General features: G+C 45.7%; 11 non-coding genes across 11 annotated transcripts; all 11 read left to right on the top strand.

Moving 5' to 3' along the window:
* The first annotated feature begins 9,888 nt into the window (after window positions 1–9,888).
* trnae-uuc (transfer RNA glutamic acid (anticodon UUC)) lies at window positions 9,889–9,960 on the top strand. The gene has a single exon. It is a non-coding gene; the product is annotated as a tRNA-Glu (tRNA).
* A 1,948-nt stretch (window positions 9,961–11,908) lies between these two features.
* Window positions 11,909–11,980, top strand: trnae-uuc (transfer RNA glutamic acid (anticodon UUC)). The gene has a single exon. It is a non-coding gene; the product is annotated as a tRNA-Glu (tRNA).
* Window positions 11,981–13,911: 1,931 nt separating this feature from the next.
* trnae-uuc (transfer RNA glutamic acid (anticodon UUC)) lies at window positions 13,912–13,983 on the top strand. The gene has a single exon. It is a non-coding gene; the product is annotated as a tRNA-Glu (tRNA).
* A 1,931-nt stretch (window positions 13,984–15,914) lies between these two features.
* Window positions 15,915–15,986, top strand: trnae-uuc (transfer RNA glutamic acid (anticodon UUC)). Its single transcript has one exon. It is a non-coding gene; the product is annotated as a tRNA-Glu (tRNA).
* Window positions 15,987–23,992: 8,006 nt separating this feature from the next.
* On the top strand, window positions 23,993–24,064 carry trnae-uuc (transfer RNA glutamic acid (anticodon UUC)). Its single transcript has one exon. It is a non-coding gene; the product is annotated as a tRNA-Glu (tRNA).
* Window positions 24,065–32,079: 8,015 nt separating this feature from the next.
* trnae-uuc (transfer RNA glutamic acid (anticodon UUC)) lies at window positions 32,080–32,151 on the top strand. Its single transcript has one exon. It is a non-coding gene; the product is annotated as a tRNA-Glu (tRNA).
* A 6,007-nt stretch (window positions 32,152–38,158) lies between these two features.
* On the top strand, window positions 38,159–38,230 carry trnae-uuc (transfer RNA glutamic acid (anticodon UUC)). Its single transcript has one exon. It is a non-coding gene; the product is annotated as a tRNA-Glu (tRNA).
* A 1,960-nt stretch (window positions 38,231–40,190) lies between these two features.
* Window positions 40,191–40,262, top strand: trnae-uuc (transfer RNA glutamic acid (anticodon UUC)). The gene has a single exon. It is a non-coding gene; the product is annotated as a tRNA-Glu (tRNA).
* Window positions 40,263–44,224: 3,962 nt separating this feature from the next.
* trnae-uuc (transfer RNA glutamic acid (anticodon UUC)) lies at window positions 44,225–44,296 on the top strand. The gene has a single exon. It is a non-coding gene; the product is annotated as a tRNA-Glu (tRNA).
* Window positions 44,297–46,257: 1,961 nt separating this feature from the next.
* trnae-uuc (transfer RNA glutamic acid (anticodon UUC)) lies at window positions 46,258–46,329 on the top strand. Its single transcript has one exon. It is a non-coding gene; the product is annotated as a tRNA-Glu (tRNA).
* A 6,962-nt stretch (window positions 46,330–53,291) lies between these two features.
* On the top strand, window positions 53,292–53,363 carry trnae-uuc (transfer RNA glutamic acid (anticodon UUC)). Its single transcript has one exon. It is a non-coding gene; the product is annotated as a tRNA-Glu (tRNA).
* Window positions 53,364–71,091: the final 17,728 nt, after the last annotated feature.

A 71,091-nucleotide genomic window follows, 5' to 3' on the forward strand; every position in this document is an offset into this window, starting at 1 on the left:
CTGCTGTTTCAAAGTCAGCAGGAAATTACATTTGGGACGAGACAATTTAAACGTGTACATGCCCACATTTAACTGCAGCTGACAGTGTCAGAACAGTCACGGTTATTATCAAACTTCCATGTATTTTCTTGCAGGCTGCACCCCCCTAACAAACTTAGCTTATCACAGCACGGCTATCAATCAACTCAACGCCAGTTTGAAGAATGCAACATTTGAAAGTTAGCAAAGTGTGCAAGACTTTAGTGAGAGAGAGTTGGGCCGTGACAACAGTTCTAAGCAGTAAGATATTCAGTAGGCCTGAGCCCTTGCTGCATAATACAATTCTCCCCATACTGATTCTGCTATCTTCAATTGGTCTCCTCTGGTTACCGTCATACCTGCCACTGGCAAGCGTTTCTCCTTATTACCTCAATCAAATCCCTTGTAATTTTGAAAGCATCTTATTAAATTTCCTCTTAACCGTCTGAGGAAAACAATCACAAACTCTCAACATAACTGAAGTTCCTTATCCCTCGGACCACTCTGCAAGACGTCAAACTGAGTGTCTCGCTCTGTATGTCTATCTTTGTCTCCCTCTTTGTCCCTGTCTCTCTCTGTATAGGATTCTGAGGGTGCTTGACAGGATAGATGCAGGGAGGATGTTTCCCCTCCTGGGGGAATCTACAACTAGGGGGCAAAGCTCCAGGATATCCGGTCGCCCATTTAAAACGGAGATGAGGAGGAATTTCTTCTCTCAGAATGTCGTGAATCTTTGGAATCCTCTACCCCAGAGAGCTGTGGAGGCGGAGCCACTGAATATATTCAAGGTGGAGATAGACATATATTTGAGCTGCAGTGGAGTCAAGGGTTATGGGGAGCGGGCAGGAAAGTGGCGTTGAGTAGAAGATCTGATCAGCCATGATCTTATTGAATGGCGGGGCAGGCTCGAGGGGCGGAATGGCCCACTCCTGCTCCTATTCCTTCTATTCTTATTTCTGTCCCTTCTGCCTCTGTTCACAGGTCGATTTTTGCTCTGACAGATTCGGCACCTTTCAGTTCCTCGTTAGTATAGTGGTGAGTATCCCCGCCTGTCACGCGGGAGACCGGGGTTCAATTCCCCGACGGGGAGAATTTTTAACATCCCCCATTTTAAACCTTTGGGCAGCTCCTTAAAAAGACCCTGGGAAAAGTTGAATAGAACAAAATGAACGAAAATAATTTTAAAATATGTACATGACGAAATTTATAACAACTCCCTGCACCAGTTCCTCGTTAGTAGAGTGTTCTCCTTCTGTTTGCCTGTTGTGTGGGGCTCTGAGGAGGGAGAGAGAAAATGAGATAACAGCGGGAGAAAGCACGACTGCTCTTTCAAAGAGACAGCACAGGCACGATTGGCCGAATGGCCTCCCACCGTGCTGCCAGCCTCCATGAACGCATGACACTGAGATGGATATCTGAGACATACCCACACAAAGAGAGCACATACGGGTATTTTGTGTGTGTTTGCTGCTTTGTCTCAAGCACTGCATAACCATTTCCTCGACAATGTCGTGGATATTATGATGTCAGTTTTCACTTCCCCGACGGCTTCTCTCTGACTTTATGCCTCTTTCTCTGAGAAAAGCATAGAAGGAAATATATGGCAAATGGACGCCTTCCCGCACTTGATGCTGTGGCTTAGTGAACATGTCCTTTGTGTTCTCGTCTAAAAGATGTCATCTTGTACGAAAAGTTTGCCTGGCGTTAAAGTGATCTGAATTTCAAAGCAGCAAGGAGGAAAGTCTGCGTTGCTCTGCTTGCTGGCAGGCAGCTTCTTGTAGCTTCCCTGGTGGTCTAGTGGTTAGGATTCGGCGCTTTCAGCGCCGCGGCCCGGGTTCGATTCCCGATTAGAGAACAGTGCGTTTTGAGGCTGTTTGAAATGCCTCCAATCAATGCACCCGCGCGAAGCAATGCCTGCTCCTGATCAACCTTTGCAATTTCAACACTGCTGCTGCCTCAACAGGTACACAATGCACTTCCTTGCCTTTTGTAAAATGCCTGCTGTTTCAAAGTCAGCAGGAAATTACATTTGGGACGAGACAATTTAAACGTGTACATGCCCACATTTAACTGCAGCTGACAGTGTCAGAACAGTCACGGTTATTATCAAACTTCCATGTATTTTCTTGCAGGCTGCACCCCCCTAACAAACTTAGCTTATCACAGCACGGCTATCAATCAACTCAACGCCAGTTTGAAGAATGCAACATTTGAAAGTTAGCAAAGTGTGCAAGACTTTAGTGAGAGAGAGTTGGGCCGTGATAACATTTCTAAGCAGTAAGATATTCAGTAGGCCTGAGCCCTTGCTGCGTAATACAATTCTCCCCATACTGATTCTGCTATCTTCAATTGGTCTCCTCTGGTTACCGTCATACCTGCCACTGGCAAGCGTTTCTCCTTATTACCTCAAACAAATCCCCTTGTAATTTTGAAAGCCTCTTATTAAATTTCCTCTTAACCGTCTGAGGAAAACAATCACAAACTCTCAACATAACTGAAGTTCCTTATCCCTCGGACCACTCTGCAAGACGTCAAACTGACTGTCTCGCTCTGTATGTCTATCTTTGTCTCCCTCTTTGTCCCTGTCTCTCTCTGTATAGGATTCTGAGGGTGCTTGACAGGATAGATGCAGGGAGGATGTTTCCCCTCCTGGGGGAATCTACAACTAGGGGGCAAAGCTCCAGGATATCCGGTCGCCCATTTAAAACGGAGATGAGGAGGAATTTCTTCTCTCAGAATGTCGTGAATCTTTGGAATCCTCTACCCCAGAGAGCTGTGGAGGCGGAGTCACTGAATATATTCAAGGTGGAGGTAGACATATATTTGAGCTGCAGTGGAGTCAAGGGTTATGGGGAGCGGGCAGGAAAGTGGCGTTGAGTAGAAGATCTAATCAGCCATGATCTTATTGAATGGCGGGGCAGGTTCGAGGGGCCGAATGGCCCACTCCTGCTCCTATTCCTTCTATTCTTATTTCTGTCCCTTCTGCCTCTGTCCCTCTGTTCATAGGTCGATTTTTGCTTTGACAGATTCGGCACCTTTCAGTTCCTGGTTAGTATAGTGGTGAGTATCCCCGCCTGTCACGGGTTCAATTCCCCGACGGGGAGAATTTTTAACATCCCCAATTTTAAACCTTTGGGCAGCTCCTTAAAAAGACCCTGGGAAAAGTTGAATAGAACAAAATGAAAGAAAATAATTTTAAAATATGAACATGACGAAATTTATAACAACTCCCTGCACCAGTTCCTCGTTAGTAGAGTGTTCTCCTTCTGTTTGCCTGTTGTGTGGGGCACTGAGGAGGGAGAGAGAAAATGAGATAACAGCGGGAGAAAGCACGACTGCTCTTTCAAAGAGACAGCACAGGCACGATTGGCCGAATGGCCTCCCACCGTGCTGCCAGCCTCCATGAATGCATGACACTGAGATGGATATCTGAGACATACCCACACAAAGAGAGCACATACGGGTATTTTGTGTGTGTTTGCTGCTTTGTCTCAAGCACTGCATAACCATTTCCTGGACAATGTCGTGGATGTTATGATGTTCAGTTTTCACTTCCCCGACGGCTTCTCTATGACTTTATGCCTCTGTCTCTGAGAAAAGCATAGAAGGAAATATATGGCAAATGGACCCCTTCCCGCACTTGATGCTGTGGCTTAGTGAACATGTCCTTTGTGTTCTCGTCTAAAAGATGTCATCTTGTACGAAAAGTTTGCCTGGCGTGAAAGTGATCTGAATTTCAAAGCAGCAAGGAGGAAAGTCTGCGTTGCTCTGCTTGCTGGCAGGCAGCTTCTTGCAGCTTTCCTGGTGGTCTAGTGGTTAGGATTCGGCGCTTTTACCGCCGCGTCCCGGGTTCGATTCCCGGTTAGGGGACAGTGCGTTTTGAGGCTGTTGGAAATGCCTCCAATCAATGCACCCGCGCGAAGCAATGTCTGCTCCTGATCAACCTTTGCAATTTCAACACTGCTGATGCCTCAACAGGTGCGCAATGCACTTCCTTGCCTTTTGTAAAATGCCTGCTGTTTCAAAGTCAGCAGGAAATTACATTTGGGACGAGACAATTTAAACGTGTACATGCCCACATTTAACTGCAGCTGACAGTGTCAGAACAGTCACTGTTATTATCAAACTTCCATGTATTTTCTTGCAGGCTGCACCCCCCTAACAAACTTAGCTTATCACAGCACGGCTATCAATCAACTCAACGCCAGTTTGAAGAATGCAACATTTGAAAGTTAGCAAAGTGTGCAAGACTTTAGTGAGAGAGAGTTGGGCCGTGATAACATTTCTAAGCAGTAAGATATTCAGTAGGCCTGAGCCCTTGCTGCGTAATACAATTCTCCCCATACTGATTCTGCTATCTTCAATTGGTCTCCTCTGGTTACCGTCATACCTGCCACTGGCAAGCGTTTCTCCTTATTACCTCAATCAAATCCCCTTGTAATTTTGAAAGCCTCTTATTAAATTTCCTCTTAACCGTCTGAGGAAAACAATCACAAACTCTCAACATAACTGAAGTTCCTTATCCCTCGGACCACTCTGCAAGACGTCAAACTGACTGTCTCGCTCTGTATGTCTATCTTTGTCTCCCTCTTTGTCCCTGTCTCTCTCTGTATAGGATTCTGAGGGTGCTTGACAGGATAGATGCAGGGAGGATGTTTCCCCTCCTGGGGGAATCTACAACTAGGGGGCAAAGCTCCAGGATATCCGGTCGCCCATTTAAAACGGAGATGAGGAGGAATTTCTTCTCTCAGAATGTCGTGAATCTTTGGAATCCTCTACCCCAGAGAGCTGTGGAGGCGGAGCCACTGAATATATTCAAGGTGGAGATAGACATATATTTGAGCTGCAGTGGAGTCAAGGGTTATGGGGAGCGGGCAGGAAAGTGGCGTTGAGTAGAAGATCTAATCAGCCATGATCTTATTGAATGGCGGGGCAGGTTCGAGGGGCCGAATGGCCCACTCCTGCTCCTATTCCTTCTATTCTTATTTCTGTCCCTTCTGCCTCTGTCCCTCTGTTCATAGGTCGATTTTTGCTTTGACAGATTCGGCACCTTTCAGTTCCTCGTTAGTATAGTGGTGAGTATCCCCGCCTGTCACGCGGGAGACCGGGGTTCAATTACCCGACGGGGAGAATTTTTAACATCCCCAATTTTAAACCTTTGGGCAGCTCCTTAAAAAGACCCTGGGAAAAGTTGAATAGAACAAAATGAAAGAAAATAATTTTAAAATATGAACATGACGAAATTTATAACAACTCCCTGCACCAGTTCCTCGTTAGTAGAGTGTTCTCCTTCTGTTTGCCTGTTGTGTGGGGCTCTGAGGAGGGAGAGAGAAAATGAGATAACAGCGGGAGAAAGCACGACTGCTCTTTCAAAGAGACAGCACAGGCACGATTGGCCGAATGGCCTCCCACCGTGCTGCCAGCCTCCATGAATGCATGACACTGAGATGGATATCTGAGACATACCCACACAAAGAGAGCACATACGGGTATTTTGTGTGTGTTTGCTGCTTTGTCTCAAGCACTGCATAACCATTTCCTGGACAATGTCGTGGATATTATGATGTTCAGTTTTCACTTCCCCGACGGCTTCTCTATGACTTTATGCCTCTGTCTCTGAGAAAAGCATAGAAGGAAATATATGGCAAATGGACCCCTTCCCGCAGTTGATGCTGTGGCTTAGTGAACATGTCCTTTGTGTTCTCGTCTAAAAGATGTCATCTTGTACGAAAAGTTTGCCTGGCGTGAAAGTGATCTGAATTTCAAAGCAGCAAGGAGGAAAGTCTGCGTTGCTCTGCTTGCTGGCAGGCAGCTTCTTGCAGCTTTCCTGGTGGTCTAGTGGTTAGGATTCGGCGCTTTTACCGCCGCGTCCCGGGTTCGATTCCCGGTTAGGGGACAGTGCGTTTTGAGGCTGTTGGAAATGCCTCCAAACAATGCACCCGCGCGAAGCAATGTCTGCTCCTGATCAACCTTTGCAATTTCAACACTGCTGATGCCTCAACAGGTGCGCAATGCACTTCCTTGCCTTTTGTAAAATGCCTGCTGTTTCAAAGTCAGCAGGAAGTTACATTTGGGACGAGACAATTTAAACGTGTACATGCCCACATTTAACTGCAGCTGACAGTGTCAGAACAGTCACTGTTATTATCAAACTTCCATGTATTTTCTTGCAGGCTGCACCCCCCTAACAAACATAGCTTATCACAGCACGGCTATCAATCAACTCAACGCCAGTTTGAAGAATGCAACATTTGAAAGTTAGCAACGTGTGCAAGACTTTAGTGAGAGAGAGTTGGGCCGTGATAACATTTCTAAGCAGTAAGATATTCAGTAGGCCTGAGCCCTTGCTGCGTAATACAATTCTCCCCATACTGATTCTGCTATCTTCAATTGGTCTCCTCTGGTTACCGTCATACCTGCCACTGGCAAGCGTTTCTCCTTATTACCTCAATCAAATCCCCTTGTAATTTTGAAAGCCTCTTATTAAATTTTCTCTTAACCGTCTGAGGAAAACAATCACAAACTCTCAACATAACTGAAGTTCCTTATCCCTCGGACCACTCTGCAAGACGTCAAACTGACTGTCTCGCTCTGTATGTCTATCTTTGTCTCCCTCTTTGTCCCTGTCTCTCTCTGTATAGGATTCTGAGGGTGCTTGACAGGATAGATGCAGGGAGGATGTTTCCCCTCCTAGGGGAATCTACAACTAGGGGGCAAAGCTCCAGGATATCCGGTCGCCCATTTAAAACGGAGATGAGGAGGAATTTGTTCTCTCAGAATGTCGTGAATCTTTGGAATCCTCTACCCCAGAGAGCTGTGGAGGCGGAGCCACTGAATATATTCAAGGTGGAGATAGACATATATTTGAGCTGCAGTGGAGTCAAGGGTTATGGGGAGCGGGCAGGAAAGTGGCGTTGAGTACAAGATCTGATCAGCCATGATCTTATTGAATGGCGGGGCAGGCTCGAGGGGCCGAATGGCCCACTCCTGCTCCTATTCCTTCTCTTCTTATTTCTGTCCCTTCTGCCTCTGTCCCTCTGTTCACAGGTCGATTTTTGCTCTGACAGATTCGGCACTTTTCAGTTCCTCGTTAGTATAGTGGTGAGTATCCCCGCCTGTCACGCGGGAGAACGGGGTTCAATTCCCCGACGGGGAGAATTTTTAACATCCCCAATTTTAAACCTTTGGGCAGCTCCTTAAAAAGACCCTGGGAAAAGTTGAATAGAACAAAATGAACGAAAATAATTTTAAAATATGAACATGACGAAATTTATAACAACTCCCTGCACCAGTTCCTCGTTAGTAGAGTGTTCTCCTTCTGTTTGCCTGTTGTGTGGGGCACTGAGGAGGGAGAGAGAAAATGAGATAACAGCGGGAGAAAGCACGACTGCTCTTTCAAAGAGACAGCACAGGCACGATTGGCCGAATGGCCTCCCACCGTGCTGCCAGCCTCCATGAATGCATGACACTGAGATGGATATCTGAGACATACCCACACAAAGAGAGCACATACGGGTATTTTGTGTGTGTTTGCTGCTTTGTCTCAAGCACTGCATAACCATTTCCTGGACAATGTCGTGGATATTATGATGTTCAGTTTTCACTTCCCCGACGGCTTCTCTCTGACTTTATGCCTCTGTCTCTGAGAAAAGCATAGAAGGTAATATATGGCAAATGGACCCCTTCCCGCACTTGATGCTGTGGCTTAGTGAACATGTCCTTTGTGTTCTCGTCTAAAAGATGTCATCTTGTACGAAAAGTTTGCCTGGCGTGAAAGTGATCTGAATTTCAAAGCAGCAAGGAGGAAAGTCTGCGTTGCTCTGCTTGCTGGCAGGCAGCTTCTTGCAGCTTCCCTGGTGGTCTAGTGGTTAGGATTCGGCGCTTTCACCGCCGCGGCCCGGGTTCGATTCCCGATTAGAGAACAGTGCGTTTTGAGGCTGTTTGAAATGCCTCCAATCAATGCACCGGCGCGAAGCAATGTCTGCTCCTGCTCAACCTTTGCAATTTCAACACTGCTGCTGCCTCAACAGGTACACAATGCACTTCCTTGCCTTTTGTAAAATGCCTGCTGTTTCAAAGTCAGCAGGAAATTACATTTGGGACGAGACAATTTAAACGTGTACATGCCCACATTTAACTGCAGCTGACAGTGTCAGAACAGTCACTGTTATTATCAAACTTCCATGTATTTTCTTGCAGGCTGCACCCCCCTAACAAACATAGCTTATCACAGCACGGCTATCAATCAACTCAACGCCAGTTTGAAGAATGCAACATTTGAAAGTTAGCAACGTGTGCAAGACTTTAGTGAGAGAGAGTTGGGCCGTGATAACATTTCTAAGCAGTAAGATATTCAGTAGGCCTGAGCCCTTGCTGCGTAATACAATTCTCCCCATACTGATTCTGCTATCTTCAATTGGTCTCCTCTGGTTACCGTCATACCTGCCACTGGCAAGCGTTTCTCCTTATTACCTCAATCAAATCCCCTTGTAATTTTGAAAGCCTCTTATTAAATTTCCTCTTAACCGTCTGAGGAAAACAATCACAAACTCTCAACATAACTGAAGTTCCTTATCCCTCGGACCACTCTGCAAGACGTCAAACTGACTGTCTCGCTCTGTATGTCTATCTTTGTCTCCCTCTTTGTCCCTGTCTCTCTCTGTATAGGATTCTGAGGGTGCTTGACAGGATAGATGCAGGGAGGATGTTTCCCCTCCTGGGGGAATCTACAACTAGGGGGCAAAGCTCCAGGATATCAGGTCGCCCATTTAAAACGGAGATGAGGAGGAATTTGTTCTCTCAGAATGTCGTGAATCTTTGGAATCCTCTACCCCAGAGAGCTATGGAGGCGGAGCCACTGAATATATTCAAGGTGGAGGTAGACATATATTTGAGCTGCAGTGGAGTCAAGGGTTATGGGGAGCGGGCAGGAAAGTGGCGTTGAGTAGAAGATCTGATCAGCCATGATCTTATTGAATGGCGGGGCAGGTTCGAGGGGCCGAATGGCCCACTCCTGCTCCTATTCCTTCTATTCTTATTTCTGTCCCTTCTGCCTCTGTCCCTCTGTTCACAGGTCGATTTTTGCTCTGACAGATTCGGCACTTTTCAGTTCCTCGTTAGTATAGTGGTGAGTATCACCGCCTGTCACGCGGGAGACCGGGGTTCAATTCCCCGACGGGGAGGATTTTTAACATCCCCAATTTTAATCCTTTGGGCAGCTACTTAAAAAGACCCTGGGAAAAGTTGAATAGAACCAAATGAACGAAAATAATTTTAAAATATGAACATGACGAAATTTATAACAACTCCCTGCACCAGTTCCTCGTTAGTAGAGTGTTCTCCTTGCCTGTTGTGTGGGGCACTGAGGAGGGAGAGAGAAAATGAGATAACAGCGGGAGAAAGCACGACTGCTCTTTCAAAGAGACAGCACAGGCACGATTGGCCGAATGGCCTCCCACCGTGCTGCCAGCCTCCATGAATGCATGACACTGAGATGGATATCTGAGACATACCCATACAAAGAGAGCACATACGGGTATTTTGTGTGTTTTTGCTGCTTTGTCTCAAGCACTGCATAACCATTTCCTCTACAATGTCGTGGATAATATGATGTTCAGTTTTCACTTCCCCGACGGCTTCTCTCTGACTTTATGCCTCTGACTCTGAGAAAAGCATAGAAGGAAATATATGGCAAATGGACGCCTTCCCGCACTTGATGCTGTGGCTTAGTGAACATGTCCTTTGTGTTCTCGTCTAAAAGATGTCATCTTGTACGAAAAGTTTGCCTGGCGTGAAAGTGATCTGAATTTCAAAGCAGCAAGGAGGAAAGTCTGCGTTGCTCTGCTTGCTGGCAGGCAGCTGCTTGTAGCTTCCCTGGTGGTCTAGTGGTTAAGATTCGGCGCTTTCACCGCCGCGGCCCGGGTTCGATTCCCGGTTAGGGAACAGTGCGTTTTGAGGCTGTTAGAAATGCCTCCAATCAATGCACCCGCGCGAAGCAATGCCTGCTCCTGATCAACCTTTGCAATTTCAACACTGCTGCTGCCTCAACAGGTACACAATGCACTTCCTTGCCTTCTGTAAAATGCCTGCTGTTTCAAAGTCAGCAGGAAATTACATTTGGAACGAGACAATTTAAACGTGTACATGCCCACATTTAACTGCAGCTGACAGTGTCAGAACAGTCACGGTTATTATCAAACTTCCATGTATTTTCTTGCAGGCTGCACCCCCCTAACAAACTTAGCTTATCACAGCACGGCTATCAATCAACTCAACGCCAGTGTGAAGAATGCAACATTTGAAAGTTAGCAACGTGTGCAAGACTTTAGTGAGAGAGAGTTGGGCCGTGATAACATTTCTAAGCAGTAAGATATTCAGTAGGCCTGAGCCCTTGCTGCGTAATACAATTCTCCCCATCCTGATTCTGTTATCTTCAATTGGTCTCCTCTGGTTACCGTCATACCTGCCACTGGCAAGCGTTTCTCCTTATTACCTCAAACAAATCCCCTTGTAATTTTGAAAGCCTCTTATTAAATTTCCTCTTAACCGTCTGAGGAAAACTATCACAAACTCTCAACATAACTGAAGTTCCTTATCCCTCGGACCACTCTGCAAGACGTCAAACTGAGTGTCTCGCTCTGTATGTCTATCTTTGTCTCCCTCTTTGTCCCTGTCTCTCTCTGTATAGGATTCTGAGGGTGCTTGACAGGATAGATGCAGGGAGGATGTTTCCCCTCCTGGGGGAATCTACAACTAGGGGGCAAAGCTCCAGGATATCCGGTCGCCCATTTAAAACGGAGATGAGGAGGAATTTCTTCTCTCAGAATGTCGTGAATCTTTGGAATCCTCTACCCCAGAGAGCTGTGGAGGCGGAGTCACTGAATATATTCAAGGTGGAGATAGACATATATTTGAGCTGCAGTGGAGTCAAGGGTTATGGGGAGCGGGCAGGAAAGTGGCGTTGAGTAGAAGATCTGATCAGCCATGATCTTATTGAATGGCGGGGCAGGCTCGAGGGGCCGAATGGCCCACTCCTGCTCCTATTCCTTCTGTTCTTATTCTTATTTCTGTCCCTTCTGCCTCTGTCCCTCTGTTCACAGGTCGATTTTTGCTCTGACAGATTCGGCACCTTTCAGTTCCTCGTTAGTATAGTGGTGAGTATCCCCGCCTGTCACGCTGGAGACCGGGGTTCAATTCCCCGACGGGGAGGATTTTTAACATCCCCAATTTTAATCCTTTGCGCAGCTCCTTAAAAAGACCCTGGGAAAAGTTGAATAGAACCAAATGAACGAAAATAATTTTAAAATATGTACATGACGAAATTTATAACAACTCCCTGCACCAGTTCCTCGTTAGTAGAGTGTTCTGTTTGCCTGTTGTGTGGGGCACTGAGGAGGGAGAGAGAAAATGAGATAACAGCGGGAGAAAGCACGACTGCTCTTTCAAAGAGACAGCACAGGCACGATTGGCCGAATGGCCTCCCACCGTGCTGCCAGCCTCCATGAATGCATGACACTGAGATGGATATCTGAGACATACCCACACAAAGAGAGCACATACGGGTATTTTGTGTGTTTTTGCTGCTTTGTCTCAAGCACTGCATAACCATTTCCTCTACAATGTCGTGGATAATATGATGTTCAGTTTTCACTTCCCCGACGGCTTCTCTCTGACTTTATGCCTCTGAGAAAAGCATAGAAGGAAATATATGGCAAATGGACGCCTTGCCGCACTTGATGCTGTGGCTTAGTGAACATGTCCTTTGTGTTCTCGTCTAAAAGATGTCATCTTGTACGAAAAGTTTGCCTGGCGTGAAAGTGATCTGAATTTCAAAGCAGCAAGGAGGAAAGTCTGCGTTGCTCTGCTTGCTGGCAGGCAGCTGCTTGTAGCTTCCCTGGTGGTCTAGTGGTTAAGATTCGGCGCTTTCACCGCCGCGGCCCGGGTTCGATTCCCGGTTAGGGAACAGTGCGTTTTGAGGCTGTTAGAAATGCCTCCAATCAATGCACCCGCGCGAAGCAATGCCTGCTCCTGATCAACCTTTGCAATTTCAACACTGCTGCTGCCTCAACAGGTACACAATGCACTTCCATGCCTGCTGTTTCAATATCAGCAGGAAATTACATTTGGAACGAGACAATTTAAACGTGTACATGCCCACATTTAACTGCAGCTGACAGTGTCAGAACAGTCACGGTTATTATCAAACTTCCATGTATTTTCTTGCAGGCTGCACCCCCCTAACAAACTTAGCTTATCACAGCACGGCTATCAATCAACTCAACGCCAGTGTGAAGAATGCAACATTTGAAAGTTAGCAACGTGTGCAAGACTTTAGTGAGAGAGAGTTGGGCCGTGATAACATTTCTAAGCAGTAAGATATTCAGTAGGCCTGAGCCCTTGCTGCGTAATACAATTCTCCCCATACTGATTCTGTTATCTTCAATTGGTCTCCTCTGGTTACCGTCATACCTGCCACTGGCAAGCGTTTCTCCTTATTACCTCAATCAAATCCCCTTGTAATTTTGAAAGCCTCTTATTAAATTTCCTCTTAACCGTCTGAGGAAAACTATCACAAACTCTCAACATAACTGAAGTTCCTTATCCCTCGGACCACTCTGCAAGACGTCAAACTGAGTGTCTCGCTCTGTATGTCTATCTTTGTCTCCCTCTTTGTCCCTGTCTCTCTCTGTATAGGATTCTGAGGGTGCTTGACAGGATAGATGCAGGGAGGATGTTTCCCCTCCTGGGGGAATCTACAACTAGGGGGCAAAGCTCCAGGATATCCGGTCGCCCATTTAAAACGGAGATGAGGAGGAATTTCTTCTCTCAGAATGTCGTGAATCTTTGGAATCCTCTACCCCAGAGAGCTGTGGAGGCGGAGTCACTGAATATGTTCAAGGTGGAGATAGACATATATTTGAGCTGCAGTGGAGTCAAGGGTTATGGGGAGCGGGCAGGAAAGTGGCGTTGAGTAGAAGATCTGATCAGCCATGATCTTATTGAATGGCGGGGCAGGCTCGAGGGGCCGAATGGCCCACTCCTGCTCCTATTCCTTCTGTTCTTATTCTTATTTCTGTCCATCTGTTCACAGGTCGATTTTTGCTCTGACAGATTCGGCACCTTTCAGTTCCTCGTTAGTGTAGTGGTGAGTATCCCCGCCTGTCACGCGGGAGACCGGGGTTCAATTCCCCGACGGGGAGGATTTTTAACATCCCCAATTTTAATCCTTTGGGCAGCTCCTTAAAAAGACCCTGGGAAAAGTTGAATAGAACCAAATGAACGAAAATAATTTTAAAATATGTACATGACGAAATTTATAACAACTCCCTGCACCAGTTCCTCGTTAGTAGAGTGTTCTCCTTCTGTTTGCCTCTTGTGTGGGGCACTGAGGAGGGAGAGAGAAAATGAGATAACAGCGGGAGAAAGCACGACTGCTCTTTCAAAGAGACAGCACAGGCACGATTGGCCGAATGGCCTCCCACCGTGCTGCCAGCCTCCATGAATGCATGACACTGAGATGGATATCTGAGACATACCCATACAAAGAGAGCACATACGGGTATTTTGTGTGTTTTTGCTGCTTTGTCTCAAGCACTGCATAACCATTTCCTCTACAATGTCGTGGATAATATGATGTTCAGTTTTCACTTCCCCGACGGCTTCTCTCTGACTTTATGCCTCTGACTCTGAGAAAAGCATAGAAGGAAATATATGGCAAATGGACGCCTTCCCGCAGTTGATGCTGTGGCTTAGTGAACATGTCCTTTGTGTTCTCGTCTAAAAGATGTCATCTTGTACGAAAAGTTTGCCTGGCGTGAAAGTGATCTGAATTTCAAAGCAGCAAGGAGGAAAGTCTGCGTTGCTCTGCTTGCTGGCAGGCAGCTGCTTGTAGCTTCCCTGGTGGTCTAGTGGTTAAGATTCGGCGCTTTCACCGCCGCGGCCCGGGTTCGATTCCCGGTTAGGGAACAGTGCGTTTTGAGGCTGTTAGAAATGCCTCCAATCAATGCACCCGCGCGAAGCAATGCCTGCTCCTGATCAACCTTTGCAATTTCAACACTGCTGCTGCCTCAACAGGTACACAATGCACTTCCATGCCTGCTGTTTCAATGTCAGCAGGAAATTACATTTGGAACGAGACAATTTAAACGTGTACATGCCCACATTTAACTGCAGCTGACAGTGTCAGAACAGTCACGGTTATTATCAAACTTCCATGTATTTTCTTGCAGGCTGCACCCCCCTAACAAACTTAGCTTATCACAGCACGGCTATCAATCAACTCAACGCCAGTGTGAAGAATGCAACATTTGAAAGTTAGCAACGTGTGCAAGACTTTAGTGAGAGAGAGTTGGGCCGTGATAACATTTCTAAGCAGTAAGATATTCAGTAGGCCTGAGCCCTTGCTGCGTAATACAATTCTCCCCATAATGATTCTGTTATCTTCAATTGGTCTCCTCTGGTTACCGTCATACCTGCCACTGGCAAGCGTTTCTCCTTATTACCTCAATCAAATCCCCTTGTAATTTTGAAAGCCTCTTATTAAATTTCCTCTTAACCGTCTGAGGAAAACTATCACAAACTCTCAACATAACTGAAGTTCCTTATCCCTCGGACCACTCTGCAAGACGTCAAACTGAGTGTCTCGCTCTGTATGTCTATCTTTGTCTCCCTCTTTGTCCCTGTCTCTCTCTGTATAGGATTCTGAGGGTGCTTGACAGGATAGATGCAGGGAGGATGTTTCCCCTCCTGGGGGAATCTACAACTAGGGGGCAAAGCTCCAGGATATCCGGTCGCCCATTTAAAACGGAGATGAGGAGGAATTTCTTCTCTCAGAATGTCGTGAATCTTTGGAATCCTCTACCCCAAAGAGCTGTGGAGGCGGAGTCACTGAATATATTCAAGGTGGAGATAGACATATATTTGAGCTGCAGTGGAGTCAAGGGTTATGGGGAGCGGGCAGGAAAGTGGCGTTGAGTAGAAGATCTGATCAGCCATGATCTTATTGAATGGCGGGGCAGGCTCGAGGGGCCGAATGGCCCACTCCTGCTCCTATTCCTTCTGTTCTTATTCTTATTTCTGTCCATCTGTTCACAGGTCGATTTTTGCTCTGACAGATTCGGCACCTTTCAGTTCCTCGTTAGTATAGTGGTGAGTATCCCCGCCTGTCACGCGGGAGACCGGGGTTCAATTCCCCGACGGGGAGGATTTTTAACATCCCCAATTTTAATCCTTTGGGCAGCTCCTTAAAAAGACCCTGGGAAAAGTTGAATAGAACCAAATGAACGAAAATAATTTTAAAATATGTACATGACGAAATTTATAACAACTCCCTGCACCAGTTCCTCGTTAGTAGAGTGTTCTCCTTCTGTTTGCCTCTTGTGTGGGGCACTGAGGAGGGAGAGAGAAAATGAGATAACAGCGGGAGAAAGCACGACTGCTCTTTCAAAGAGACAGCACAGGCACGATTGGCCGAATGGCCTCCCACCGTGCTGCCAGCCTCCATGAATGCATGACACTGAGATGGATATCTGAGACATACCCATACAAAGAGAGCACATACGGGTATTTTGTGTGTTTTTGCTGCTTTGTCTCAAGCACTGCATAACCATTTCCTCTACAATGTCGTGGATAATATGATGTTCAGTTTTCACTTCCCCGACGGCTTCTCTCTGACTTTATGCCTCTGACTCTGAGAAAAGCATAGAAGGAAATATATGGCAAATGGACGCCTTCCCGCAGTTGATGCTGTGGCTTAGTGAACATGTCCTTTGTGTTCTCGTCTAAAAGATGTCATCTTGTACGAAAAGTTTGCCTGGCGTGAAAGTGATCTGAATTTCAAAGCAGCAAGGAGGAAAGTCTGCGTTGCTCTGCTTGCTGGCAGGCAGCTGCTTGTAGCTTCCCTGGTGGTCTAGTGGTTAAGATTCGGCGCTTTCACCGCCGCGGCCCGGGTTCGATTCCCGGTTAGGGAACAGTGCGTTTTGAGGCTGTTAGAAATGCCTCCAATCAATGCACCCGCGCGAAGCAATGCCTGCTCCTGATCAACCTTTGCAATTTCAACACTGCTGCTGCCTCAACAGGTACACAATGCACTTCCATGCCTGCTGTTTCAATGTCAGCAGGAAATTACATTTGGAACGAGACAATTTAAACGTGTACATGCCCACATTTAACTGCAGCTGACAGTGTCAGAACAGTCACGGTTATTATCAAACTTCCATGTATTTTCTTGCAGGCTGCACCCCCCTAACAAACTTAGCTTATCACAGCACGGCTATCAATCAACTCAACGCCAGTGTGAAGAATGCAACATTTGAAAGTTAGCAACGTGTGCAAGACTTTAGTGAGAGAGAGTTGGGCCGTGATAACATTTCTAAGCAGTAAGATATTCAGTAGGCCTGAGCCCTTGCTGCGTAATACAATTCTCCCCATAATGATTCTGTTATCTTCAATTGGTCTCCTCTGGTTACCGTCATACCTGCCACTGGCAAGCGTTTCTCCTTATTACCTCAATCAAATCCCCTTGTAATTTTGAAAGCCTCTTATTAAATTTCCTCTTAACCGTCTGAGGAAAACTATCACAAACTCTCAACATAACTGAAGTTCCTTATCCCTCGGACCACTCTGCAAGACGTCAAACTGAGTGTCTCGCTCTGTATGTCTATCTTTGTCTCCCTCTTTGTCCCTGTCTCTCTCTGTATAGGATTCTGAGGGTGCTTGACAGGATAGATGCAGGGAGGATGTTTCCCCTCCTGGGGGAATCTACAACTAGGGGGCAAAGCTCCAGGATATCCGGTCGCCCATTTAAAACGGAGATGAGGAGGAATTTCTTCTCTCAGAATGTCGTGAATCTTTGGAATCCTCTACCCCAAAGAGCTGTGGAGGCGGAGTCACTGAATATATTCAAGGTGGAGATAGACATATATTTGAGCTGCAGTGGAGTCAAGGGTTATGGGGAGCGGGCAGGAAAGTGGCGTTGAGTAGAAGATCTGATCAGCCATGATCTTATTGAATGGCGGGGCAGGCTCGAGGGGCCGAATGGCCCACTCCTGCTCCTATTCCTTCTGTTCTTATTTCTGTCCCTTCTGCCTCTGTCCCTCTGTTCACAGGTCGATTTTTGCTCTGACAGATTCGGCACCTTTCAGTTCCTCGTTAGTATAGTGGTCAGTATCCCCGCCTGTCACGCAGGAGACCGGGGTTCAATTTCCCGACGGGGAGGATTTTTAACATCCCCAATTTTAATCCTTTGGGCAGCTCCTTAAAAAGACCCTGGGAAAAGTTGAATAGAACCAAATGAACGAAAATAATTTTAAAATATGCACATGACGAAATTTATAACAACTCCCTGCACCAGTTCCTCGTTAGTAGAGTGTTCTCCTTCTGTTTGCCTGTTGTGTGGGGCACTGAGGAGGGAGAGAGAAAATGAGATAACAGCGGGAGAAAGCACGACTGCTCTTTCAAAGAGACAGCACAGGCACGATTGGCCGAATGGCCTCCCACCGTGCTGCCAGCCTCCATGAATGCATGACACTGAGATGGATATCTGAGACATACCCACACAAAGAGAGCACATACGGGTATTTTGTGTGTTTTTGCTGCTTTGTCTCAAGCACTGCATAACCATTTCCTCTACAATGTCGTGGATAATATGATGTTCAGTTTTCACTTCCCCGACGGCTTCTCTCTGACTTTATGCCTCTGACTCTGAGAAAAGCATAGAAGGAAATATATGGCAAATGGACGCCTTCCCGTACTTGATGCTGTGGCTTAGTGAACATGTCCTTTGTGTTCTCGTCTAAAAGATGTCATCTTGTACGAAAAGTTTGCCTGGCGTGAAAGTGATCTGAATTTCAAAGCAGCAAGGAGGAAAGTCTGCGTTGCTCTGCTTGCTGGCAGGCAGCTTATTGTAGCTTCCCTGGTGGTCTAGTGGATAAGATTCGGCGCTTTCACCGCCGCGGCCCGGGTTCGATTCCCGGTTAGGGAACAGTGCGTTTTGAGGCTGTTTGAAATGCCTCCAATCAATGCACCCGCGCGAAGCAATGCCTGCTCCTGATCAACCTTTGCAATTTCAACACAGCTGCTGCCTCAACAGGTACACAATGCACTTCCTTGCCTTCTGTAAAATGCCTGCTGTTTCAAAGTCAGCAGGAAATTACATTTGGAACGAGACAATTTAAACGTGTACATGCCCACATTTAACTGCAGCTGACAGTGTCAGAACAGTCACGGTTATTATCAAACTTCCATGTATTTTCTTGCAGGCTGCACCCCCCTAACAAACTTAGCTTATCACAGCACGGCTATCAATCAACTCAACGCCAGTGTGAAGAATGCAACATTTGAAAGTTAGCAACGTGTGCAAGACTTTAGTGAGAGAGAGTTGGGCCGTGATAACATTTCTAAGCAGTAAGATATTCAGTAGGCCTGAGCCCTTGCTGCGTAATACAATTCTCCCCATACTGATTCTGTTATCTTCAATTGGTCTCCTCTGGTTACCGTCATACCTGCCACTGGCAAGCGTTTCTCCTTATTACCTCAATCAAATCCCCTTGTAATTTTGAAAGCCTCTTATTAAATTTCCTCTTAACCGTCTGAGGAAAACTATCACAAACTCTCAACATAACTGAAGTTCCTTATCCCTCGGACCACTCTGCAAGACGTCAAACTGAGTGTCTCGCCCTGTATGTCTATCTTTGTCTCCCTCTTTGTCCCTGTCTCTCTCTGTATAGGATTCTGAGGGTGCTTGACAGGATAGATGCAGGGAGGATGTTTCCCCTCCTGGGGAAATCTACAACTAGGGGGCAAAGCTCCAGGATATCCGGTCGCCCATTTAAAACGGAGATGAGGAGGAATTTCTTCTCTCAGAATGTCGTGAATCTTTGGAATCCTCTACCCCAGAGAGCTGTGGAGGCGGAGTCACTGAATATATTCAAGGTGGAGATAGACATATATTTGAGCTGCAGTGGAGTCAAGGGTTATGGGGAGCGGGCAGGAAAGTGGCGTTGAGTAGAAGATCTGATCAGCCATGATCTTATTGAATGGCGGTGCAGGCTCGAGGGGCCGAATGGCCCACTCCTGCTCCTATTCCTTCTGTTCTTATTCTTATTTCTGTCCCTTCTGCCTCTGTCCCTCTGTTCACAGGTCGATTTTTGCTCTGACAGATTCGGCACCTTTCAGTTCCTCGTTAGTATAGTGGTGAGTATCCCCGCCTGTCACGCGGGTGACCGGGGTTCAATTCCCCGACGGGGAGGATTTTTAACATCCCCAATTTTAATCCTTTGGGCAGCTCCTTAAAAAGACCCTGGGAAAAGTTGAATAGAACCAAATGAACGAAAATAATTTTAAAATATGTACATGACGAAATTTATAACAACTCCCTGCACCAGTTCCTCGTTAGTAGAGTGTTCTCCTTCTGTTTGCCTGTTGTGTGGGGCACTGAGGAGGGAGAGAGAAAATGAGATAACAGCGGGAGAAAGCACGACTGCTCTTTCAAAGAGACAGCACAGGCACGATTGGCCGAATGGCCTCCCACCGTGCTGCCAGCCTCAATGAATGCATGACACTGAGATGGATATCCGAGACATACCCACACAAAGAGAGCACATACGGGTATTTTGTGTGTTTTTGCTGCTTTGTCTCAAGCACTGCATAACCATTTCCTCTACAATGTCGTGGATAATATGATGTTCAGTTTTCACTTCCCCGACGGCTTCTCTCTGACTTTATGCCTCTGACTCTGAGAAAAGCATAGAAGGAAATATATGGCAAATGGACGCCTTCCCGCACTTGATGCTGTGGCTTAGTGAACATGTCCTTTGTGTTCTCGTCTAAAAGATGTCATCCTGTACGAAAAGTTTGCCTGGCGTGAAAGTGATCTGAATTTCAATGCAGCAAGGAGGAAAGTCTGCGTTGCTCTGCTTGCTGGCAGGCAGCTTCTTGTAGCTTCCCTGGTGGTCTAGTGGATAAGATTCGGCGCTTTCACCGCCGCGGCCCGGGTTCGATTCCCGGTTAGGGAACAGTGCGTTTTGAGGCTGTTTGAAATGCCTCCAGTCAATGCACCCGCGCGAAGCAATGCCTGCTCCTGATCAACCTTTGCAATTTCAACACTGCTGCTGCCTCAACAGGTACACAATGCACTTCCTTGCCTTCTGTAAAATGCCTGCTGTTTCAAAGTCAGCAGGAAATTACATTTGGAACGAGACAATTTAAACGTGTACATGCCCACATTTAACTGCAGCTGACAGTGTCAGAACAGTCACGGTTATTATCAAACTTCCATGTATTTTCTTGCAGGCTGCACCCCCCTAACAAACTTAGCTTATCACAGCACGGCTATCAATCAACTCAACGCCAGTGTGAAGAATGCAACATTTGAAAGTTAGCAACGTGTGCAAGACTTTAGTGAGAGAGAGTTGGGCCGTGATAACATTTCTAAGCAGTAAGATATTCAGTAGGCCTGAGCCCTTGCTGCGTAATACAATTCTCCCCATACTGATTCTGTTATCTTCAATTGGTCTCCTCTGGTTACCGTCATACCTGCCACTGGCAAGCGTTTCTCCTTATTACCTCAATCAAATCCCCTTGTAATTTTGAAAGCCTCTTATTAAATTTCCTCTTAACCGTCTGAGGAAAACTTTCACAAACTCTCAACATAACTGAAGTTCCTTATCCCTCGGACCACTCTGCAAGACGTCAAACTGAGTGTCTCGCTCTGTATATCTATCTTTGTCTCCCTCTTTGTCCCTGTCTCTCTCTGTATAGGATTCTGAGGGTGCTTGACAGGATAGATGCAGGGAGGATGTTTCCCCTCCTGGGGGAATCTACAACTAGGGGGCAAAGCTCCAGGATATCCGGTCGCCCATTTAAAACGGAGATGAGGAGGAATTTCTTCTCTCAGAATGTCGTGAATCTTTGGAATCCTCTACCCCAGAGAGCTGTGGAGGCGGAGCCACTGAATATATTCAAGGTGGAGATAGACATATATTTGAGCTGCAGTGGAGTCAAGGGTTATGGGGAGCGGGCAGGAAAGTGGCGTTGAGTAGAAGATCTGATCAGCCATGATCTTATTGAATGGCGGGGCAGGCTCGAGGGGCCGAATGGCCCACTCCTGCTCCTATTCCTTCTGTTCTTATTCTTATTTCTGTCCCTCTGTTCACAGGTCGATTCTTGCTCTGACAGATTCGGCACCTTTCAGTTCCTCGTTAGTATAGTGGTGAGTATCCCCGCCTGTCACGCGGGAGACCGGGGTTCAATTCCCCGACGGGGAGAATTTTTAACATCCCCAATTTTAATCCTTTGGGCAGCTCCTTAAAAAGACCCTGGGAAAAGTTGAATAGAACCAAATGAACGAAAATAATTTTAAAATATGTACATGACGAAATTTATAACAACTCCCTGCACCAGTTCCTCGTTAGTAGAGTGTTCTCCTTCTGTTTGCCTGTTGTGTGGGGCACTGAGGAGGGAGAGAGAAAATGAGATAACAGCGGGAGAAAGCACGACTGCTCTTTCAAAGAGACAGCACAGGCACGATTGGCCGAATGGCCTCCCACCGTGCTGCCAGCCTCCATGAATGCATGACGCTGAGATGGATATCTGAGACATACCCATAAAAAGAGAGCACATACGGGTATTTTGTGTGTTTTTGCTGCTTTGTCTCAAGCACTGCATAACCATTTCCTCTACAATGTCGTGGATAATATGATGTTCAGTTTTCACTTCCCCGACGGCTTCTCTCTGACTTTATGCCTCTGACTCTGAGAAAAGCATAGAAGGAAATATATGGCAAATGGACGCCTTCCCGCACTTGATGCTGTGGCTTAGTGAACATGTCCTTTGTGTTCTCGTCTAAAAGATGTCATCTTGTACGAAAAGTTTGCCTGGCGTGAAAGTGATCTGAATTTCAAAGCAGCAAGGAGGAAAGTCTGCGTTGCTCTGCTTGCTGGCAGGCAGCTTCTTGTAGCTTCCCTGGTGGTCTAGTGGTTAAGATTCGGCGCTTTCACCGCCGCGGCCCGGGTTCGATTCCCGGTTACGGAACAGTGCGTTTTGAGGCTGTTTGAAATGCCTCCAATCAATGCACCCGCGCGAAGCAATGCCTGCTCCTGATCAACCTTTGCAATTTCAACACTGCTGCTGCCTCAACAGGTACACAATGCACTTCCTTGCCTTCTGTAAAATGCCTGCTGTTTCAAAGTCAGCAGGAAATTACATTTGGAACGAGACAATTTAAACGTGTACATGCCCACATTTAACTGCAGCTGACAGTGTCAGAACAGTCACGGTTATTATCAAACTTCCATGTATTTTCTTGCAGGCTGCACCCCCCTAACAAACTTAGCTTATCACAGCACGGCTATCAATCAACTCAACGCCAGTGTGAAGAATGCAACATTTGAAAGTTAGCAACGTGTGCAAGACTTTAGTGAGAGAGAATTGGGCCGTGATAACATTTCTAAGCAGTAAGATATTCAGTAGGCCTGAGCCCTTGCTGCGTAATACAATTCTCCCCATACTGATTCTGTTATCTTCAATTGGTCTCCTCTGGTTACCGTCATACCTGCCACTGGCAAGCGTTTCTCCTTATTACCTCAATCAAAACCCCTTGTAATTTTGAAAGCCTCTTATTAAATTTCCTCTTAACCGTCTGAGGAAAACTTTCACAAACTCTCAACATAACTGAAGTTCCTTATCCCTCGGACCACTCTGCAAGACGTCAAACTGAGTGTCTCGCTCTGTATATCTATCTTTGTCTCCCTCTTTGTCCCTGTCTCTCTCTGTATAGGATTCTGAGGGTGCTTGACAGGATAGATGCAGGGAGGATGTTTCCCCTCCTGGGGGAATCTACAACTAGGGGGCAAAGCTCCAGGATATCCGGTCGCCCATTTAAAACGGAGATGAGGAGGAATTTCTTCTCTCAGAATGTCGTGAATCTTTGGAATCCTCTACCCCAGAGAGCTGTGGAGGCGGAGTCACTGAATATATTCAAGGTGGAGATAGACATATATTTGAGCTGCAGTGGAGTCAAGGGTTATGGGGAGCGGGCAGGAAAGTGGCGTTGAGTAGAAGATCTGATCAGCCATGATCTTATTGAATGGCGGGGCAGGCTCGAGGGGCCGAATGGCCCACTCCTGCTCCTATTCCTTCTGTTCTTATTCTTATTTCTGTCCCTCTGTTCACAGGTCGATTCTTGCTCTGACAGATTCGGCACCTTTCAGTTCCTCGTTAGTATAGTGGTGAGTATCCCTGCCTGTCACGCGGGAGACCGGGATTCAATTCCCCGACGGGGAGAATTTTTAACATCCCCAATTTTAATCCTTTGGGCAGCTCCTTAAAAAGACCCTGGGAAAAGTTGAATAGAACCAAATGAACGAAAATAATTTTAAAATATGTACATGACGAAATTTATAACAACTCCCTGCACCAGTTCCTCGTTAGTAGAGTGTTCTCCTTCTGTTTGCCTGTTGTGTGGGGCACTGAGGAGGGAGAGAGAAAATGAGATAACAGCGGGAGAAAGCACGACTGCTCTTTCAAAGAGACAGCACAGGCACGATTGGCCGAATGGCCTCCCACCGTGCTGCCAGCCTCCATGAATGCATGACGCTGAGATGGATATCTGAGACATACCCATAAAAAGAGAGCACATACGGGTATTTTGTGTGTTTTTGCTGCTTTGTCTCAAGCACTGCATAACCATTTCCTCTACAATGTCGTGGATAATATGATGTTCAGTTTTCACTTCCCCGACGGCTTCTCTCTGACTTTATGCCTCTGACTCTGAGAAAAGCATAGAAGGAAATATATGGCAAATGGACGCCTTCCCGCACTTGATGCTGTGGCTTAGTGAACATGTCCTTTGTGTTCTCGTCTAAAAGATGTCATCTTGTACGAAAAGTTTGCCTGGCGTGAAAGTGATCTGAATTTCAAAGCAGCAAGGAGGAAAGTCTGCGTTGCTCTGCTTGCTGGCAGGCAGCTTCTTGTAGCTTCCCTGGTGGTCTAGTGGTTAAGATTCGGCGCTTTCACCGCCGCGGCCCGGGTTCGATTCCCGGTTAGGGAACAGTGCGTTTTGAGGCTGTTTGAAATGCCTCCAATCAATGCACCCGCGCGAAGCAATGCCTGCTCCTGATCAACCTTTGCAATTTCAACACTGCTGCTGCCTCAACAGGTACACAATGCACTTCCTTGCCTTCTGTAAAATGCCTGCTGTTTCAAAGTCAGCAGGAAATTACATTTGGAACGAGACAATTTAAACGTGTACATGCCCACATTTAACTGCAGCTGACAGTGTCAGAACAGTCACGGTTATTATCAAACTTCCATGTATTTTCTTGCAGGCTGCACCCCCCTAACAAACTTAGCTTATCACAGACACGGCTATCAATCAACTCAACGCCAGTGTGAAGAATGCAACATTTGAAAGTTAGCAACGTGTGCAAGACTTTAGTGAGAGAGAGTTGGGCCGTGATAACATTTCTAAGCAGTAAGATATTCAGTAGGCCTGAGCCCTTGCTGCGTAATACAATTCTCCCCATACTGATTCTGTTATCTTCAATTGGTCTCCTCTGGTTACCGTCATACCTGCCACTGGCAAGCGTTTCTCCTTATTACCTCAATCAAATCCCCTTGTAATTTTGAAAGCCTCTTATTAAATTTCCTCTTAACCGTCTGAGGAAAACTTTCACAAACTCTCAACATAACTGAAGTTCCTTATCCCTCGGACCACTCTGCAAGACGTCAAACTGAGTGTCTCGCTCTGTATATCTATCTTTGTCTCCCTCTTTGTCCCTGTCTCTCTCTGTATAGGATTCTGAGGGTGCTTGACAGGATAGATGCAGGGAGGATGTTTCCCCTCCTGGGGGAATCTACAACTAGGGGGCAAAGCTCCAGGATATCCGGTCGCCCATTTAAAACGGAGATGAGGAGGAATTTCTTCTCTCAGAATGTCGTGAATCTTTGGAATCCTCTACCCCAGAGAGCTGTGGAGGCGGAGTCACTGAATATATTCAAGGTGGAGATAGACATATATTTGAGCTGCAGTGGAGTCAAGGGTTATGGGGAGCGGGCAGGAAAGTGGCGTTGAGTAGAAGATCTGATCAGCCATGATCTTATTGAATGGCGGGGCAGGCTCGAGGGGCCGAATGGCCCACTCCTGCTCCTATTCCTTCTGTTCTTATTCTTATTTCTGTCCCTTCTGTCCCTCTGTTCACAGGTCGATTTTTGCTCTGACAGATTCGGCACCTTTCAGTTCCTCGTTAGTATAGTGGTGAGTATCCCCGCCTGTCACGCGGGAAACCGGGGTTCAATTCCCCGACGGGGAGGATTTTTAACATCCCCAATTTTAATCCTTTGGGCAGCTCCTTAAAAAGACCCTGGGAAAAGTTGAATAGAACCAAATGAACGAAAATAATTTTAAAATATGTACATGACGAAATTTATAACAACTCCCTGCACCAGTTCCTCGTTAGTAGAGTGTTCTCCTTCTGTTTGCCTGTTGTGTGGGGCACTGAGGAGGGAGAGAGAAAATGAGATAACAGCGGGAGAAAGCACGACTGCTCTTTCAAAGAGACAGCACAGGCACGATTGGCCGAATGGCCTCCCACCGTGCTGCCAGCCTCCATGAATGCATGACACTGAGATGGATATCTGAGACATACCCATACAAAGAGAGCACATACGGGTATTTTGTGTGTTTTTGCTGCTTTGTCTCAAGCACTGCATAACCATTTCCTCTACAATGTCGTGGATAATATGATGTTCAGTTTTCACTTCCCCGACGGCTTCTCTCTGACTTTATGCCTCTGACTCTGAGAAAAGCATAGAAGGAAATATATGGCAAATGGACGCCTTCCCGCACTTGATGCTGTGGCTTAGTGAACATGTCCTTTGTGTTCTCGTCTAAAAGATGTCATCTTGTACGAAAAGTTTGCCTGGCGTGAAAGTGATCTGAATTTCAAAGCAGCAAGGAGGAAAGTCTGCGTTGCTCTGCTTGCTGGCAGGCAGCTTCTTGTAACTTCCCTGGTGGTCTAGTGGATAAGATTCGGCGCTTTCACCGCCGCGGCCCGGGTTCGATTCCCGGTTAGGGAACAGTGCGTTTTGAGGCTGTTTGAAATGCCTCCAATCAATGCACCCGCGCGAAGCAATGCCTGCTCCTGATCAACCTTTGCAATTTCAACACTGCTGCTGCCTCAACAGGTACACAATGCACTTCCTTGCATTCTGTAAAATGCCTGCTGTTTCAAAGTCAGCAGGAAATTACATTTGGAACGAGACAATTTAAACGTGTACATGCCCACATTTAACTGCAGCTGACAGTGTCAGAACAGTCACGGTTATTATCAAACTTCCATGTATTTTCTTGCAGGCTGCACCCCCCTAACAAACTTAGCTTATCACAGCACGGCTATCAATCAACTCAACGCCAGTGTGAAGAATGCAACATTTGAAAGTTAGCAACGTGTGCAAGACTTTAGTGAGAGAGAGTTGGGCCGTGATAACATTTCTAAGCAGTAAGATATTCAGTAGGCCTGAGCCCTTGCTGCGTAATACAATTCTCCCCATAATGATTCTGTTATCTTCAATTGGTCTCCTCTGGTTACCGTCATACCTGCCACTGGCAAGCGTTTCTCCTTATTACCTCAATCAAATCCCCTTGTAATTTTGAAAGCCTCTTATTAAATTTCCTCTTAACCGTCTGAGGAAAACTATCACAAACTCTCAACATAACTGAAGTTCCTTATCCCTCGGACCACTCTGCAAGACGTCAAACTGAGTGTCTCGCTCTGTATGTCTATCTTTGTCTCCCTCTTTGTCCCTGTCTCTCTCTGTATAGGATTCTGAGGGTGCTTGACAGGATAGATGCAGGGAGGATGTTTCCCCTCCTGGGGGAATCTACAACTAGGGGGCAAAGCTCCAGGATATCCGGTCGCCCATTTAAAACGGAGATGAGGAGGAATTTCTTCTCTCAGAATGTCGTGAATCTTTGGAATCCTCTACCCCAAAGAGCTGTGGAGGCGGAGTCACTGAATATATTCAAGGTGGAGATAGACATATATTTGAGCTGCAGTGGAGTCAAGGGTTATGGGGAGCGGGCAGGAAAGTGGCGTTGAGTAGAAGATCTGATCAGCCATGATCTTATTGAATGGCGGGGCAGGCTCGAGGGGCCGAATGGCCCACTCCTGCTCCTATTCCTTCTGTTCTTATTTCTGTCCCTTCTGCCTCTGTCCCTCTGTTCACAGGTCGATTTTTGCTCTGACAGATTCGGCACCTTTCAGTTCCTCGTTAGTATAGTGGTCAGTATCCCCGCCTGTCACGCAGGAGACCGGGGTTCAATTTCCCGACGGGGAGGATTTTTAACATCCCCAATTTTAATCCTTTGGGCAGCTCCTTAAAAAGACCCTGGGAAAAGTTGAATAGAACCAAATGAACGAAAATAATTTTAAAATATGCACATGACGAAATTTATAACAACTCCCTGCACCAGTTCCTCGTTAGTAGAGTGTTCTCCTTCTGTTTGCCTGTTGTGTGGGGCACTGAGGAGGGAGAGAGAAAATGAGATAACAGCGGGAGAAAGCACGACTGCTCTTTCAAAGAGACAGCACAGGCACGATTGGCCGAATGGCCTCCCACCGTGCTGCCAGCCTCCATGAATGCATGACACTGAGATGGATATCTGAGACATACCCACACAAAGAGAGCACATACGGGTATTTTTGTGTTTTTGCTGCTTTGTCTCAAGCACTGCATAACCATTTCCTCTACAATGTCGTGGATAATATGATGTTCAGTTTTCACTTCCCCGACGGCTTCTCTCTGACTTTATGCCTCTGACTCTGAGAAAAGCATAGAAGGAAATATATGGCAAATGGACGCCTTCCCGTACTTGATGCTGTGGCTTAGTGAACATGTCCTTTGTGTTCTCGTCTAAAAGATGTCATCTTGTACGAAAAGTTTGCCTGGCGTGAAAGTGATCTGAATTTCAAAGCAGCAAGGAGGAAAGTCTGCGTTGCTCTGCTTGCTGGCAGGCAGCTTATTGTAGCTTCCCTGGTGGTCTAGTGGATAAGATTCGGCGCTTTCACCGCCGCGGCCCGGGTTCGATTCCCGGTTAGGGAACAGTGCGTTTTGAGGCTGTTTGAAATGCCTCCAATCAATGCACCCGCGCGAAGCAATGCCTGCTCCTGATCAACCTTTGCAATTTCAACACAGCTGCTGCCTCAACAGGTACACAATGCACTTCCTTGCCTTCTGTAAAATGCCTGCTGTTTCAAAGTCAGCAGGAAATTACATTTGGAACGAGACAATTTAAACGTGTACATGCCCACATTTAACTGCAGCTGACAGTGTCAGAACAGTCACGGTTATTATCAAACTTCCATGTATTTTCTTGCAGGCTGCACCCCCCTAACAAACTTAGCTTATCACAGACACGGCTATCAATCAACTCAACGCCAGTGTGAAGAATGCAACATTTGAAAGTTAGCAACGTGTGCAAGACTTTAGTGAGAGAGAGTTGGGCCGTGATAACATTTCTAAGCAGTAAGATATTCAGTAGGCCTGAGCCCTTGCTGCGTAATACAATTCTCCCCATACTGATTCTGTTATCTTCAATTGGTCTCCTCTGGTTACCGTCATACCTGCCACTGGCAAGCGTTTCTCCTTATTACCTCAATCAAATCCCCTTGTAATTTTGAAAGCCTCTTATTAAATTTCCTCTTAACCGTCTGAGGAAAACTTTCACAAACTCTCAACATAACTGAAGTTCCTTATCCCTCGGACCACTCTGCAAGACGTCAAACTGAGTGTCTCGCTCTGTATATCTATCTTTGTCTCCCTCTTTGTCCCTGTCTCTCTCTGTATAGGATTCTGAGGGTGCTTGACAGGATAGATGCAGGGAGGATGTTTCCCCTCCTGGGGGAATCTACAACTAGGGGGCAAAGCTCCAGGATATCCGGTCGCCCATTTAAAACGGAGATGAGGAGGAATTTCTTCTCTCAGAATGTCGTGAATCTTTGGAATCCTCTACCCCAGAGAGCTGTGGAGGCGGAGTCACTGAATATATTCAAGGTGGAGATAGACATATATTTGAGCTGCAGTGGAGTCAAGGGTTATGGGGAGCGGGCAGGAAAGTGGCGTTGAGTAGAAGATCTGATCAGCCATGATCTTATTGAATGGCGGGGCAGGCTCGAGGGGCCGAATGGCCCACTCCTGCTCCTATTCCTTCTGTTCTTATTCTTATTTCTGTCCCTCTGTTCACAGGTCGATTCTTGCTCTGACAGATTCGGCACCTTTCAGTTCCTCGTTAGTATAGTGGTGAGTATCCCCGCCTGTCACGCGGGAGACCGGGGTTCAATTCCCCGACGGGGAGAATTTTTAACATCCCCAATTTTAATCCTTTGGGCAGCTCCTTAAAAAGACCCTGGGAAAAGTTGAATAGAACCAAATGAACGAAAATAATTTTAAAATATGTACATGACGAAATTTATAACAACTCCCTGCACCAGTTCCTCGTTAGTAGAGTGTTCTCCTTCTGTTTGCCTGTTGTGTGGGGCACTGAGGAGGGAGAGAGAAAATGAGATAACAGCGGGAGAAAGCACGACTGCTCTTTCAAAGAGACAGCACAGGCACGATTGGCCGAATGGCCTCCCACCGTGCTGCCAGCCTCCATGAATGCATGACGCTGAGATGGATATCTGAGACATACCCATAAAAAGAGAGCACATACGGGTATTTTGTGTGTTTTTGCTGCTTTGTCTCAAGCACTGCATAACCATTTCCTCTACAATGTCGTGGATAATATGATGTTCAGTTTTCACTTCCCCGACGGCTTCTCTCTGACTTTATGCCTCTGACTCTGAGAAAAGCATAGAAGGAAATATATGGCAAATGGACGCCTTCCCGCACTTGATGCTGTGGCTTAGTGAACATGTCCTTTGTGTTCTCGTCTAAAAGATGTCATCTTGTACGAAAAGTTTGCCTGGCGTGAAAGTGATCTGAATTTCAAAGCAGCAAGGAGGAAAGTCTGCGTTGCTCTGCTTGCTGGCAGGCAGCTTCTTGTAGCTTCCCTGGTGGTCTAGTGGTTAAGATTCGGCGCTTTCACCGCCGCGGCCCGGGTTCGATTCCCGGTTACGGAACAGTGCGTTTTGAGGCTGTTTGAAATGCCTCCAATCAATGCACCCGCGCGAAGCAATGCCTGCTCCTGATCAACCTTTGCAATTTCAACACTGCTGCTGCCTCAACAGGTACACAATGCACTTCCTTGCCTTCTGTAAAATGCCTGCTGTTTCAAAGTCAGCAGGAAATTACATTTGGAACGAGACAATTTAAACGTGTACATGCCCACATTTAACTGCAGCTGACAGTGTCAGAACAGTCACGGTTATTATCAAACTTCCATGTATTTTCTTGCAGGCTGCACCCCCCTAACAAACTTAGCTTATCACAGCACGGCTATCAATCAACTCAACGCCAGTGTGAAGAATGCAACATTTGAAAGTTAGCAACGTGTGCAAGACTTTAGTGAGAGAGAATTGGGCCGTGATAACATTTCTAAGCAGTAAGATATTCAGTAGGCCTGAGCCCTTGCTGCGTAATACAATTCTCCCCATACTGATTCTGTTATCTTCAATTGGTCTCCTCTGGTTACCGTCATACCTGCCACTGGCAAGCGTTTCTCCTTATTACCTCAATCAAACCCCCTTGTAATTTTGAAAGCCTCTTATTAAATTTCCTCTTAACCGTCTGAGGAAAACTTTCACAAACTCTCAACATAACTGAAGTTCCTTATCCCTCGGACCACTCTGCAAGACGTCAAACTGAGTGTCTCGCTCTGTATATCTATCTTTGTCTCCCTCTTTGTCCCTGTCTCTCTCTGTATAGGATTCTGAGGGTGCTTGACAGGATAGATGCAGGGAGGATGTTTCCCCTCCTGGGGGAATCTACAACTAGGGGGCAAAGCTCCAGGATATCCGGTCGCCCATTTAAAACGGAGATGAGGAGGAATTTCTTCTCTCAGAATGTCGTGAATCTTTGGAATCCTCTACCCCAGAGAGCTGTGGAGGCGGAGTCACTGAATATATTCAAGGTGGAGATAGACATATATTTGAGCTGCAGTGGAGTCAAGGGTTATGGGGAGCGGGCAGGAAAGTGGCGTTGAGTAGAAGATCTGATCAGCCATGATCTTATTGAATGGCGGGGCAGGCTCGAGGGGCCGAATGGCCCACTCCTGCTCCTATTCCTTCTGTTCTTATTCTTATTTCTGTCCCTCTGTTCACAGGTCGATTCTTGCTCTGACAGATTCGGCATCTTTCAGTTCCTCGTTAGTATAGTGGTGAGTATCCCCGCCTGTCACGCGGGAGACCGGGATTCAATTCCCCGACGGGGAGAATTTTTAACATCCCCAATTTTAATCCTTTGGGCAGCTCCTTAAAAAGACCCTGGGAAAAGTTGAATAGAACCAAATGAACGAAAATAATTTTAAAATATGTACATGACGAAATTTATAACAACTCCCTGCACCAGTTCCTCGTTAGTAGAGTGTTCTCCTTCTGTTTGCCTGTTGTGTGGGGCACTGAGGAGGGAGAGAGAAAATGAGATAACAGCGGGAGAAAGCACGACTGCTCTTTCAAAGAGACAGCACAGGCACGATTGGCCGAATGGCCTCCCACCGTGCTGCCAGCCTCCATGAATGCATGACGCTGAGATGGATATCTGAGACATACCCATAAAAAGAGAGCACATACGGGTATTTTGTGTGTTTTTGCTGCTTTGTCTCAAGCACTGCATAACCATTTCCTCTACAATGTCGTGGATAATATGATGTTCAGTTTTCACTTCCCCGACGGCTTCTCTCTGACTTTATGCCTCTGACTCTGAGAAAAGCATAGAAGGAAATATATGGCAAATGGACGCCTTCCCGCACTTGATGCTGTGGCTTAGTGAACATGTCCTTTGTGTTCTCGTCTAAAAGATGTCATCTTGTACGAAAAGTTTGCCTGGCGTGAAAGTGATCTGAATTTCAAAGCAGCAAGGAGGAAAGTCTGCGTTGCTCTGCTTGCTGGCAGGCAGCTTCTTGTAGCTTCCCTGGTGGTCTAGTGGTTAAGATTCGGCGCTTTCACCGCCGCGGCCCGGGTTCGATTCCCGGTTAGGGAACAGTGCGTTTTGAGGCTGTTTGAAATGCCTCCAATCAATGCACCCGCGCGAAGCAATGCCTGCTCCTGATCAACCTTTGCAATTTCAACACTGCTGCTGCCTCAACAGGTACACAATGCACTTCCTTGCCTTCTGTAAAATGCCTGCTGTTTCAAAGTCAGCAGGAAATTACATTTGGAACGAGACAATTTAAACGTGTACATGCCCACATTTAACTGCAGCTGACAGTGTCAGAACAGTCACGGTTATTATCAAACTTCCATGTATTTTCTTGCAGGCTGCACCCCCCTAACAAACTTAGCTTATCACAGACACGGCTATCAATCAACTCAACGCCAGTGTGAAGAATGCAACATTTGAAAGTTAGCAACGTGTGCAAGACTTTAGTGAGAGAGAGTTGGGCCGTGATAACATTTCTAAGCAGTAAGATATTCAGTAGGCCTGAGCCCTTGCTGCGTAATACAATTCTCCCCATACTGATTCTGTTATCTTCAATTGGTCTCCTCTGGTTACCGTCATACCTGCCACTGGCAAGCGTTTCTCCTTATTACCTCAATCAAATCCCCTTGTAATTTTGAAAGCCTCTTATTAAATTTCCTCTTAACCGTCTGAGGAAAACTTTCACAAACTCTCAACATAACTGAAGTTCCTTATCCCTCGGACCACTCTGCAAGACGTCAAACTGAGTGTCTCGCTCTGTATATCTATCTTTGTCTCCCTCTTTGTCCCTGTCTCTCTCTGTATAGGATTCTGAGGGTGCTTGACAGGATAGATGCAGGGAGGATGTTTCCCCTCCTGGGGGAATCTACAACTAGGGGGCAAAGCTCCAGGATATCCGGTCGCCCATTTAAAACGGAGATGAGGAGGAATTTCTTCTCTCAGAATGTCGTGAATCTTTGGAATCCTCTACCCCAGAGAGCTGTGGAGGCGGAGTCACTGAATATATTCAAGGTGGAGATAGACATATATTTGAGCTGCAGTGGAGTCAAGGGTTATGGGGAGCGGGCAGGAAAGTGGCGTTGAGTAGAAGATCTGATCAGCCATGATCTTATTGAATGGCGGGGCAGGCTCGAGGGGCCGAATGGCCCACTCCTGCTCCTATTCCTTCTGTTCTTATTCTTATTTCTGTCCCTTCTGTCCCTCTGTTCACAGGTCGATTTTTGCTCTGACAGATTCGGCACCTTTCAGTTCCTCGTTAGTATAGTGGTGAGTATCCCCGCCTGTCACGCGGGAAACCGGGGTTCAATTCCCCGACGGGGAGGATTTTTAACATCCCCAATTTTAATCCTTTGGGCAGCTCCTTAAAAAGACCCTGGGAAAAGTTGAATAGAACCAAATGAACGAAAATAATTTTAAAATATGTACATGACGAAATTTATAACAACTCCCTGCACCAGTTCCTCGTTAGTAGAGTGTTCTCCTTCTGTTTGCCTGTTGTGTGGGGCACTGAGGAGGGAGAGAGAAAATGAGATAACAGCGGGAGAAAGCACGACTGCTCTTTCAAAGAGACAGCACAGGCACGATTGGCCGAATGGCCTCCCACCGTGCTGCCAGCCTCCATGAATGCATGACACTGAGATGGATATCTGAGACATACCCATACAAAGAGAGCACATACGGGTATTTTGTGTGTTTTTGCTGCTTTGTCTCAAGCACTGCATAACCATTTCCTCTACAATGTCGTGGATAATATGATGTTCAGTTTTCACTTCCCCGACGGCTTCTCTCTGACTTTATGCCTCTGACTCTGAGAAAAGCATAGAAGGAAATATATGGCAAATGGACGCCTTCCCGCACTTGATGCTGTGGCTTAGTGAACATGTCCTTTGTGTTCTCGTCTAAAAGATGTCATCTTGTACGAAAAGTTTGCCTGGCGTGAAAGTGATCTGAATTTCAAAGCAGCAAGGAGGAAAGTCTGCGTTGCTCTGCTTGCTGGCAGGCAGCTTCTTGTAACTTCCCTGGTGGTCTAGTGGATAAGATTCGGCGCTTTCACCGCCGCGGCCCGGGTTCGATTCCCGGTTAGGGAACAGTGCGTTTTGAGGCTGTTTGAAATGCCTCCAATCAATGCACCCGCGCGAAGCAATGCCTGCTCCTGATCAACCTTTGCAATTTCAACACTGCTGCTGCCTCAACAGGTACACAATGCACTTCCTTGCATTCTGTAAAATGCCTGCTGTTTCAAAGTCAGCAGGAAATTACATTTGGAACGAGACAATTTAAACGTGTACATGCCCACATTTAACTGCAGCTGACAGTGTCAGAACAGTCACGGTTATTATCAAACTTCCATGTATTTTCTTGCAGGCTGCACCCCCCTAACAAACTTAGCTTATCACAGCACGGCTATCAATCAACTCAACGCCAGTGTGAAGAATGCAACATTTGAAAGTTAGCAACGTGTGCAAGACTTTAGTGAGAGAGAGTTGGGCCGTGATAACATTTCTAAGCAGTAAGATATTCAGTAGGCCTGAGCCCTTGCTGCGTAATACAATTCTCCCCATAATGATTCTGTTATCTTCAATTGGTCTCCTCTGGTTACCGTCATACCTGCCACTGGCAAGCGTTTCTCCTTATTACCTCAATCAAATCCCCTTGTAATTTTGAAAGCCTCTTATTAAATTTCCTCTTAACCGTCTGAGGAAAACTATCACAAACTCTCAACATAACTGAAGTTCCTTATCCCTCGGACCACTCTGCAAGACGTCAAACTGAGTGTCTCGCTCTGTATGTCTATCTTTGTCTCCCTCTTTGTCCCTGTCTCTCTCTGTATAGGATTCTGAGGGTGCTTGACAGGATAGATGCAGGGAGGATGTTTCCCCTCCTGGGGGAATCTACAACTAGGGGGCAAAGCTCCAGGATATCCGGTCGCCCATTTAAAACGGAGATGAGGAGGAATTTCTTCTCTCAGAATGTCGTGAATCTTTGGAATCCTCTACCCCAAAGAGCTGTGGAGGCGGAGTCACTGAATATATTCAAGGTGGAGATAGACATATATTTGAGCTGCAGTGGAGTCAAGGGTTATGGGGAGCGGGCAGGAAAGTGGCGTTGAGTAGAAGATCTGATCAGCCATGATCTTATTGAATGGCGGGGCAGGCTCGAGGGGCCGAATGGCCCACTCCTGCTCCTATTCCTTCTGTTCTTATTTCTGTCCCTTCTGCCTCTGTCCCTCTGTTCACAGGTCGATTTTTGCTCTGACAGATTCGGCACCTTTCAGTTCCTCGTTAGTATAGTGGTCAGTATCCCCGCCTGTCACGCAGGAGACCGGGGTTCAATTTCCCGACGGGGAGGATTTTTAACATCCCCAATTTTAATCCTTTGGGCAGCTCCTTAAAAAGACCCTGGGAAAAGTTGAATAGAACCAAATGAACGAAAATAATTTTAAAATATGCACATGACGAAATTTATAACAACTCCCTGCACCAGTTCCTCGTTAGTAGAGTGTTCTCCTTCTGTTTGCCTGTTGTGTGGGGCACTGAGGAGGGAGAGAGAAAATGAGATAACAGCGGGAGAAAGCACGACTGCTCTTTCAAAGAGACAGCACAGGCACGATTGGCCGAATGGCCTCCCACCGTGCTGCCAGCCTCCATGAATGCATGACACTGAGATGGATATCTGAGACATACCCACACAAAGAGAGCACATACGGGTATTTTTGTGTTTTTGCTGCTTTGTCTCAAGCACTGCATAACCATTTCCTCTACAATGTCGTGGATAATATGATGTTCAGTTTTCACTTCCCCGACGGCTTCTCTCTGACTTTATGCCTCTGACTCTGAGAAAAGCATAGAAGGAAATATATGGCAAATGGACGCCTTCCCGTACTTGATGCTGTGGCTTAGTGAACATGTCCTTTGTGTTCTCGTCTAAAAGATGTCATCTTGTACGAAAAGTTTGCCTGGCGTGAAAGTGATCTGAATTTCAAAGCAGCAAGGAGGAAAGTCTGCGTTGCTCTGCTTGCTGGCAGGCAGCTTATTGTAGCTTCCCTGGTGGTCTAGTGGATAAGATTCGGCGCTTTCACCGCCGCGGCCCGGGTTCGATTCCCGGTTAGGGAACAGTGCGTTTTGAGGCTGTTTGAAATGCCTCCAATCAATGCACCCGCGCGAAGCAATGCCTGCTCCTGATCAACCTTTGCAATTTCAACACAGCTGCTGCCTCAACAGGTACACAATGCACTTCCTTGCCTTCTGTAAAATGCCTGCTGTTTCAAAGTCAGCAGGAAATTACATTTGGAACGAGACAATTTAAACGTGTACATGCCCACATTTAACTGCAGCTGACAGTGTCAGAACAGTCACGGTTATTATCAAACTTCCATGTATTTTCTTGCAGGCTGCACCCCCCTAACAAACTTAGCTTATCACAGACACGGCTATCAATCAACTCAACGCCAGTGTGAAGAATGCAACATTTGAAAGTTAGCAACGTGTGCAAGACTTTAGTGAGAGAGAGTTGGGCCGTGATAACATTTCTAAGCAGTAAGATATTCAGTAGGCCTGAGCCCTTGCTGCGTAATACAATTCTCCCCATACTGATTCTGTTATCTTCAATTGGTCTCCTCTGGTTACCGTCATACCTGCCACTGGCAAGCGTTTCTCCTTATTACCTCAATCAAATCCCCTTGTAATTTTGAAAGCCTCTTATTAAATTTCCTCTTAACCGTCTGAGGAAAACTTTCACAAACTCTCAACATAACTGAAGTTCCTTATCCCTCGGACCACTCTGCAAGACGTCAAACTGAGTGTCTCGCTCTGTATATCTATCTTTGTCTCCCTCTTTGTCCCTGTCTCTCTCTGTATAGGATTCTGAGGGTGCTTGACAGGATAGATGCAGGGAGGATGTTTCCCCTCCTGGGGGAATCTACAACTAGGGGGCAAAGCTCCAGGATATCCGGTCGCCCATTTAAAACGGAGATGAGGAGGAATTTCTTCTCTCAGAATGTCGTGAATCTTTGGAATCCTCTACCCCAGAGAGCTGTGGAGGCGGAGTCACTGAATATATTCAAGGTGGAGATAGACATATATTTGAGCTGCAGTGGAGTCAAGGGTTATGGGGAGCGGGCAGGAAAGTGGCGTTGAGTAGAAGATCTGATCAGCCATGATCTTATTGAATGGCGGGGCAGGCTCGAGGGGCCGAATGGCCCACTCCTGCTCCTATTCCTTCTGTTCTTATTCTTATTTCTGTCCCTTCTGTCCCTCTGTTCACAGGTCGATTTTTGCTCTGACAGATTCGGCACCTTTCAGTTCCTCGTTAGTATAGTGGTGAGTATCCCCGCCTGTCACGCGGGAAACCGGGGTTCAATTCCCCGACGGGGAGGATTTTTAACATCCCCAATTTTAATCCTTTGGGCAGCTCCTTAAAAAGACCCTGGGAAAAGTTGAATAGAACCAAATGAACGAAAATAATTTTAAAATATGTACATGACGAAATTTATAACAACTCCCTGCACCAGTTCCTCGTTAGTAGAGTGTTCTCCTTCTGTTTGCCTGTTGTGTGGGGCACTGAGGAGGGAGAGAGAAAATGAGATAACAGCGGGAGAAAGCACGACTGCTCTTTCAAAGAGACAGCACAGGCACGATTGGCCGAATGGCCTCCCACCGTGCTGCCAGCCTCCATGAATGCATGACACTGAGATGGATATCTGAGACATACCCATACAAAGAGAGCACATACGGGTATTTTGTGTGTTTTTGCTGCTTTGTCTCAAGCACTGCATAACCATTTCCTGGACAATGTCGTGGATAATATGATGTTCAGTTTTCACTTCCCCGACGGCTTCTCTCTGACTTTATGCCTCTGACTCTGAGAAAAGCATAGAAGGAAATATATGGCAAATGGACGCCTTCCCGCACTTGATGCTGTGGCTTAGTGAACATGTCCTTTGTGTTCTCGTCTAAAAGATGTCATCTTGTACGAAAAGTTTGCCTGGCGTGAAAGTGATCTGAATTTCAAAGCAGCAAGGAGGAAAGTCTGCGTTGCTCTGCTTGCTGGCAGGCAGCTTATTGTAGCTTCCCTGGTGGTCTAGTGGATAAGATTCGGCGCTTTCACCGCCGCGGCCCGGGTTCGATTCCCGGTTAGGGAACAGTGCGTTTTGAGGCTGTTTGAAATGCCTCCAATCAATGCACCCGCGCGAAGCAATGCCTGCTCCTGATCAACCTTTGCAATTTCAACACAGCTGCTGCCTCAACAGGTACACAATGCACTTCCTTGCCTTCTGTAAAATGCCTGCTGTTTCAAAGTCAGCAGGAAATTACATTTGGAACGAGACAATTTAAACGTGTACATGCCCACATTTAACTGCAGCTGACAGTGTCAGAACAGTCACGGTTATTATCAAACTTCCATGTATTTTCTTGCAGGCTGCACCCCCCTAACAAACTTAGCTTATCACAGCACGGCTATCAATCAACTCAACGCCAGTGTGAAGAATGCAACATTTGAAAGTTAGCAACGTGTGCAAGACTTTAGTGAGAGAGAGTTGGGCCGTGATAACATTTCTAAGCAGTAAGATATTCAGTAGGCCTGAGCCCTTGCTGCGTAATACAATTCTCCCCATACTGATTCTGTTATCTTCAATTGGTCTCCTCTGGTTACCGTCATACCTGCCACTGGCAAGCGTTTCTCCTTATTACCTCAATCAAATCCCCTTGTAATTTTGAAAGCCTCTTATTAAATTTCCTCTTAACCGTCTGAGGAAAACTATCACAAACTCTCAACATAACTGAAGTTCCTTATCCCTCGGACCACTCTGCAAGACGTCAAACTGAGTGTCTCGCCCTGTATGTCTATCTTTGTCTCCCTCTTTGTCCCTGTCTCTCTCTGTATAGGATTCTGAGGGTGCTTGACAGGATAGATGCAGGGAGGATGTTTCCCCTCCTGGGGAAATCTACAACTAGGGGGCAAAGCTCCAGGATATCCGGTCGCCCATTTAAAACGGAGATGAGGAGGAATTTCTTCTCTCAGAATGTCGTGAATCTTTGGAATCCTCTACCCCAGAGAGCTGTGGAGGCGGAGTCACTGAATATATTCAAGGTGGAGATAGACATATATTTGAGCTGCAGTGGAGTCAAGGGTTATGGGGAGCGGGCAGGAAAGTGGCGTTGAGTAGAAGATCTGATCAGCCATGATCTTATTGAATGGCGGTGCAGGCTCGAGGGGCCGAATGGCCCACTCCTGCTCCTATTCCTTCTGTTCTTATTCTTATTTCTGTCCCTTCTGCCTCTGTCCCTCTGTTCACAGGTCGATTTTTGCTCTGACAGATTCGGCACCTTTCAGTTCCTCGTTAGTATAGTGGTGAGTATCCCCGCCTGTCACGCGGGTGACCGGGGTTCAATTCCCCGACGGGGAGGATTTTTAACATCCCCAATTTTAATCCTTTGGGCAGCTCCTTAAAAAGACCCTGGGAAAAGTTGAATAGAACCAAATGAACGAAAATAATTTTAAAATATGTACATGACGAAATTTATAACAACTCCCTGCACCAGTTCCTCGTTAGTAGAGTGTTCTCCTTCTGTTTGCCTGTTGTGTGGGGCACTGAGGAGGGAGAGAGAAAATGAGATAACAGCGGGAGAAAGCACGACTGCTCTTTCAAAGAGACAGCACAGGCACGATTGGCCGAATGGCCTCCCACCGTGCTGCCAGCCTCAATGAATGCATGACACTGAGATGGATATCCGAGACATACCCACACAAAGAGAGCACATACGGGTATTTTGTGTGTTTTTGCTGCTTTGTCTCAAGCACTGCATAACCATTTCCTCTACAATGTCGTGGATAATATGATGTTCAGTTTTCACTTCCCCGACGGCTTCTCTCTGACTTTATGCCTCTGACTCTGAGAAAAGCATAGAAGGAAATATATGGCAAATGGACGCCTTCCCGCACTTGATGCTGTGGCTTAGTGAACATGTCCTTTGTGTTCTCGTCTAAAAGATGTCATCCTGTACGAAAAGTTTGCCTGGCGTGAAAGTGATCTGAATTTCAATGCAGCAAGGAGGAAAGTCTGCGTTGCTCTGCTTGCTGGCAGGCAGCTTCTTGTAGCTTCCCTGGTGGTCTAGTGGATAAGATTCGGCGCTTTCACCGCCGCGGCCCGGGTTCGATTCCCGGTTAGGGAACAGTGCGTTTTGAGGCTGTTTGAAATGCCTCCAGTCAATGCACCCGCGCGAAGCAATGCCTGCTCCTGATCAACCTTTGCAATTTCAACACTGCTGCTGCCTCAACAGGTACACAATGCACTTCCTTGCCTTCTGTAAAATGCCTGCTGTTTCAAAGTCAGCAGGAAATTACATTTGGAACGAGACAATTTAAACGTGTACATGCCCACATTTAACTGCAGCTGACAGTGTCAGAACAGTCACGGTTATTATCAAACTTCCATGTATTTTCTTGCAGGCTGCACCCCCCTAACAAACTTAGCTTATCACAGCACGGCTATCAATCAACTCAACGCCAGTGTGAAGAATGCAACATTTGAAAGTTAGCAACGTGTGCAAGACTTTAGTGAGAGAGAGTTGGGCCGTGATAACATTTCTAAGCAGTAAGATATTCAGTAGGCCTGAGCCCTTGCTGCGTAATACAATTCTCCCCATACTGATTCTGTTATCTTCAATTGGTCTCCTCTGGTTACCGTCATACCTGCCACTGGCAAGCGTTTCTCCTTATTACCTCAATCAAATCCCCTTGTAATTTTGAAAGCCTCTTATTAAATTTCCTCTTAACCGTCTGAGGAAAACTTTCACAAACTCTCAACATAACTGAAGTTCCTTATCCCTCGGACCACTCTGCAAGACGTCAAACTGAGTGTCTCGCTCTGTATATCTATCTTTGTCTCCCTCTTTGTCCCTGTCTCTCTCTGTATAGGATTCTGAGGGTGCTTGACAGGATAGATGCAGGGAGGATGTTTCCCCTCCTGGGGGAATCTACAACTAGGGGGCAAAGCTCCAGGATATCCGGTCGCCCATTTAAAACGGAGATGAGGAGGAATTTCTTCTCTCAGAATGTCGTGAATCTTTGGAATCCTCTACCCCAGAGAGCTGTGGAGGCGGAGTCACTGAATATATTCAAGGTGGAGATAGACATATATTTGAGCTGCAGTGGAGTCAAGGGTTATGGGAAGCGGGCAGGAAAGTGGCGTTGAGTAGAAGATCTGATCAGCCATGATCTTATTGAATGGCGGGGCAGGCTCGAGGGGCCGAATGGCCCACTCCTGCTCCTATTCCTTCTGTTCTTATTCTTATTTCTGTCCCTCTGTTCACAGGTCGATTCTTGCTCTGACAGATTCGGCACCTTTCAGTTCCTCGTTAGTATAGTGGTGAGTATCCCCGCCTGTCACGCGGGAGACCGGGGTTCAATTCCCCGACGGGGAGAATTTTTAACATCCCCAATTTTAATCCTTTGGGCAGCTCCTTAAAAAGACCCTGGGAAAAGTTGAATAGAACCAAATGAACGAAAATAATTTTAAAATATGTACATGACGAAATTTATAACAACTCCCTGCACCAGTTCCTCGTTAGTAGAGTGTTCTCCTTCTGTTTGCCTGTTGTGTGGGGCACTGAGGAGGGAGAGAGAAAATGAGATAACAGCGGGAGAAAGCACGACTGCTCTTTCAAAGAGACAGCACAGGCACGATTGGCCGAATGGCCTCCCACCGTGCTGCCAGCCTCCATGAATGCATGACGCTGAGATGGATATCTGAGACATACCCATAAAAAGAGAGCACATACGGGTATTTTGTGTGTTTTTGCTGCTTTGTCTCAAGCACTGCATAACCATTTCCTCTACAATGTCGTGGATAATATGATGTTCAGTTTTCACTTCCCCGACGGCTTCTCTCTGACTTTATGCCTCTGACTCTGAGAAAAGCATAGAAGGAAATATATGGCAAATGGACGCCTTCCCGCACTTGATGCTGTGGCTTAGTGAACATGTCCTTTGTGTTCTCGTCTAAAAGATGTCATCTTGTACGAAAAGTTTGCCTGGCGTGAAAGTGATCTGAATTTCAAAGCAGCAAGGAGGAAAGTCTGCGTTGCTCTGCTTGCTGGCAGGCAGCTTCTTGTAGCTTCCCTGGTGGTCTAGTGGTTAAGATTCGGCGCTTTCACCGCCGCGGCCCGGGTTCGATTCCCGGTTACGGAACAGTGCGTTTTGAGGCTGTTTGAAATGCCTCCAATCAATGCACCCGCGCGAAGCAATGCCTGCTCCTGATCAACCTTTGCAATTTCAACACTGCTGCTGCCTCAACAGGTACACAATGCACTTCCTTGCCTTCTGTAAAATGCCTGCTGTTTCAAAGTCAGCAGGAAATTACATTTGGAACGAGACAATTTAAACGTGTACATGCCCACATTTAACTGCAGCTGACAGTGTCAGAACAGTCACGGTTATTATCAAACTTCCATGTATTTTCTTGCAGGCTGCACCCCCCTAACAAACTTAGCTTATCACAGCACGGCTATCAATCAACTCAACGCCAGTGTGAAGAATGCAACATTTGAAAGTTAGCAACGTGTGCAAGACTTTAGTGAGAGAGAATTGGGCCGTGATAACATTTCTAAGCAGTAAGATATTCAGTAGGCCTGAGCCCTTGCTGCGTAATACAATTCTCCCCATACTGATTCTGTTATCTTCAATTGGTCTCCTCTGGTTACCGTCATACCTGCCACTGGCAAGCGTTTCTCCTTATTACCTCAATCAAATCCCCTTGTAATTTTGAAAGCCTCTTATTAAATTTCCTCTTAACCGTCTGAGGAAAACTTTCACAAACTCTCAACATAACTGAAGTTCCTTATCCCTCGGACCACTCTGCAAGACGTCAAACTGAGTGTCTCGCTCTGTATATCTATCTTTGTCTCCCTCTTTGTCCCTGTCTCTCTCTGTATAGGATTCTGAGGGTGCTTGACAGGATAGATGCAGGGAGGATGTTTCCCCTCCTGGGGGAATCTACAACTAGGGGGCAAAGCTCCAGGATATCCGGTCGCCCATTTAAAACGGAGATGAGGAGGAATTTCTTCTCTCAGAATGTCGTGAATCTTTGGAATCCTCTACCCCAGAGAGCTGTGGAGGCGGAGTCACTGAATATATTCAAGGTGGAGATAGACATATATTTGAGCTGCAGTGGAGTCAAGGGTTATGGGGAGCGGGCAGGAAAGTGGCGTTGAGTAGAAGATCTGATCAGCCATGATCTTATTGAATGGCGGGGCAGGCTCGAGGGGCCGAATGGCCCACTCCTGCTCCTATTCCTTCTGTTCTTATTCTTATTTCTGTCCCTCTGTTCACAGGTCGATTCTTGCTCTGACAGATTCGGCATCTTTCAGTTCCTCGTTAGTATAGTGGTGAGTATCCCCGCCTGTCACGCGGGAGACCGGGATTCAATTCCCCGACGGGGAGAATTTTTAACATCCCCAATTTTAATCCTTTGGGCAGCTCCTTAAAAAGACCCTGGGAAAAGTTGAATAGAACCAAATGAACGAAAATAATTTTAAAATATGTACATGACGAAATTTATAACAACTCCCTGCACCAGTTCCTCGTTAGTAGAGTGTTCTCCTTCTGTTTGCCTGTTGTGTGGGGCACTGAGGAGGGAGAGAGAAAATGAGATAACAGCGGGAGAAAGCACGACTGCTCTTTCAAAGAGACAGCACAGGCACGATTGGCCGAATGGCCTCCCACCGTGCTGCCAGCCTCCATGAATGCATGACGCTGAGATGGATATCTGAGACATACCCATAAAAAGAGAGCACATACGGGTATTTTGTGTGTTTTTGCTGCTTTGTCTCAAGCACTGCATAACCATTTCCTCTACAATGTCGTGGATAATATGATGTTCAGTTTTCACTTCCCCGACGGCTTCTCTCTGACTTTATGCCTCTGACTCTGAGAAAAGCATAGAAGGAAATATATGGCAAATGGACGCCTTCCCGCACTTGATGCTGTGGCTTAGTGAACATGTCCTTTGTGTTCTCGTCTAAAAGATGTCATCTTGTACGAAAAGTTTGCCTGGCGTGAAAGTGATCTGAATTTCAAAGCAGCAAGGAGGAAAGTCTGCGTTGCTCTGCTTGCTGGCAGGCAGCTTCTTGTAGCTTCCCTGGTGGTCTAGTGGTTAAGATTCGGCGCTTTCACCGCCGCGGCCCGGGTTCGATTCCCGGTTAGGGAACAGTGCGTTTTGAGGCTGTTTGAAATGCCTCCAATCAATGCACCCGCGCGAAGCAATGCCTGCTCCTGATCAACCTTTGCAATTTCAACACTGCTGCTGCCTCAACAGGTACACAATGCACTTCCTTGCCTTCTGTAAAATGCCTGCTGTTTCAAAGTCAGCAGGAAATTACATTTGGAACGAGACAATTTAAACGTGTACATGCCCACATTTAACTGCAGCTGACAGTGTCAGAACAGTCACGGTTATTATCAAACTTCCATGTATTTTCTTGCAGGCTGCACCCCCCTAACAAACTTAGCTTATCACAGACACGGCTATCAATCAACTCAACGCCAGTGTGAAGAATGCAACATTTGAAAGTTAGCAACGTGTGCAAGACTTTAGTGAGAGAGAGTTGGGCCGTGATAACATTTCTAAGCAGTAAGATATTCAGTAGGCCTGAGCCCTTGCTGCGTAATACAATTCTCCCCATACTGATTCTGTTATCTTCAATTGGTCTCCTCTGGTTACCGTCATACCTGCCACTGGCAAGCGTTTCTCCTTATTACCTCAATCAAATCCCCTTGTAATTTTGAAAGCCTCTTATTAAATTTCCTCTTAACCGTCTGAGGAAAACTTTCACAAACTCTCAACATAACTGAAGTTCCTTATCCCTCGGACCACTCTGCAAGACGTCAAACTGAGTGTCTCGCTCTGTATATCTATCTTTGTCTCCCTCTTTGTCCCTGTCTCTCTCTGTATAGGATTCTGAGGGTGCTTGACAGGATAGATGCAGGGAGGATGTTTCCCCTCCTGGGGGAATCTACAACTAGGGGGCAAAGCTCCAGGATATCCGGTCGCCCATTTAAAACGGAGATGAGGAGGAATTTCTTCTCTCAGAATGTCGTGAATCTTTGGAATCCTCTACCCCAGAGAGCTGTGGAGGCGGAGTCACTGAATATATTCAAGGTGGAGATAGACATATATTTGAGCTGCAGTGGAGTCAAGGGTTATGGGGAGCGGGCAGGAAAGTGGCGTTGAGTAGAAGATCTGATCAGCCATGATCTTATTGAATGGCGGGGCAGGCTCGAGGGGCCGAATGGCCCACTCCTGCTCCTATTCCTTCTGTTCTTATTCTTATTTCTGCCCCTTCTGCCTCTGTCCCTCTGTTCACAGGTCGATTTTTGCTTTGACAGATTCGGCACCTTTCAGTTCCTCGTTAGTATAGTGGTGAGTATCCCCGCCTGTCACGCGGGAGACCGGGGTTCAATTCCCCGACGGGGAGGATTTTTAACATCCCCAATTTTAATCCTTTGGGCAGCTCCTTAAAAAGACCCTGGGAAAAGTTGAATAGAACCAAATGAACGAAAATAATTTTAAAATATGTACATGACGAAATTTATAACAACTCCCTGCACCAGTTCCTCGTTAGTAGAGTGTTCTCCTTCTGTTTGCCTGTTGTGTGGGGCACTGAGGAGGGAGAGAGAAAATGAGATAACAGCGGGAGAAAGCACGACTGCTCTTTCAAAGAGACAGCACAGGCACGATTGGCCGAATGGCCTCCCACCGTGCTGCCAGCCTCCATGAATGCATGACACTGAGATGGATATCTGAGACATACCCATAAAAAGAGAGCACATACGGGTATTTTGTGTGTTTTTGCTGCTTTGTCTCAAGCACTGCATAACCATTTCCTCTACAATGTCGTGGATAATATGATGTTCAGTTTTCACTTCCCCGACGGCTTCTCTCTGACTTTATGCCTCTGACTCTGAGAAAAGCATAGAAGGAAATATATGGCAAATGGACGCCTTCCCGCACTTGATGCTGTGGCTTAGTGAACATGTCCTTTGTGTTCTCGTCTAAAAGATGTCATCTTGTACGAAAAGTTTGCCTGGCGTGAAAGTGATCTGAATTTCAAAGCAGCAAGGAGGAAAGCCTGCGTTGCTCTGCTTGCTGGCAGGCAGCTTCTTGTAGCTTCCCTGGTGGTCTAGTGGTGAAGATTCGGCGCTTTCACCGCCGCGGCCCGGGTTCGATTCCCGGTTAGGGAACAGTGCGTTTTGAGGCTGTTAAAAATGCCTCCAATCAATGCACCCGCGCGAAGCAATGGCTGCTCCTGATCAACCTTTGCAATTTCAACACTGCTGCTGCCTCAACAGGTACACAATGCACTTCCTTGCCTGCTGTTTCAAAGTCAGCAGGAAATTACATTTGGAACGAGACAATTTAAACGTGTACATGCCCACATTTAACTGCAGCTGACAGTGTCAGAACAGTCACGGTTATTATCAAACTTCCATGTATTTTCTTGCAGGCTGCACCCCCCTAACAAACTTAGCTTATCACAGCACGGCTATCAATCAACTCAACGCCAGTGTGAAGAATGCAACATTTGAAAGTTAGCAACGTGTGCAAGACTTTAGTGAGAGAGAGTTGGGCCGTGATAACATTTCTAAGCAGTAAGATATTCAGTAGGCCTGAGCCCTTGCTGCGTAATACAATTCTCCCCATACTGATTCTGTTATCTTCAATTGGTCTCCTCTGGTTACCGTCATACCTGCCACTGGCAAGCGTTTCTCCTTATTACCTCAATCAAATCCCCTTGTAATTTTGAAAGCCTCTTATTAAATTTCCTCTTAACCGTCTGAGGAAAACTATCACAAACTCTCAACATAACTGAAGTTCCTTATCCCTCGGACCACTCTGCAAGACGTCAAACTGAGTGTCTCGCTCTGTATGTCTATCTTTGTCTCCCTCTTTGTCCCTGTCTCTCTCTGTATAGGATTCTGAGGGTGCTTGACAGGATAGATGCAGGGAGGATGTTTCCCCTCCTGGGGGAATCTACAACTAGGGGGCAAAGCTCCAGGATATCCGGTCGCCCATTTAAAACGGAGATGAGGAGGAATTTCTTCTCTCAGAATGTCGTGAATCTTTGGAATCCTCTACCCCAGAGAGCTGTGGAGGCGGAGTCACTGAATATATTCAAGGTGGAGGTAGACATATATTTGAGCTGCAGTGGAGTCAAGGGTTATGGGGAGCGGGCAGGAAAGTGGCGTTGAGTAGAAGATCTGATCAGCCATGATCTTATTGAATGGCGGGGCAGGCTCGAGGGGCCGAATGGCCCACTCCTGCTCCTATTCCTTCTGTTCTTATTCTTATTTCTGTCCCTTCTGCCTCTGTCCCTCTGTTCACAGGTCGATTTTTGCTTTGACAGATTCGGCACCTTTCAGTTCCTCGTTAGTATAGTGGTGAGTATCCCCGCCTGTCACGCGGGAGACCGGGGTTCAATTCCCCGACGGGGAGGATTTTTAACATCCCCAATTTTAATCCTTTGGGCAGCTCCTTAAAAGACCCTGGGAAAAGTTGAATAGAACCAAATGAACGAAAATAATTTTAAAATATGTACATGACGAAATTTATAACAACTCCCTGCACCAGTTCCTCGTTAGTAGAGTGTTCTCCTTCTGTTTGCCTGTTGTGTGGGGCACTGAGGAGGGAGAGAGAAAATGAGATAACAGCGGGAGAAAGCACGACTGCTCTTTCAAAGAGACAGCACAGGCACGATTGGCCGAATGGCCTCCCACCGTGCTGCCAGCCTCCATGAATGCATGACACTGAGATGGATATCCGAGACATACCCACACAAAGAGAGCACATACGGGTATTTTGTGTGTTTTTGCTGCTTTGTCTCAAGCACTGCATAACCATTTCCTCTACAATGTCGTGGATAATATGATGTTCAGTTTTCACTTCCCCGACGGCTTCTCTCTGACTTTATGCCTCTGAGAAAAGCATAGAAGGAAATATATGGCAAATGGACGCCTTCCCGCACTTGATGCTGTGGCTTAGTGAACATGTCCTTTGTGTTCTCGTCTAAAATAGAGGAAAGTGAAAGGCAGACAGAAATAAATGGTAAAAGGGTGAGGAACAAAAAACGAAGGGCCAAACTAATTCATAAAAATTGTGAGCATAAAAAAAGCCTGAGGGTTTTATACCTTAATGCGAGAAGCATCAGGAACAAGGTAGATGAATTAGCTGTGGAAATAGAGGTTAATAATTATGATCTAATTGGGATTACGGAAACATGGTTGCAGGGTGAGCAGGGCTGGGAGCTTAACATACAGGGGTATTCAGTATTTAGGAAGGATCGACAAAAAAGAAAGGGAGGAGGGGTAGCATTGCTAGTAAAAGAGGGGATAAATGCAATTGAAAGGAAGGATATTAACTCAGTTAATACAGAATCTATATGGGTGGAGCTAAGAAATAGCGAGGGGCGAAAAACATTAATAGGAGTGGTATATAGGCCTCCAAATAGTAAAATAGAGGTTAGGGAGGGCATCACGAGGGAAATTAGAGAAGCGTGCAATAAGAGCACAGCTGTCATCATAGGTGACTTTAACTTACATATAGATTGGACTAGCCTAATCAGTAAAAATAATGAGGAGGAGGAATTCCTTGAGTGTTTGAGGGATGGTTATCTGGATCAATATGTCGAGGAACCAACTCGGGAACAGGCTATATTGGACTGGGTACTGTGCAATGAGAAGGGACTAATCAGTAATCTTGTTGTACGGGGACCCTTGGGTCAGAGCGATCATAACATGATCGATTTCTCACTCGAAATGGAGAGCGAAGAAATTGACTCAGAGACTAAGGTCCTGAATTTAAACAAGGGGAATTATGATGCCATGAGACGGGAACTGAGTAGGTCTGATTGGACAACGTTCCTGGGAGGACTGGAGGTAGATAAACAATGGCAAACATTTAAAGATAGAATGACAAAATTGCAAAAATTGTTTATACCAATCTGGCATAAAAGGAAATCTAAAAAGGTGACTCAACCGTGGATAACAGGGGAAATTAGAGACAGCATAAAATCCAAAGATAGGGCGTATAAAATAGCCAAAAAAAGCGCCAGAGCGGAAGATTGGGAACAGTTTAAGATAGAGCAAAGGAGGGCAAAGGGCATAATCAAGAGGGGCAAAATAGCTTACGAAAACAAGCTGGCGGAAAATATAAAAACTAACTCCAAAAGCTTTTATAAGTATATCAAAAGGAAAAGACTGGTGAAAACCAAAGTTGGTCCATTGCAGTCAGATACGGGGGAATATATAATGGGAAATAAGGAAATGGCAGATCAACTAAATGCATACTTTGGGTCAGTCTTTACGAAGGAAGACACAAAAAACCTCCCTGGGATATCGGGAAAAATAGGGACATTGGCAAAGGAGGAACTGACGCAAATCAATATCTCTAAGGATATGGTGTTAAGGAAGCTAAAGGGATTGAAGGTGGACAAATCCCCAGGGCCTGATAACATGCATCCTAGGGTACTGAAGGAGGTGGCCCTAGAGATAGCGGATGCACTAAGGATGATTTTTCAGAATTCATTAGACTCGGGAACAGTGCCGATGGATTGGAGGGTAGCTAACGTTACCCCACTATTCAAAAAGGGGGGTAGGGAAAAAGCAGGTAATTACAGACCTGTAAGCCTTACATCAGTTGTGGGCAAAATGCTGGAGTCCATCATTAAGGATGAAATAGCGGAGCACTTAGCAAATGGGGACAGGATAGGACAGAGTCAACATGGATTTACAAAGGGTAAATCGTGCTTGACTAATCTATTGGAATTTTTTGAGGGAGTAACTGGTAGAATAGATGGGGGAGAGCCAGTAGATGTGGTGTACCTGGACTTCCAAAAGGCCTTCGATAAGGTCCCACATAAAAGATTAGCATGGAAAATTGAGGCTCATGGGATAAAGGGGAAAGTTTTGGCGTGGATAGGGAACTGGCTGTCAGATAGAAAACAGAGAGTTGGAATAAACGGCTCATTTTCTGAATGGCAGGCAGTAACAAGTGGGGTACCACAGGGATCTGTCCTGGGCCCCCAGCTGTTCACAATTTACATTAATGACCTGGATCAGGGAGTCGGATGCAGCATTTCCAAATTTGCAGACGACACTAAACTAGGAGGGGGGGTGGGCTCAGAGGAAGAGACCAGGAAGCTCCAGAGCGATTTGGACAGACTGGGCGATTGGGCGGATAAATGGCAGATGCACTATAATGTGGACAAGTGCGAAGTTATCCACCTTGGGTGCAGGAACGGGAGGGCAAATTATTATTTAAATGGCAATAGATTGGGAGAGGGGGAAGTACAGAGAGACCTGGGTGTTCTTGTACACCAGTCACTGAAGGCGAGCATGCAGGTGCAACAGGCGGTCAAGAAGGCAAACGGTATGCTGGCCTTCATAGCAAAAGGGTTAGAATACAGGAACAGGGATACCTTGCTGCAGCTGTACAGGGCACTGGTGAGACCACACCTCGAGTACTGTGTACAGTTTTGGTCGCCTCATCTGAGGAAGGATGTTCTTGCCATGGAGGGGGTGCAGCGGCGATTCACCAGGCTGATACCAGGAATGGCGGGAATGACCTATGAGGAGAGACTATGTAGTTTAGGGATGTACACACTGGAGTTTAGAAGATTGAGAGGGGACCTCATAGAAGTGTATAAAATTCTGACAGGTCTAGACAGACTGGATGCAGAAGGAATGTTTCCCTTGGCGGGTGAGAACAGAACTAGAGGACATAATTTAAGGATAAGGGCTAAACCATTTAGGACAGAGATGAGGGGGAATTTCTTCACTCAGAGAGTGGTGAACCTGTGGAACTCATTGCCACAGAGGGCAGTGTATGCCAGCTCATTAAATATATTTAAGAGGGAATTAGATATATTTCTACGGGCAAAAGGGGTTAAGGGTTACGGAGAGAAGGCGGGGACGGGATACTGAATTAAAGGATCAGCCATGATCTCATTAAATGGCGGAGCAGGCACGAAGGGCCGAATGGCCTACTCCTGCTCCTATCTTCTATGTATCTATGTAAAAGATGTCATCTTGTACGAAAAGTTTGCCTGGCGTGAAAGTGATCTGAATTTCAAAGCAGCAAGGAGGAAAGTCTGCGTTGCTCTGCTTGCTGGCAGGCAGCTTCTTGTAGCTTCTCTGGTGGTCTAGTGGTTAAGATTCGGCGCTTTCACCGTCGCCGGCCCGGGTTCGATTCCCGGTTAGGGAACAGTGCGTTTTGAGGCTGTTAGAAATGCCTCCAATCAATGCACCCGCGCGAAGCAATGCCTGCTCCTGATCAACCTTTGCAATTTCAACACTGCTGCTGCCTCAACAGGTACACAATGCACTTCCATGCCTTCTGTAAAATGCCTGCTGTTTCAAAGTCAGCAGGAAATTACATTTGGAACGAGACAATTTAAACGTGTACATGCCCACATTTAACTGCAGCTGACAGTGTCAGAACAGTCACGGTTATTATCAAACTTCCATGTATTTTCTTGCAGGCTGCACCCCCCTAACAAACTTAGCTTATCACAGCACGGCTATCAATCAACTCAACGCCAGTGTGAAGAATGCAACATTTGAAAGTTAGCAACGTGTGCAAGACTTTAGTGAGAGAGAGTTGGGCCGTGATAACATTTCTAAGCAGTAAGATATTCAGTAGGCCTGAGCCCTTGCTGCGTAATACAATTCTCCCCATACTGATTCTGTTATCTTCAATTGGTCTCCTCTGGTTACCGTCATACCTGCCACTGGCAAGCGTTTCTCCTTATTACCTCAATCAAATCCCCTTGTAATTTTGAAAGCCTCTTATTAAATTTCCTCTTAACCGTCTGAGGAAAACTATCACAAACTCTCAACATAACTGAAGTTCCTTATCCCTCGGACCACTCTGCAAGACGTCAAACTGAGTGTCTCGCTCTGTATGTCTATCTTTGTCTCCCTCTTTGTCCCTGTCTCTCTCTGTATAGGATTCTGAGGGTGCTTGACAGGATAGATGCAGGGAGGATGTTTCCCCTCCTGGGGAAATCTACAACTAGGGGACAAAGCTCCAGGATATCCGGTCGCCCATTTAAAACGGAGATGAGGAGGAATTTCTTCTCTCAGAATGTCGTGAATCTTTGGAATCCTCTACCCCAGAGAGCTGTGGAGGCGGAGTCACTGAATATATTCAAGGTGGAGATAGACATATATTTGAGCTGCAGTGGAGTCAAGGGTTATGGGGAGCGGGCAGGAAAGTGGCGTTGAGTAGAAGATCAGATCAGCCATGATCTTATTGAATGGCGGGGCAGGCTCGAGGGGCCGAATGGCCCACTCCTGCTCCTATTCCTTCTGTTCTTATTCTTATTTCTGTCCCTCTGTTCACAGGTCGATTTTTGCTCTGACAGATTCGGCACCTTTCAGTTCCTCGTTAGTATAGTGGTGAGTATCCCCGCCTGTCACGCGGGAGACCGGGGTTCAATTCCCCGACGGGGAGGATTTTTAACATCCCCAATTTTAATCCTTTGGGCAGCTCCTTAAAAAGACCCTGGGAAAAGTTGAATAGAACCAAATGAACGAAAATAATTTTAAAATATGTACATGACGAAATTTATAACAACTCCCTGCACCAGTTCCTCGTTAGTAGAGTGTTCTCCTTCTGTTTGCCTGTTGTGTGGGGCACTGAGGAGGGAGAGAGAAAATGAGATAACAGCGGGAGAAAGCACGACTGCTCTTTCAAAGAGACAGCACAGGCACGATTGGCCGAATGGCCTCCCACCGTGCTGCCAGCCTCCATGAATGCATGACACTGAGATGGATATCTGAGAGATACCCACACAAAGAGAGCACATACGGGTATTTTGTGTGTTTTTGCTGCTTAGTCTCAAGCACTGCATAACCATTTCCTCTCCAATGTCGTGGATAATATGATGTTCAGTTTTCACTTCCCCGACGGCTTCTCTCTGACTTTATGCCTCTGACTCTGAGAAAAGCATAGAAGGAAATATATGGCAAATGGACGCCTTCCCGCACTTGATGCTGTGGCTTAGTGAACATGTCCTTTGTGTTCTCGTCTAAAATATGTCATCTTGTACGAAAAGTTTGCCTGGCGTGAAAGTGATCTGAATTTCAAAGCAGCAAGGAGGAAAGTCTGCGTTGCTCTGCTTGCTGGCAGGCAGCTTCTTGTAGCTTCCCTGGTGGTCTAGTGGTTAAGATTCGGCGCTTTCACCGCCGCGGCCCGGGTTCGATTCCCGGTTAGGGAATAGTGCGTTTTGGGCTGTTAGAAATGCCTCCAATCAATGCACCCGCGCGAAGCAATGCCTGCTCCTGATCAACCTTTGCAATTTCAACACTGCTGCTGCCTCAACAGGTACACAATGCACTTCCATGCCTGCTGTTTCAAAGTCAGCAGGAAATTACATTTGGAACGAGACAATTTAAACGTGTACATGCCCACATTTAACTGCAGCTGACAGTGTCAGAACAGTCACGGTTATTATCAAACTTCCATGTATTTTCTTGCAGGCTGCACCCCCCTAACAAACTTAGCATATCACAGCACGGCTATCAATCAACTCAACGCCAGTGTGAAGAATGCAACATTTGAAAGTTAGCAACGTGTGCAAGACTTTAGTGAGAGAGAGTTGGGCCGTGATAACATTTCTAAGCAGTAAGATATTCAGTAGGCCTGAGCCCTTGCTGCGTAATACAATTCTCCCAATACTGATTCTGTTATCTTCAATTGATCTCCTCTGGTTACCGTCATACCTGCCACTGGCAAGCGTTTCTCCTTATTACCTCAATCAAATCCCCTTGTAATTTTGAAAGCCTCTTATTAAATTTCCTCTTAACCGTCTGAGGAAAACTATCACAAACTCTCAACATAACTGAAGTTCCTTATCCCTCGGACCACTCTGCAAGACGTCAAACTGAGTGTCTCGCTCTGTATGTCTATCTTTGTCTCCCTCTTTGTCCCTGTCTCTCTCTGTATAGGATTCTGAGGGTGCTTGACAGGATAGATGCAGGGAGGATGTTTCCCCTCCTTGGGGAATCTACAACTAGGGGGCAAAGCTCCAGGATATCCGGTCGCCCATTTAAAACGGAGATGAGGAGGAATTTCTTCTCTCAGAATGTCGTGAATCTTTGGAATCCTCTACCCCAGAGAGCTGTGGAGGCGGAGTCACTGAATATATTCAAGGTGGAGATAGACATATATTTGAGCTGCAGTGGAGTCAAGGGTTATGGGGAGCGGGCAGGAAAGTGGCGTTGAGTAGAAGATCTGATCAGCCATGATCTTATTGAATGGCGGGGCAGACTCGAGGGGCCGAATGGCCCACTCCTGCTCCTATTCCTTCTGTTCTTATTCTTATTTCTGTCCCTTCTGCCTCTGTCCCTCTGTTCACAGGTCGATTTTTGCTCTGACAGATTCGGCACCTTTCAGTTCCTCGTTAGTATAGTGGTGAGTATCCCCGCCTGTCGCGCGGGAGACCGGGGTTCAATTCCCCGACGGGGAGAATTTTTAACATCCCCAATTTTAAACCTTTGGGCAGCTCCTTAAAAAGACCCTGGGAAAAGTTGAATAGAACCAAATGAACGAAAATAATTTTAAAATATGTACATGACGAAATTTATAACAACTCCCTGCACCAGTTCCTCGTTAGTAGAGTGTTCTCCTTCTGTTTGCCTGTTGTGTGGGGCACTGAGGAGGGAGAGAGAAAATGAGATAACAGCGGGAGAAAGCACGACTGCTCTTTCAAAGAGACAGCACAGGCACGATTGGCCGAATGGCCTCCCACCGTGCTGCCAGCCTCCATGAATGCATGACACTGAGATGGATATCTGAGAGATACCCACACAAAGAGAGCACATACGGGTATTTTGTGTGTTTTTGCTGCTTTGTCTCAAGCACTGCATAACCATTTCCTCTACAATGTCGTGGATAATATGATGTTCAGTTTTCACTTCCCCGACGGCTTCTCTCTGACTTTATGCCTCTGAGAAAAGCATAGAAGGAAATATATGGCAAATGGACGCCTTCCCGCACTTGATGCTGTGGCTTAGTGAACATGTCCTTTGTGTTCTCGTCTAAAAGATGTCATCTTGTACGAAAAGTTTGCCTGGCGTGAAAGTGATCTGAATTTCAAAGCAGCAAGGAGGAAAGCCTGCGTTGCTCTGCTTGCTGGCAGGCAGTTTCTTGTAGCTTCCCTGGTGGTCTAGTGGTGAAGATTCGGCGCTTTCACCGTCGCGGCCCGGGTTCGATTCCCGGTTAGGAAACAGTGCGTTTTGAGGCTGTTAAAAATGCCTCCAATCAATGCACCCGCGCGAAGCAATGCCTGCTCCTGATCAACCTTTGCAATTTCAACACTGCTGCTGCCTCAACAGGTACACAATGCACTTCCTTGCCTTCTGTAAAATGCCTGCTGTTTCAAAGTCAGCAGGAAATTACATTTGGAACGAGACAATTTAAACGTGTACATGCCCACATTTAACTGCAGCTGACAGTGTCAGAACAGTCACGGTTATTATCAAACTTCCATGTATTTTCTTGCAGGCTGCACCCCCCTAACAAACTTAGCTTATCACAGCACGGCTATCAATCAACTCAACGCCAGTGTGAAGAATGCAACATTTGAAAGTTAGCAACGTGTGCAAGACTTTAGTGAGAGAGAGTTGGGCCGTGATAACATTTCTAAGCAGTAAGATATTCAGTAGGCCTGAGCCCTTGCTGCGTAATACAATTCTCCCCATACTGATTCTGTTATCTTCAATTGGTCTCCTCTGGTTACCGTCATACCTGCCACTGGCAAGCGTTTCTCCTTATTACCTCAATCAAATCCCCTTGTAATTTTGAAAGCCTCTTATTAAATTTCCTCTTAACCGTCTGAGGAAAACAATCACAAACTCTCAACATAACTGAAGTTCCTTATCCCTCGGACCACTCTGCAAGACGTCAAACTGAGTGTCTCGCTCTGTTTGTCTATCTTTGTCTCCCTCTTTGTCCCTGTCTCTCTCTGTATAGGATTCTGAGGGTGCTTGACAGGATAGATGCAGGGAGGATGTTTCCCCTCCTGGGGGAATCTACAACTAGGGGGCAAAGCTCCAGGATATCCGGTCGCCCATTTAAAACGGAGATGAGGAGGAATTTCTTCTCTCAGAATGTCGTGAATCTTTGGAATCCTCTACCCCAGAGAGCTGTGGAGGCGGAGTCACTAAATATATTCAAGGTGGAGATAGACATATATTTGAGCTGCAGTGGAGTCAAGGGTTATGGGGAGCGGGCAGGAAAGTGGCGTTGAGTAGAAGATCTGATCAGCCATGATCTTATTGAATGGCGGGGCAGGCTCGAGGGGCCGAATGGCCCACTCCTGCTCCTATTCCTTCTGTTCTTATTCTTATTTCTGTCCCTTCTGCCTCTGTCCCTCTGTTCACAGGTCGATTTTTGCTCTGACAGATTCGGCACCTTTCAGTTCCTCGTTAGTATAGTGGTGAGTATCCCCGCCTGTCGCGCGGGAGACCGGGGTTCAATTCCCCGACGGGGAGTATTTTTAACATCCCCAATTTTAAACCTTTGGGCAGCTCCTTAAAAAGACCCTGGGAAAAGTTGAATAGAACAAAATGAACGAAAATAATTTTAAAATATGTACATGACGAAATTTATAACAACTCCCTGCACCAGTTCCTCGTTAGTAGAGTGTTCTCCTTCTGTTTGCCTGTTGTGTGGGGCACTGAGGAGGGAGAGGGAAAATGAGATAACAGCGGGAGGAAGCACGACTGCTCTTTCAAAGAGACAGCACAGGCACGATTGGCCGAATGGCCTCCCACCGTGCTGCCAGCCTCCATGAATGCATGACACTGAGATGGATATCTGAGACATACCCACACAAAGAGAGCACATACGGGTATTTTGTTTGTGTTTGCTGGTTTGTCTCAAGCACTGCATAACCATTTCCTCGACAATGTCGTGGATATTATGATGTTCAGTTTTCACTTCCCCGACGGCTTTTCTCTGACTTTATGCCTCTGTCTCTGAGAAAAGCATAGAAGGAAATATATGGCAAATGGACGCCTTCCCGCACTTGATGCTGTGGCTTAGTGAACATGTCCTTTGTGTTCTCGTCTAAAAGATGTCATCTTGTACGAAAAGTTTGCCTGGCGTGAAAGCGATCTGATATCTTATATATTTCAATAAGATCGCCTCTCATTCTTCTGACCTCCAATGAGTAGAGTCCCAATCTACTCAACATTTCCTCATATGTCCACCCCCTCATCCCCGGGATTAACCGAGTGCACCTTCTTTGTACTGACTCGAGAGCAAGTATGTCTTTTCTTAAGTAAGGACACCAAAACTGTATGCAGTATTCCAGGTACGGTCTCAACAATACCTTGTACAATTGCAACAATACCTCCCTGTTTTTATATTCTCTCCCCCTAGCAATAAAAGCCAACATTCCCTTGGCCATCTTGATCACTTGCTGCACCTGCATACTTACTTTTTGAGTTTCGTGCACCAGGACCCCCAATCCCTTTCTACTACAGTACTTTCCAGTTTCTTGTCATTCAGATAATAACATGCTCTATGATTTTTCCCATCAAAGTGCATACCCTCACACTTTCCAGTATTGTATTCCATCTGCCGAATCTCTGCCCACTTACTTAGCCTGTCTATGTCCCATTGCAGGTTTTTTATGTCCCCCTCATTCACTATTTTCCTTCCAATCTTTGCATCATCTGCAAACTTTGTTATTTTACACTCGGTCCCCTCCTCCAAATCGTTAATATAGATTGTAAAGAGTTGGGGACCCAGCACTGACCCCTGCGGAACGCCACTAGTTACTGGTTGCCAGTCTGAGAATGAACCATTTATCCCAACTCTCTGCTTTCTGTTACACACTGTCTACACTGGGCTCCTTGGGCCTGATATTGTGGCGAGTCGCTTTCTTCCAGGCCGCCCGAGGGTCCGGTGTTCGGGGACATTCACAAACTCACTCACGCACTGTCGACACTGGCCTCCCTGGGCCTGAAATTGTGGTGAGCTGCTCCCACCCGGGCTGCGGGGCCGGTGATCGGGGTCATTCACACACTCACTCTCACACTTTCTGCAATGGGCTCACTGGGACTGATATTGTGTCGAGGCACTCTCCCCCGGGCCGAATGCCCGTGGGGCTGGTGCCCTTAAAGATAAACGTTGGGACTAACAAATGTACATTCCCCTGGATTTCTGTGGACATACAGGCTAGTAGAAAGAATAAAAGGGAGGTGGATGAGAGATACCGAGTGCTAAATACTGCAGAATGTTTAGAGGAGTACGGAAAGTACAGGACTGCAATTAAAAACGAAATTAAGAAAGCAAAGTGAGTACATGAACAATTCTTGGCAAGTAAAATCCCGGAAACACGAAAGATATTAATGAATATTTTAAGTTTAAGAGTATAACTAAAGAAAGTGTAGGGCCTATTAGAGATCATGAGGGTTATCTGTGTGTGGAGGCGGGAGACATCAGTAGCGTTCTTAATGAATATTTTGCGTCCGTCTTCACAAAGGAGCAGGCAATGCAGACATTGCTATCAGTGGGAATGAGTGTGAAGTTTTAGATGAAATAAACATAGTGAGAGAGGAAGTACTAAGGGGATTCGCAGCTCTAAAAGTGGTTAAATCCCCAGGCTCGGATGAAATGTATCCCAGGCTGTTAAGCAAAGCGAAAGAGGAAATAGCAAAGTCCCTGACCATCACCTTCCAATCTTCTCTGGCTTCAGGTGTGGTGCCGGAGTAATGGAGGACTGCTAATGTGGTACCCTGGTTTAAAAAGTGAGCTAAGGTTAGACAGAGTAATTACAGGCCAGTCAACCTAACCATGGTGGTGGGAAAAATATTGGATAGAATTCTGAAGGAAAGCGTCGGCGGGATTCTCGAGCGGCAGAGCGGGGCTATAAAAGTCCCAGAGACCAGGTAAGGCCTCACAGCATCGGCGGGAATCCTGAGCGGCAGAGCGGGGCTATAAAAGTCCCACAGACCAGGTAAGGTTTACCAATCTCCAGTCTGGAAACTCGGAGGGAAGGAGAGAGGTAAAAAGTAATCCAAGTGTGACGTCACCAGAAAGCGGTTAATGATTGGTTGGTAAGTGTTTCTCCCTTTTTAAGCTTAAATCTCTTTGGTTTATAATTTCTAAGGTGTGATATTCAACATCCAGAATCGGGGCAGAGGGTATTTAAGAATAATATTAATAAATTTAATTAATTACATAGAATGGGAGATCAGGTGATGTGTTGCTGCTGCAATATGTGGGAGCTGGTGACCACCATTGATGCTCACGGTGATCACATTTGCAGTAATTGTTGGCTGCTCGAGAAAACACCGGCTCCGTGTTGAAGAGCTGGAGTCTGAGCTTCAAACACTGAGACACATCAGGGAGGGGGAGAGTTACCTGGACTCTGTGTATCACGAGGTATTCACACCAATTAGATTAATTAATTCAGATGTAGTCCGTGGCCAGGGTCAGGAAGGTGTGACTAGAAGTGAGGCAGGTACGGGGATCCAGGAGGTAGTGTTGGAGGAGCCGCAGCGCTTGCTCTTGTCCAACAGGTTTGAGGCTCTTACTCCCTGTGAGGATGGGAACAGGGACTGAGGGGAGGATGAGCAACCTGGCCACAGCACCGTGGAGCAGGGGGCCATTCAAGTGGGGGACTTAAAAGAAATCTTGTAGTGGTAGGGGATAGTATCGTTAAGGGGATAGATAGAGTTCTTTGCAGCCGAGAGCGAGAGTCCCGAAGGCTGTGTTGCCTGCCCGGTGCCAGGGTTAAGGACATCTTCTCTGGACTGGAGAGGAACTTTGAGTGGGAGGGGGAGGATCCAGTTGTCGTGGTCCATGTTGGTACCAACGACATAGATAGGACAAGGAAGGAGGTTCTGCTGAGGGAGTTTGAGCAGCTAGGGGCCAAATTAAAAAGCAGAACCACAAGGGTAATAATCTCTGGATTATTACCTGAGCCACGAGCGAATTTGGCTAGGACAAATAAAATTAGAGAGTTAAATGCGTGGCTCAAAGACTGGTGTGGGAGAAATGGGTTTTGCTTCCTGGGACACTGGCACCAGTACTGGGGCAGGAGGTAGCTGTTCCGTTCGGACGGGCTTCACTTGGCCAGTGTTGGGGCTAGAGTCCTGGCGGATCATATAACTAGGGCTGTAGAGAGGGCTTTAAACTAACTAGTGGGGGGGAGGTTCCAAGAGAGCAAATAATAAAAATGACAACAAAGAAGGTGATAGACTTAGGTAGCAGTGGGTAAATTAAAAACCAGAGCGTGTCAGGAAGGGGCAGAAGGTATGGAGTAAAAGGTAAAGTAATAAAAAGTGCAAAAGCAGGAACTAAGTGTCACAAAACATATTTGAAAGTTCTCTATCTGAATGCACGTAGCATTCGCTCTGAATGCACGTAGCATTCACAACAAAATAGACGAGTTAATGACACAAATAACTACATATGGGTATGATCTTGTGGCCATTACAGAAACATGGCTGCAGGGTGACAATGCCCGGGAATTAAACATACCAGGTCATTTAACGATCAGGAAGGACAGGCAGGAAGGAAGGGGAGGTGGGGTGGCTATGTTAATAAAGGAAGGAATCACTGTAATACAGAGAAATGATATTGTGTCAAAACATCAGGATAATGAAACAGTTTGGGTGGAGGTAAGGAATAATAAGGGGAAAAAACACTAGTGGGCGTAGTCTATAGGCCTCCAAACAATGGCAACACTGTTGGATGGAGTATCAATCAGGAAATAGTTGAGGCTTGTAATAAGGGAACATCTATAATTATGGGGGATTTTAACAATCATATTAATTGGACAAATCAAATTGGGCAGGGCTGCCTTGAGGATAAGTTCATTGAGTGCATTAGGGATGGGTTTCTTGAGCAGTATGTAACTGAACCGACCAGGGGGCAAGCAACCTTAGATCTGGTCCTGTGTAACGAGACAGGATTAATTAAAAATGTCCTAGTAAAGGATCCCCTTGGAATGAGTGACCATAACATGGTTGAATTCCATATTCAATTAGAGGGTGAGAAGGTGGGATCTCAAACAAGCGTGCTAAGCTTGAATAAAGGAGACTATGAAGTTATGAGAGCGGAATTGAGTAGAGTGGATTGGGAAAATAGATTAAAGGGTAAGACGATACATGATCAGTGGTGTACATTTAAGGAGTTATTTTAAAACTTCCAAAAAAAAAAATATTCCGCTGAAAAGTAAAGGGTGTAAAAGAAAAGACAGCCATCCGTGGCTAAGTAAATAAATTAAGGATTGTATTCGACTAAAAACAAGGGCATATAAGGTCGCCAAATCTAGTGGGATGATAGAGGATTGGGAAAACTTTAAAAGACAGCAAAAAATAACAAAAAGATTGATTAAGAAAGGGAAGATAGATTATGAAAGTAAATTAGCAAAAAATATAAAAACAGATATAAGAGTTTTTATAGTTATATAAAAAGAAAAAGGGTGGCTAAAGTAAATGTTGGTCCATTAGAGGATGAGACCGGGAAATTAATGGTGGGAAATATGGAGATGGCAAAAACACTGAATGAATATTTTACATCAGTCTTTACAGTAGAAGACACTAAGAATACCCCAACACTGGACAAACAGGGGGCTAAAGGGGGGAGGAGTTAAACACGATCAAAATCACTAAGGAAGTGGTACTCGGTAAAATAATGGGACTCAAGGCGGATAAATCACCTGGACCTGTTGGCTTACATCCTAGGGTCTTGAGGGAAGTGGCGGTAGGGATTGTGGATGCATTGGTAATAATTTTCCAAAACTCCCTGGACTCGGCAAAGGTCCCGTCAGACTGGAAAACTGCTAATGTAACACCCTTATTTAAAAAGGGCAGTAGACAGAAGGCTGGAAACTATAAACCGGTTAGCCTAACATCTGTGGTAGGTAAAATTTTGGAGTCCATTATTAAGGAGACAGTAACAGGACATTTGGATAATCATAATTTAATAGGACAAAGTCAGCATGGTTTTATGAAGGGGAAGTCATGTTTGACAAATTTGCTGGAGTTCTTTGAGGAAGTAACGTATAGAGTGGGTAAAGGGCAACCAGTGGAGGTAGTGTATTTACACTTCCAAAAGGCATATGTCAAGGTGCCACACAAAAGATTATTGCTTAAGATAAAAAATCACGGGTTGGGGGTAATATTCTGGCATGGAGAGAGTATTGGCTATCTAACAGAAGGCAGAGAGTTGGGATAAATGGTTCATTCTCAGACTGGCAATCAGTAACTAGTGGTGTTCAGCAGGGGTCAGTGCTGGGTCCCCAACTCTTTACAATCTATATTAACGATTTGGAGGAGGGGAATGAGTGTAACATATCAAAGTTTGCAGATGCTACTAAGATGGGAGGGAAAGTAGTGAGTGAGGAGGACATAAAAAACCTGCAAGGGGACATAGACCAGAAGTGGGCAGACATTTGGCAGATGGAATACAATACTGGAAAGTGTGAGGTTATGCACTTTGGCAGGAAAAATCGTAGGTCAAGTTATTATCTTAATGCAAGAAACTGGAAAGTACTGAAGTACAAAGGGATCTGGGGGTCCTGGTGCACGAAACTCAAAGGTTAGTATGCAGGTGCAGCAAGTGATTAGGAAGGCCAATGGAATATTGGCTTTCATTGCTAGGGGGATAGAATATAAAAATAGGGAGGCATTGCTTCTGTTGTACAAGGTATTGGTGAGACCGCACCTGGAATACTGCGTACAGTTTTGGTGTCCATACTTAAGAAAGGACATACTTTCTCTCGAGTTAGTACAAAGAAGGTTCACTCGGTTAATCCCGGGGATGAGGGGGTGGACATATGAGGAGAGGTTGAGTAGATTGGGACTCTACTCATTGGAGTTCAGAAAAATGAGAGGCGATCTTATTGAAACATATAAGATTGTGAAGGGGTTGGATCGGGTGGATGCGGGGAAGATGTTCCTGATGATGGGTGAAACTAGAACTAGGGGGCATAGTCTTAGAATAAGGGGCTGCTCTTTCAAAACTGAGATGAGGATGAACTACTTCACTCAGAGGGTGGTAGGTCCATGGAATATGCTGCCCCAAAAAGCTGTAGAAGCTACATCATTACATAAATTTAAAACAGAAATAGACAGTTTCCTTGAATTAAAGGGAATTAAGGGTTACGGGGAGCGGGCAGGAATGTGGACATGAGTCTAGGTTCGGATCGGTCATGGCCCTGTGGGTAGCGGAGCGGGCCCAGCGGCCGTCTAGCCTGATCCTGCTCCTATTTCGTGTGTCTAATTCTGTTAGATTCCATAGATTGTTCTGTGATAGTGGATTGGCGGTTAGGGTCAGATCAGCCATGATCTTATAGAATGGCAGAGCAGGCTCGAGGGGCCGATTGGCCTACTCCTGCTCCTATTTCTTATGTTCTTAAGTTCTTATGTTCATTTAGAAAGATGCTGATTGATCAAGGATCGTCAGCGCCTATTTGTTAAGGGGAAGTCGTGTCTGACAAACTTCATTGAATAATTTTGGGCGGTAACAAGGAGGGTCGATGAGGATAGTTCATTTGTTGTAGTCTACATGCATTTTGGAAGGCTCTTGATGAGGTTCCACATGGCAGACCGACCACGAAGTTAAAAGACCATGGCATCCACGGCAAAGTGTGAAGTTGGATTCAATACTGGCTCGGAGACAGGAAGCAGAGGGTAATGGTCGATTGTTATTTCTGTGATTGGAAGGCTGTACCCAGTGGGGTTCTGCAGCTCACTTGCTCTTTGTGGTATATGTCAATGATCTTGACTTGAATATAATGGGTATGCCTAAGAAGTTTTCAGATTATACTAAAATCGGCTGTGTGGTTGAAACGGAAGAAGGAAGCTGTATACTGCAGGAAGATATCTATAAATTGGTCAGGTGGTCAGAACATTGGCAAATAGAATTCAATCCGGAGAAGTGTGGTGTATTGCTTTTGTGCAGGGCTAACAAGGAAATGGAATACACATTAAATGGTAGTACACTGAGTAGTGTAGAGGTACAAAGGGGCCTTGGAGTGCATGTCCACAGATCCCTGAAGGTAGCAGGCCAGGTAGATAAGCTGGTTTAGAATGTAAACGGGCTGCTTGCCATTATTAGACGTGGCATAGAATACAAGAGCAGGGAGGCTATGCTTCAACTGTATAAAACACTAGTTAGGCCTCAGCTATTGTACTGCTTGCAGTTCTGGTCACCACATTACAGAAAAGCTGTGATTGCACTACAGAGTGTACAGAGGATACGTAAAAGGCTGTTGCCGGGAGTAGAGAATCTTAGCTACGAGGAGAGACTGGATAGGCTGGGTTTGTTTTCCTTGGAACAGAGGAGGCTGAGGCGAGACCTTATTGAGGTGTATTAAATTATGAGGGGCCTAGATAAAGTGGATTGAAAGGACCTATTTCCCTTAGCGGATGGGTGAAAAACCAGGGGCAAAGATTTAAAGTAATTTGTGGAAGGTTTAGAGCTGATTTGAGGGGAGATTTCTTCACGCAGAGGATTGTGGGGGTCTGGAACTCACTGCCTGACAGGGCGATAGAGGCAGAATACCTAACCACATTTAAAAAGTACTTGGATATGCACTTTGGATGCTGTAAGCTGCAGGGCTACGGACCAAGAGCGGAGAAATGGGATTAGGCTGGAGAGCTCTTTGATGGCGAGCACAGAGACGATGTGCCGAAATGACCGCCTTCCATGCTGTAACTTTCTATGATCTATGATTCTATGATTCTCTCGGGAACATTCGCTCACACACTTTCTACACTGGGCTCTCTGGGCCTGATATTGAGGTAAGCCGCTCTCCCCCATGCCGCCTGCGGATCCGGTGATCAGCGACATTAACATACACAATCACACATTGCCTACACTGGCCTCCCTGGGCTTGATATCGTGTGAGCTGCTCTCTCCAGGTCGCCCGCAGGGCCGGTGGTCGGGGACATTCACACGCTCGCTCACACGCTGGGCTCCCTCGGCTGTAATAGTTTCAGGGGCTGTATTAATTTCAGGGCCTGCCTTACTTTGAGTGGCTGTATTAAATTTAGGGGCTGTATTTGTTTGAGGGACTCTATAATTTGAGGGGCTCTGTTACTTTCAGAGGCTGTATTAGTTACAGGTTCTGTATTAGTTTGAGAGGCTGTATCAGTTTCAGGGGCTGTATTAGTTTGATGTGCTGTATTAATTTGAGGGGCTGTTTTAGATTGAGGGGATGTATTAGTTTCAGGTGATGTATTAGATTGAGAGTCTGTAAAGTTTGAGGGGCTGTATTAGTTTGAGGGGCTGTATTAGTTTGAGGGGCTGCATTAGTTTGAGGTGCTGTATTAGTTCAGCAGCTGTATTAGTTTGAGGGGCTGCATTAGTTTGAGGTGCTGTATTAGTTGAGGAGCTGTATTAGTTTGAGGTGCTGTGTTAATTTCAGTGGCTTTAATAGTTTGAAGGACTGTATTAGATTGAGGGCATGTAATAGTTAGAGGGACTATATTATTTTGAGGAGCTGTACTAGTTTGATGGGCTGTAGTAATTTTAGATGCTGTATTAGTTTGAGGGACTGTATTAGATTGAGGGGCTGTATTCGTTTGAGGTGCTGTACTAATCTGAGGTGCTGTATTAGTTTGAAAGGCTGTTTCAGTTTGAGGGTCTGTATAAGTTTGAATACTGTATTAGTTTGAGAGGCTGTGTTAATTTCAGAGGCTGTATTATTTTGACAGTCTATATTGGCATGTTGGGCTGTATTAGGTGAGGGAATGTGTTAGATTGAGGTGATCTATTAGTTTGAGGTGCTGTATTAGTTTAAGGGGCTATATAAGTTTGAGGTGCCGTATTACTTTGAGTGTCTGTATTATTTGAGGTGCTGTTTTAGTTGAGGTGCTGTATTAGATTGATGGGCTGTATTAGTTTGAGGGGCAGTATTAGTTTGAGGGGCTGCATTACTAAGGGGGTCTCTATTAGTTTGAGGGGCTGCATTAATAAGAGTGGCTGTATTAGTTTGAGTAGGTGTCTTAGTTTGAGGGGTTGTATCAGTTTAACGGGCTTTATTAGCTTGAATGTTGTATTAGTTTGAGAGCCCCTGTTAGTTTCAGAGGCTGTTTTATTGCGACGAGCTGTATTCGTTTGATGGGATCTATTAGGCACGGGACTGTGTTAGATTGAGGTGCTCCATTAGTTTGAGTTGCTGTGTTGCCTTTGGGGGCTATATTAGTTTGAGGGGCGTTATTAGTTTTAGGCATTGTATTAGTTTGAGGGGCTGTATTAGTTTGAGGGGCTGTATTGGTTTGAATGGCTGTATTATTTTTAATGGATGTGTTAGTTTGAAGGGCTGTCTTATTTTGAGGGGTTGTATTAGTTTGTGTGGCTGTATTAGTTTGAGGGGTTGTGTTGGTTGAGGGGCTGTATTATTTTGAGGAGCTGTAGCAGTTTGAGGGGCTGTATTAGATTGAGGTGTTTTATTATTTTGAGGTACTGAATTAGTTTGAGGCGCAGTATGAGTTTGAGGGTCTGTATTATTTTGTGGCGCTGTTTCAGTTTGAGGGGTTGTATTAGTTTGACATACTGTATTAATTTCAGTGGCTGTAAAAGTTTGAGGGACTGTATTAGATTGAGGGCATGTATTAATTTGAGGGGCTTTATTTCTTTGAGGAGCGGTATTAGTTTGATGATCTGCATTACTTTTAGAAGCCATATTAGGTTGAGGGGTTGTGTTGGGTTGAGGGGCTGTATTAGTTTTAGGAGCTGAATCAGTTTGAGGAGCTGTATTAGTTTGAAATACTTTGTTAATTTCAGTGGCTGTAATAGCTTGAAGGACTGTATTAGATTGAGGGCATGTACTAGTTGAGGGACTATATTATTTTGAGGAGCTGTATTAGTTTGATGTGCTGTATTACTTTAGAAGCTCTATTAGTTTGATGGACTGTATTAGATTGAGGGGTTGTATTCGTTTGAGGTGCTGTATTAAGCTGAGGTGCTGTATTAGTTTGAAAGGCTGTTTCAGTTTGAGCATCTGTATAAATTTGATTACTGTATTAGTTTTAGAGGCTGTGTTAGTTTCAGAGGCTGTATTATTTTGACCGTCTGTATTATTATGTTGGGCTTTATTAGCTGAGGGATTGTTATTTTAGGTGACCTTTTAGTTTGATGTGCTGTAATAGTTGGTGGGGCTATATAAGTTTGAGGGGCCGTATTAGTTTGAGTGGCTGTATTATTTGAGGTGCTGTTTTAGTTTGAGTCGCTGCATTAGATTGATGGGCTGTATTAGTTTGAGTGGCGATATTAGTTTGAGAGGCTGCATTACTAAGGGGGTCTCTATTAGTTTGAGGAGGTGTATTAGTTTGAGGTGTTATTTTCGGTTGAAGGGCCGTATTTTTTTGAAGGGCTTTGTTAGTTTGAGAAGTTGTATTAGATTGAGGGGCTCTATCAATTTGAGGTGCTGTATGTATCTGAGGATCTGTAATAGTTTGAATGTTGTATTAGTTAGAGAGGCTGTGTCAGTTCCAGAGGCTGTATTATTTTGACGGTCTCTATTAGTATGAGGGGCTTTATTAGGTGAGGGACTGTGTTAGATTGAAGCGCTCTACTAATTTGAGGTGCTGTATTAATTTGAGTGGCTGTATTAATTTCAGGGGCTGTGTTCGTTTCAGGGGCTAGTTTAGTTGGAGGCGCTCTAATATTGAGGTGCTCCATTAGTTTAAGGGACTGTATTAGATTGAGGTGCTTTATAAGTTTGAGATAATTTATTAGTTTGATGTGCTTTATTAGTTTGAGGGGCAGAATGAGTTTGAGTGGCTCTATTAGTTTGAGGGGCTGTGTTACTTTGAGGGGCTGTATTAGTTTGACGAGCTGTATGAATTTGAGGAAATACATTACATTGAGGTGCATTATAAGTATGAGGGGCTGGATTAGTTTGAGGTACTGTATGACTTTGAGCGGCTCTCTTAGTTTGGGGGCTGTATTAATTTGAGGAGTAGTATGAATTTAATGAGCTATATTAGTTTGAGATAATGTATTAACTTCAGTGGCTGTAATAGTTTGAGGGTCTGAATTAGATTGAGGGCATATATTAGTTTGATTGCCTGTATTAATTTCAGAGACTGTGTTAGTTTGAGGCACGGCATTATATTGAGGTGCTGTATTAATTTGATGGTCTGTATCTTTTGAGGGGCTGTATTAGTTCGAGGCGCTGTATTATTTGAGGTGCTCCATTAGTTTCAGGGACTGTATTAGATTGAGGTGCTTTATTAGTTTGATGGGATGTATTAGTTTGAGAGGCTGCATTAATATGAGGGGCTGTATTAGTTTGAGAAGGTGTCTTAGTTTGAGGGGTTGTATCAGTTTAACGGGCTGTATTAGTGTTAATGTTGTATTAGTTTGAGAGGCTGTGTTAGTTTCAGAGGTTGTTTTATTGTGATGATATGTATTAGTTTGAGGAGCTGTTTAGGTGCGGGACTGTGTTAGATTGAGGTGCTCCATTAGTTTGAGGCGCTGTATTAACTTTGGGGGCTATATTAGTTTTAGGCGTTGTATTAGTTTGAGGGGCTGTATTAGTTTGAGTGTCTGCATTAGTTTGAGCGGCTCTATTATTGTGAGTTGCTGTATTAGTTTGAGGGGCTGTATTCGTTTGAGTGGCTGCATTATATTGATGGGATGTGTTAGTTTGAAGGGCTGTCTTATTTTGAGGGGCAGTATTAGTTTGAGGCACTGTATTATATTGAGGTGCTCTATTATTATAATGGACCATATTAGATTGAAGTGCTTTATTGCTTTGAGGTACTGTATTAGTTTGAGGTGGAGTAATAGTTTGAGGGGCTGTATTAGTTTGAGGGGCTTTATTAGTTTGTGGGTCTGAATTAGTTTGAGGGGTTGTGTTGGTTTGAGGGGCTGTATTAGTTTGTGGAGCTGTATCAGTTTGAGGCACTGTATTAGATTGAGGTGTTTTATTAGTTTGAGGTAGTGTATTAGTTTGAGGCGCAGTATGAGTTTGAGGGCCTGTATTATTTTGTGGTGCTGTGTCAGTTTCATGGGTGGTATTTGCTTGAGATACTGTATTAATTTCAGTGGCTATAAAAGTTTGAGGAACTGTATTAGATTGAGGGCATGTATTAATTTGAGGAGCTTTATTATTTTGAGGAGCTGTATTAGTTTGCTTTGACTGCATTAATTATAGAAGCTGTGTTAGTTTGAGGGACTGTATTAGATTTAGGTGATGTATTAATTTGAGGGACTGTATGAGATTGAGGGGCTGTAGAATTTTGAGGTGCTTTGTTAGTTTCAGGGGTTGTATTAGTTTGAGAGACTGTATTAGATTGTGTGGCTTTATTTGTCTGAGGGACAGTATCAGTTTGAGTAGCATTGTTAGTTTGAGAAACTGTTTGGGTTTGAGGGGCTGTATTATTTTGAGGGGATGTATTACTTTGAAGGGCTTTATTAGATTGATCGGCTGTATTAATCTGTGGGTTTGTATTAGTTTGAGCGCCTGTATTATTTTGAGTTGGTGCATTAGATTGAGGGACTGCATTAGTTTGAGGAGGTGTATTACTTTGAGGGGTCGTTTAAGGTTGAGGAGCTGCATTATTATGAGTGGTTCTATTAGTTCGAGTGGCTGTATTAGTTTGAGGTACTGTAATAGTTTGAGGGTCTGTATTAGTTGGAGCTGATGAGTTAGTTTGAGGGAATGTATTAGTTTGAGGGGGTTCAGTAGTTTGTAGGTCTGTAATCGTTTGAGGGGCTGTATTATTTTGAGGTACTCTTATTAGTTTGAGGGTCTGTATTGGTTTGAGGGACTGTAGTAGTTTGTGGGACTGTATTATTTTGGGGGTCTGTGTTAGTTTGAGGGTCTGTATTAGTTTGAGGGGTATATTTGTTTGTGGGTCTGTATTAGTTTGAGGGGCTGTATTAGTTTGAGGGACTGTATTAGTTTTAGGGTCTGTATTTGTTTGAGGGACTGTATTAGTTTGCCGGTCTGTATTAGTTTGAAGTACGTCTTAGATTAAAGCTCTGTATTTGTTTGAGGGACTGTATTAGTTTGAGAATCTATTAGTTTGAGGGGATGTATTAGTTTGCACGGCTGTATTAGTTTGAGTGTCTGTATTAGTTTTCAGGCTGTATTACTTTTAGGGGCAGTATTATTGTGAGGTGCTGTATTAGATTGGGGGTCGCTATTAGTTTGAGAGGCTGTATTACTTTGAGGGGCTGCATTAGTTTACGGGACTGTATTATGTTGAGGGTCTGTATTAGTTTGCGGTTCTTTTTTAGTTTGAGTGATTGTATTAGTTTGATGGACTGCATTAGTTTGAGGATACGTATTAGTTTGAGGGGCTGTATTAGTGTGAGGTATTGTTTTATATTGGGTGTTGTGGTGTATGTGCCTTTAAGAGCAATTATGGTGTATGTGCCTTTAAGAGCCCCAGGTGTGCGTAATGCCGGTAATTGCCACTTGGGCCATATAAGCCTGTGTATTGTGTATATCCTTTAGAAACCCCCCCCCCCCCAAGACTTGCTTAGTAAATACTTATGAACCAACTCCTGTCTTCAGTGTCTTTATCTATACACGGCCACTACAGTGGTGACGAAGTGGAAACGGACTTACCTGCAATTCGGCAGCACCTCAAGGACATCCATTCCTCCAGCGTCCAGAAGATTCAAGGAAGTAAGAGAAACTGTGATTTCACCAGCTGGCCAAGCTGGTGACAGGTACTGCGCTAATCCTTCCTGGGCGTCAGGCTGGAGCTCCAGCGGCGGGCTCTGCAGCTGAGGCAGGCAGCGAAATTGGAGGCAAGCAATAACGGACTGGGAGGGTGCACTCGAGAGACGGCCGGCGCGGCAAGCAGGTCAGCATTTGGACCTCCGTCGGGAACGAGGCTCCAGCAGTGAATAAACGGAAACCACAGCAAAACAGCGTTGTTATCGGTAGCAGCGGCGGGAAAGCACGGGAAGCGCCATATCGTTGCTACAGAGAGAGAAAAAAAAAGAAAATAAGC

The sequence above is a fragment of the Somniosus microcephalus genome, unplaced genomic scaffold, assembly GCF_052327205.1.
Source record: "Somniosus microcephalus isolate GS21.2 unplaced genomic scaffold, FLI_Smic_1.0 unresolved_chr5, whole genome shotgun sequence".
Taxonomy (NCBI): Eukaryota; Metazoa; Chordata; class Chondrichthyes; order Squaliformes; family Somniosidae; genus Somniosus; species Somniosus microcephalus.